Source organism: Podarcis vaucheri (assembly GCF_965113315.1).
Source record: "Podarcis vaucheri genome assembly, chromosome: 2".
Classification (NCBI taxonomy): domain Eukaryota; kingdom Metazoa; phylum Chordata; class Lepidosauria; order Squamata; family Lacertidae; genus Podarcis; species Podarcis vaucheri.
In genome coordinates, this window is record NC_138760.1 from 120,226,221 (window position 1) to 120,296,966 (window position 70,746).

The 70,746-nt window shown below is 45.0% G+C and overlaps 3 protein-coding genes across 3 annotated transcripts; all 3 read right to left on the minus strand.

The window, feature by feature from the left end:
* Nucleotides 1-2,620: 2,620 nt before the first annotated feature.
* Nucleotides 2,621-34,410, minus strand: LOC309526190 (E3 ubiquitin-protein ligase TRIM7-like). Its single transcript, XM_082212105.1, has 10 exons — nucleotides 34,246-34,410; nucleotides 21,026-21,475; nucleotides 19,167-19,315; nucleotides 11,106-11,532; nucleotides 9,361-9,456; nucleotides 8,427-8,657; nucleotides 6,907-6,929; nucleotides 4,955-5,073; nucleotides 4,636-4,671; nucleotides 2,621-3,602 (listed from the first exon to the last, which is right to left on the minus strand). The coding sequence occupies exons 2-10, from the start codon at nucleotides 21,440-21,442 to the stop codon at nucleotides 3,088-3,090; spliced, it is 2,013 nt and encodes a 670-aa protein (XP_082068231.1). The 5' UTR covers nucleotides 21,443-21,475; nucleotides 34,246-34,410; the 3' UTR covers nucleotides 2,621-3,087.
* LOC309525328 (uncharacterized protein) lies at nucleotides 15,863-19,566 on the minus strand. Its single transcript, XM_082210901.1, has 6 exons — nucleotides 19,190-19,566; nucleotides 18,745-18,879; nucleotides 18,244-18,266; nucleotides 17,526-17,644; nucleotides 16,494-16,526; nucleotides 15,863-16,141 (listed from the first exon to the last, which is right to left on the minus strand). Exons 2-6 carry the CDS (start codon nucleotides 18,868-18,870, stop codon nucleotides 16,122-16,124), a joined length of 321 nt encoding a protein of 106 aa, XP_082067027.1. The 5' UTR covers nucleotides 18,871-18,879; nucleotides 19,190-19,566; the 3' UTR covers nucleotides 15,863-16,121.
* Nucleotides 34,411-49,199: 14,789 nt separating the features above from the next.
* LOC309525128 (E3 ubiquitin-protein ligase TRIM7-like) lies at nucleotides 49,200-53,474 on the minus strand. The gene is made up of 6 exons (XM_082210543.1): nucleotides 53,400-53,474; nucleotides 52,861-53,091; nucleotides 52,196-52,218; nucleotides 51,607-51,725; nucleotides 50,615-50,647; nucleotides 49,200-49,789 (listed from the first exon to the last, which is right to left on the minus strand). Exons 1-6 carry the CDS (start codon nucleotides 53,457-53,459, stop codon nucleotides 49,305-49,307), a joined length of 951 nt encoding a protein of 316 aa, XP_082066669.1. The 5' UTR covers nucleotides 53,460-53,474; the 3' UTR covers nucleotides 49,200-49,304.
* Nucleotides 53,475-70,746: the final 17,272 nt, after the last annotated feature.

A 70,746-nucleotide genomic window follows, 5' to 3' on the forward strand; every position in this document is an offset into this window, starting at 1 on the left:
TTGTACGGGGCGCAAATCTGGACGGGGACCCATTGCTCCAGTCTTGAAACTGTCCAGTCCAAATTTCTAAGGCAAATACTCGGTGTCCCCCCCTGTGTTCCAAACGCAGCATTGCGACTCGAGGCCTGCCTTCCATCTGTGGAAACTCGGACCTGGCAGAGAACACTTAATTATTGGCTTCGTCTTAATCTGAATCCTCCTGGTCTACTGCCGTTAGTAATGCAAGATCCTTACGAAAGCAAGTGGTTTAAAACTGTGCATAAAAAACTCCTTACATGCGGTCTGCACTCACAGTCCCTACTATCAATGGGCCTCATCAAAGCAAAGAGTCTAATAGGCCAGCGCCTGAAAGACATCGAACGACAAAACAACCTGACTATCTTAAAGAAACTGTGCCCATGGTACACCTACTTTCCCCCTTCTCATTTTGACTCTCCAGCCTCATATTTGTCTAAACTAACCATCCCAAAATACAGACGTGCCTTTACATTGGCTAGATGGGATGTTCTTCCCTCTGCTGTACTCGAAGGTCGTTACCAAAAGACCCCATTTGAAAAACGACTCTGCCCATGTGGAGATGGTAACACGGAAACAGTGTCCCACGTCCTTTTTTCTTGCCCTCTTTACAAAGACCTAAGGAATGAGATTATTACTCCACTCATTCTCTCCAACCCCGGCCGTTCAACAGACATTACACTGCATTTTCTATTATCTGATACGAACAGTCAGATAACAGAGAAGGTCGCGAGGTACATCGAGAGAGCTGTGAAATTTAGGGCCACCATCTGAGTGACAGACCTGTTCACCCGACGGACCTCCTTTTGTCTGTTCTTTTCTTCCTTTTATCCCTATTCTCATTTTTAATTTTTGTACAGCTGTGGCCTGTTGGCTTTGCTAATAAAGTTTTGTTTTTATTTTTTTTTAATCAAAATTCCTGCCACGAGAAATGTAGCCAGTCAAGGACAGAAGCTCCAAGGACTCTGCTCCCCATGGCTTTGTTGATAAACTATAAGGATGCTGGACTAGCTAAGACTTTAACCCGATCAGGCCTCTCCGCACTAACAATTCCTTGTGAATTCCTTCTGCGTAAGACTTCAGTCACATGAAATCTACAAATGCACTGGAGCTGCTATAACTCCCAAGGGGAAAGTGGCAGGGACATCAATCAATCAATCAATCAATCATTAAGAGTATTTCTAGGCCACCCATCTATGTGTTACATGTCAGAAAAATCAGCCACACTGGTTCTGGTTCCAAGCAAGGCGGCTGTAATTTCAGAGATGCTGAGCTTATCTGTAACTACAAACCACAATGGCTACGTTCTCCATTCATTGTCCAGCACCATAATAGCAATTCCTGGGTATCACAAGGAGCAGGAAGAGCGCCTTGCACTCAATGCTAAGGTTTGTTACAAGTTCCCAAGTAAAGTTGGGATATCCTGGATCATATATCCCACCCATAGCTGTCGACTTACAGATTTGAAAATAAGGGACCAGCAGCCTCGAAAATAAGGGATCAACAGCCAAAATAAGGGATTTTAGTCAACCAGCAGTCAAACGAAGCCTCAAGCGGTGGTTCCCACAGCGCAGCAACCCAGCAAAGGGAATGCAGCAAGGGAAACCACCGTCACCTCTCCGCTGGGAAGCGCTGAGCAAAGGCGAGTCCCCAGGCAACGTGGCCGATTTGATCGGCACCAAGGCATGCAAGCTCCACCCCCCAGTCGTTCTTATTGGGTGAGCAACGCAGCCAAGCAACACAGTTGGAGCCTCCCTCCTCCCTGGCCGGCAGGGAGGGAGGGAGAGGAGCTGCTTCCTTTGAAACCCAGGAAATTTAAGGGACATCATCAATAAGGGACAGCAGCGGGACACAGTGCTGGGATAAGGGACTTTCCCGCCAAATAAGGGATGGTTGATAGCTATGATCCACACCCCCTCCTTCCTAACAGCAATGTCCTTAAATCACAAATTAACATGCTTGGGAAATGCTCATAATTGTATGGTGACCTTACAAGTTGCTATTGACCTGCTTGCTGATGCTCTCAAGGAACTCATAACAGGTTTGTGAGACTCAACCTGCCCTTGCAGAAGTCATGCTGGTTCCTGGTTTGGCGAGGCTTGTTCTTCTATATCAGGGTTTCCCAAACTTGGTTCTCTGTTTTGGACTACAATTCCCATCATCCCTGACCACTGGTCCTGCTAGCTTTGGATGATGGGAGTTGTGGTCCAAAAACAGCTGAAGACCCACGTTTGGAAAACACTGTTCTATAGACTTGGCTATTTTAATCTTTAACAATACTTTCCACCAGATTCCCTGGGACAGCTGTTAATCAAACCGGCCTGTAATTTCCAAGATTCCCCCAGATCTCTTGCTAAAAATTGGAGCTGCGTTAGCTGCTTTCCGGGCTGCAACCCTTATCACCCCAGATTTTCATTAACACTAATAAATTTTACTATATTACTCCACACCATTTTATTTTAGCATGGCTTGGCTGTATTTTGAAGCAAGACACTTTAAGTACATCTATTTCGGAAATAAGAATACTATTTTATTATAAAGAGCTAAATATACGTACAGTCTGCTTTTACAGTCTAAAGAAATCAAAAGAACCCATTAATACAAGTACACAAGATGGACACGTGTGCCAAAAACATGTCTTGATTGAATTCTATTATTATTATTTTTAGAATACAGTGATACTTTTGCTGAACAAACTGCCAATTTTCTTTAAGGGAAAAAGTGCTATAAAATGAAATATTGTCCACTTTCACAATGATCACAATAATTCAATCACAACCCCACCCCCAAATAAACTTACCCTGTAGGATGGCATTTATTAGCATATAGGTAGCACTGACATGTCTGAAGTGGTAAGTCAGTTTTGGGGGGCCATGGGGAGAAGGAATCCATATTAGGGAATAATATCATTTTGTACCTTCTAGGCATTCACTTGTCATTCAAATGCGCTGAGAGTGTTTTCCCCAGGTCTTTCCAAAACTCCCAGTTGCTGACCCCCCCCCAAAAAAATAACCACCCAGCAGGCAGAAGTGCAATATTTTTCTTCTGACCTCCTGCACTGTTTTGGCTGTTCTACGAAGAGAGCCTGAGATGGGCTCTTTCCTGCAGCCAGAAGAAGGGGAGAAGGTCTTCTCCGGAGAAGGAACCCCCTGCAAAGGCAAGAAGGGCGATTCCTCTGTCGACGTCAAAAAAGGCAACTCGCTGCCCAGTGTAGTTCAGAGTCACTCGGATCCTTTTGAGCTCGCCGCTGGGGTGCAGGTGATAAGGATTATCACTGAGGGCCCTGTACTGACCCCTCCACTTCCCCATAGCCCAGACCCCTTCCTGGGGAGTGAAGTTGAACATGCCCTTTCTCCTCACAGATTTCCGGGCCACCCCCAGAGCCCACTCTTCCTCATTCCCTACAGTAACCTCCCAACTATATCGGCCTTCTGTGAACGCCTCTCTTCCCAGCACCACGGTGAGCTGGCTGAATCTCTTTGGGTTGTCGGGCACCTCTTCACACATATCTCCGCACGTCACACTCAGGCGATCCGCAGACAGAATGAGCTGGGGGTGAGCTGTCTCTGGATCCAGAGTCACTTTTGCTATTGGAGTTGTTGTTTTTTTGTGGGGAGGGGGAACAAACAGAAGAGAACAGGGATCATAATCCAGTTGTTGCCATGTGATGCATTTTAATGTTTTCTATACAGTGGTACCTCGGGTTAAGAACTTAATTCGTTCTGGAGGTCTGTTCTTAACCTGGTTCCAGTAGTAGATAGGTAGCCGTGTTGGTCTGCCATAGTCAAAATAAAAAAATTCCTTCCAGTAGCACCTTAAAGACCAACTAAGTTAGTTCTTGGTATGAGCTTTCGTGTGCATGCACGTATCTGAAGAAGTGTGCATGCACACGAAAGCTCATACCAAGAACTAACTTAGTTGGTCTTTAAGGTGCTACTGGAAGGAATTTTTTTATGTTCTTAACCTGAAAGTGTTCTTAACCTGAAGCACCTCTTTAGCTAATGGGGCTTCCTGCCACTGCCACGTGATTTCTGTTGTCATCCTGAAGCAAAGTTCTTAACCTGAGGTACTATTTCTGGGTTAGTGGAGTCTGTAACCTGAAGCGTCTGTAACCCGAGGTACCACTGTACAGTCGTACCTTGGAAGTTGAACAGAATCCATTCTGGAAGTCCGTTCAACTTCTGAAAATGTTCAGAAACCAAGGCATGGCTTCCTGCGCTCAATCAGAAGCCATGTTGGACGTTCGGGTTCCAAAGAAAGTTCGCAAACCAAAACACTCACTTCCGGATTGGCAGCGTTGAGGAGCCAAAACATGCGAGTACCAAGGCATTTGACAACCAAGGTACAACTGTATTGTAAACCACACAATCCTCAGATGAAGGGCCGTACAGAAACTTAATAAAATATAAATATTTAAGAATCCGTTGGAAGAAGGATCAGTAAACATCCTGAGCTTCAAAACTGTCTTGGGAAACTGTCTTGTCACCCTAAAAATCAGACACCACGTTGAAGATAAGGATGCGCCTCTTTCTTCCAGACTTTGCCCACATTTGAACGAGAAGAGAATCAGAACCCTGAGAAGGCTTGATATCCAGATCTTTATCAGACCTCTCTGCTTACCTTTCTTCAGATATTTCAGATCAGATGTTAGGGCATCTGGGGAAGGAAAAGGAAGAGAGATTCAGCACACTGATATGGTTTCTACAGTGTCCGGAAAGATGAACTGAAGAGTAACTTCAAAACAATTCCGAAGAACAAAATGATGGGCTGAGGTTGCAGGAGGAATGTTGAGCAGAGCCCATTCCACTAATGAACAATAACAGCTTTCTCTATTGTCCTGTCCCCGGCAACATTACAAAGGACTTTGCTCCTCGCCACACACTCAGATCTGGACCAAAATCATAGCCAGCCCAAAATCCTTGCAACCATTCTTCCTTACCTTTGAATTCCTGTATGACACCTTCCAGAAATGGGTTCATATCACTGAATTCCCACACCCTCCAGTTTAATGCAGGAGAAAAAACCACCGGTGTCTTAATCACCTCTCTCTCCTCAAACCTTAAAACAAAACAAAACAAAAGAATCCTAACAGCTCTCCATCTGGTCCAAAGTCCTAGATTGCACTGAACAAAAATAAATGGAAGGAAGAGGTATGGCCACTATATTAAAGTTCTTGTTTTAATGGCTTAACTCTGTACAGTGGTACCTCAGGTTAAGTACTTAATTCGTTCCGGAGATCCATTCTTAACCTGAAACTGTTCTTAACCTGAAGCACCACTTTAGCTAATGGGGCCTCCTGCTGCCGCCGCGCTGCCGGAGCCCGATTTCTGTTCTCATCCTGAAGCAAAGTTCTTAACCTGAAGCACTATTTCTGGGTTAGCGGAGTCTGTAACCTGAAGTGTATGTAACCAGAGGTACCACAGTATAACAGACCTTCTGATGTTTGGTATCCCTAACTAATCCCTATTTTGATGACATTTTACTTAGCCAAGTGGAGGCCTCTCAGCTCCTTGTCAGAACTAGGGCTGGGTGATATTTGGTTTTCATCTTTGTGAAATATCACCAGCTAAACATCGTGATAAAGTGGTACCTCGGGTTACATACGCTTCAGGTTACAGACTCGGCTAACCCAGAAATAGTGCTTCAGGTTAAGTACTTTGCTTCAGGATAAGAACAGAAATCTTGTTCCGGAGGCGCGGCAGCAGCATGAGGCCCCATTAGCTAAAGTGGTCTTCAGGTTAAGAACGGACCTCCAGAACGAATTAAGTACTTAACCTGAGGTACCACTGTATACTGATATATCGCAATGTCTGAACAGTTTCCCCCACATTGTGATTTTTGCGTAGCACACACACACACAAAAGGGGAGAGAGAGGGGCGGAGATCATGATTTGCAATATATTGCCAGATCAAAAACTATGAAACTATGAAACTATGAAAACTATGAAAGAAGATTCCACCTAAACATTAGGAAGAACTTGCTGACAGTAAGAGCTGTTCGACAGTGGAATTTGCTGCCAAGGAGTGTGGTGGAGTCTCCTACTTTGGAGGTCTTTAAGCAGAGGCTTGACAACCATATGTCAGGAGTGCTCTGATGGTGTTTCCTGCTTGGCAGGGGGTTGGACTCGATGGCCCTTGTGGTCTCTTCCAACTCTATGATTCTATGATTCTATGATAGCATGATATGGACTTCAAATGGTTTGGGATGATATTTCGACATATTGCCCAGACCTAGTCAGAGCTTCGCCAGAGGTCAGTTTAAAACCACACAAAAATTACAGGCAGAGGAAAGAGTGACAACAGCCACATCAGAGAGAGTGACCAGAAATTCTCTGTTGGATATGGAAGGCCACTGAAATATACTCGGAGTCGAGAGTGGATTTCATGCTCTTTATTCAGCTCATAGTGGTGAGGAGGAATGAAAGTTCCCCCAAAGTATCTGCTTTATATACATTATTTACACAATGGGCTGCACGTGATTGGCTAATTCCGGAATTCTCCTGTAGGCCAATCAGGTTGTGGATTCACTTCCATCTGGAGCTGGATTGGGTGGCTCCTGCAGACCAGTCATACTGCTGCATTGTTCTAGGACCAATCAGACTGCTGCATTTTGGATCCTATTCAACTCAGTACATAACAGCCACCATGTGATAATGGAAGACATTAAAACTGCCATAGCAGCAAATGGATGTAACAGACAGTAAGAAGCACTGCTAAAACCAGTGATTTTTGGAATGAAAACAGGGCAGGTTTCAACTTCAAGACACCCATTTATGACCGTAAAAAGGCATTAGATGCTTAAGGGCAAACAAACCTCAACACCACCATGTTTTCGACCTGTAGGCATACCATTACCAATGAAACAAAGGGAAGTGAGTGAGATCCACTTACGTCTTCAAAAGGCTTCCAATATCCTGCAGCAAAAATGGGGAAAGAAAAGGGAGCTCAGTACCTGCCCCAGACCATACAATCCCCGCCCAACCCCATGCCCTGAAGGGTGAAGTATAAGCACCCGACTAAATAATAATCATAATTTATTATTTATACCCCGCCCATCTGGCTGGGTTTCCCCAGCCACTCTGGGCAGCTTCCAACAGAATATTAAAATACAATAACCTATTGAACATTAAAAGCTTCCCTGAACAGGGCTGCCTTCAAATGTCTTCTAAAAGTCTGGTAGTTGTACTTCTCTTTGACATCTGGTGGGAGGGCGTTCCACAGGGCGGGTGCCACTACCGAGAAGGCCCTCTGCCTGGTTCCCTGTAACTTGGCTTCTCACAGCGAGGGAACTGCCTAAACGCCCTCAGCGCTGGAAATTATGCAGCCCCAGAAGATAACACAACCTCTTAAAAGGAAGCAGGAGAGAAGCCCTGATGTATCAGACCAAGGCAAAGGGCAGCCTCCCTCTGGCAACATCAACCTCTGGGAAGCTCAGAAGTGGGGCAGGAATGAGCCATTGGAAGCCATTAGACAACCAACCATGAGCAAAGAGCAGAAAACGTCCGATCCCATTTGCTTTAAGCAGGTGTCTCTACTCTGCGTTAAGATGAATATTTTTTTTCCAAATACTTTTTATTGCTTTTTTGTAACAACAAATAAAATAAATACTCTTACATTCAAAATTTTGTATGTCTTCTTATTTTCAATGTGCCTTATTGCGCCCAGACTTCCTTCCATCCCTTCAACGGTTTTCATGTCTCAAATCTTTTCTTACAGTTTCTTATTTACACTCCATCCACATCACAAGATTTACATTAATCCTGATACAGTTTTTAAATCCTTACAATTACTCCGTATATATTCAACAAATTTACTCCAATCCTTCTCAAACTTTGCTTACTTTTGGTTCCAAATCTTTAAGTCAATTTCGCCAGTTCTATGTATTCAAACATTTTTGTCTGCCACTCCATTAAAGTTGGGATTTCTTGGGATTTCCATTTCTGAGCCACTAAGATTCTAGCGGCGGTCGTTGCATACATGAATAGTTTGTAATCTTCCTTTTTTAATTCATCCCCTGTTATCCCTAGCAAAAATGCTTCTGGTTTCTTAAGATGAATTCGTCTCATGTTTTTCCTGCTCCCGACTGCTACAGCCTTGGCTGCCACCCTACATAGCCAGAGGCGCACAATGATTTGGAGCCAGCCTTGTACCGCAAAGGGATCTGGCCTGCTTGTTTTTTAGAATGAATTGATTTTAGAATGTATTTCAATTAATTGGTTGTGATTTTGTGTAAATTGTGTTACTTTTACTGTTGTTAGCCGCTCTGAGCCCGGCTTCGGCTGGAGAGGGCGGGATATAAATAAATAAATTATTTATTATTATTATTTATTATTATTTATTATTATTTATTAATTATTATTATTATTATTATTATTATTATTATTATTATTATTATTATTTCACAGTCTCACCGGCAGGACTTCACTGGTTGGCCGCTGAAGCCTCTTCTCCATCTCCAGGATGAGAGTTTCAAGGGGTATGAGATCCCTGGAGAGCCTGTCCAGGTGCTCCTCCCTTTTCCTTGCAATCTCCTCCTCCAGCTCTTCCATTTTCTCCAGCAGAAGGTCCTCTTGTTCCACCAAGAACTGGTGCAGACGTCTGAACTCGGCCACCGTCTTTTCTCTCTCTTTCTCTATTTGCCTCTGCCACAGATAAGAGTTGGGTGGGTGAGGGTATTGGGTGGCGCTGTGGGTTAAACCACAGAGCCTAGGACTTGCCAATCAGAAAGTCGGCAGTTCGAATCCCTGCGAGGGGGTGAGCTCCTGTTGTTCGGTCCCTGCTCCTGCCAACCTAGCAGTTCGAAAGCACATCAAAGTGCAAGTAGATAAATAGGTACCGCTCCGGTGGGAAGGTAAAGGGCATTTCCGTGCGCTGCTCTGGTTCACCAGAAGCAGCTTAGTCATGCTGGCCACATGACCCAGAAGCTGTACGCAGGACCCCTCGGCCAATAAAGCGAGATGAGCGCCACAATCCCAGAGTCTGTCACGACTGGACCTAATGGTCAGGGGTCCCTTTACCTTTACCTTATAATGTGTTCCAGGAAAAATGGCTCCAGATCATTTGTATAATAATAATAATAATAATAATTATTATTATTATTACCCCGCCCATCTGGCTGGGCTTCCCCAGCCACTCTGGGTGGCTTCCAACAAAATATTAAAATACCGTAATACATCAAACATTAAAAGCTTCCCTAAACAGGGCTGCGTTCAGATGTCTTCTAAAAGTCTGGTGGTAGTTGTTCTCTTTGACATCTGGTGGGATGTATTTAATATTCAACTCCCCCCACCCCCAAAAAATATTGCTTCTAGAACTCATTCATTTCCCAGTCCTAGCGATACTGACGATCAGGTGCTGCCTTTCCGTTTCTGTTTCTGTTTTATAGACCACAAGTGTTTCTCTCTCTTCCTTCAAAGTCACCAAGCAGTTGCCTATCTGTCCCTGGAAGGAAAGGAAAAGGGCTTTCTTGAGTTTTCCATTGCACAAACCCATCAAAACAGTCACATAGAGCAGGTGTGGGGGGACCATTTGCTCTTAGCTTTCATTGTTATTATTATTATTTTATTATTTATTATCTCCTGTATCTAAATCTAATGAATTATTATTATTATTATTATTATTATTATTATTATTATTATTATTTATACCCCGCCCATCTGGCTGAGTTTCCCCAGCCACTCTGGGCAGCTCCCAATCAAGTATTCAAAACAATACAGCGTTAAATGTTAAAAACTTGCCTAAACAGGGCTGCCTTCAGATGCCTTTTAAAGATAGAATAGCTACTTATTTCCTTCACATCTGAAGGGAGGGTATTCCACAGGGCGGGCACCACTGCTGAGAAGGCCCTCTGTCTGGTTCCCTGTAACCTCACTTCTCGCAATGAGGGAACCGCCAGAAGGCCCTCAGCGCTGGACCTCAGTGTCCGGGCTGAACAATGGGGGTGGAGACGCTCCTTCAAGTATACAGGACCGAGGCCGTTTAGGGCTTTAAATGTCAGCACCAACACTTTGAATCGTGCTCGGAAACGTACTGGGAGCCAATGCAGATCTCTCAGGACCAGTGTTATGTGGTCCCGGTGACCACTCCCAGTCACCAGTCTAGCTGCCGCAAGATCTCAGGGCGATTCACAACCTTCAGGGGCCAGTGATCCAACCTCCCATTGTCCATGCTTGGTGGAGCTGATGGGAGTTGTAGTTTTATGTATCTGTTTATTCATTATCCCACCCTTTTCTCCAGGGTTTTCTCCTCCTCATGTAATCCTCCCAACAAGCCTGTGAAGTAGATTAGGCTGAGAGGCAGTGAGTGGCCCAAGGTCACCCAGTGAGCTTCAAGGCTCAGTGCGAATTTGAACCCGGGTCTCCTACTCCGATCCTCTAACCCAGGCATAGGCAAACTCCAGCCCTCCAGATGTTTAAGACTACAATTCCCATCATCCCTAGCTAACAGGACCAGTGGTCAGGGGTGATGGGAATTGTAGTCCCAAACATCTGGAGAGCCGGAGTTTGCCTATGCCTGCTCTAACCACTACACCACACTGGCTCTCAGCATCAGGAGGGCATAAGATGTTAAGGGTTTCAGAACTTACAGGGTTAAAGAGTTCTGAGTGACGTCTCACATCTTGAGGCGTGGTTACGTTACACATACGGGAGTGGTTTACTCTGAGTGTTTTTTTCTCATACACTATGCGAGAGGAAAGATGTGCGAGCTTTCGCCGGGTGTAATTTATGATGTTATGCTACACGATTAAAGGCTAAGAAGATAAGAGAACACCTTGTGTGTGTTCTGATTTATTGCCCACACACTGCAATCGCTTCTGTCCGCTGTGATCGCTTTGAAAATCAGCCAAAGAGGCAGGAGGACGTTTCCGTGATCGGCAAGGAGCTGCATGCGCAGCGAAAGCCTGCAGGGCTCCATTTTGGCCCTCTTGGCCGCCATATAAGATTCCCCATACCTGATCTAGAGAGAGAAAGAATTGGGTGCTGGCTCCCAAATTGGTATTTGCAATCTCCCAAGTCTTTATGCCACTGAACAGATTTATGAGCAGAATTTGAACCCTGAAGGGGCCACTCCCATCCACCGCTCATTATTACCTTGTATACTTGGACGGCTTCTTCCGCGGAGACCACTCTGTGGCCCCTGTGCTCTTGGGGTCCGGCACAATCTCCGCAGAAGGGGACGCGGTCGTCCTCGCAGAACAGATCCAAGGGCTGCCGATGCCTCTGGCATTCCGACCTCCTTTTTCGAGCCTCTCTCTCTGCGGAAGCGTCCCAGTCCCTGAGCATCTTAACAAAGTTGGAGATATTTCGGCTCACCTTCAAGTTCCTCGCAACGGTGCTTCTGCACTCGGGGCACCTGGAATCTCTGCCCGGCTCCTCCCAGCATCTCACAATGCACATACGGCAGAAGCAATGCCCACAGTCTAGCACCACCGGGCTGGTATAGTAGCAGAGGCAGATGGGGCAGGTGACCTCTTGCTGAAATGCCTTCCTGCGTTTCTCGTCAGCCATGGCTTCGTTCCTGTCAAGAGAGAGAGGTTTCCTCCTTCAGAAAGAGCCGCAGCTTGAAAAGAGGTGCAGGTTTATGGTCACCGCGAACTTTAATCTGAAACAGGGCACTGTAAAGGGAACATACCTCCTGGCCTAGGTAATAAATTAGGGAACATGTTACAATAAATGGCTTTAAGGCACTGTTGTTTTCTTTTGCCAAGCAAGCCGTATATAACTTCTGATAAAATCGTTCTGCCCGGACACTGAGGTCTAGCACTGAGGGCCTTCTGGCGGTTCCCTTGCTGCGAGAAGCCAGGTTACAGGCAGAGGGCCTTCTCGGTAGTGGCACCCGCCCTGTGGAATGCCCTCCCACCAGATGTCAAAGAGAACAACAACTACCAGACTTTTAGAAGACATCTGAAGGCAGCCCTCTTTAGGGAAGCTTTTAATGTTCAATAGGTTATTGTATTTTAGTGTTCTGTTGGAAGCCGCCCAGAGTGGCTGGGGAAACCCAGCCAGATGGGCGGGGTATAAATAATATATTATTATTAATTTATTATTATTATTATTATTATTATTATTATTATTATTATTATTATTATTATTATAAAATCTTTAGAAGCGGTATGAATATCCCATACAAGAGGTGCAATCACAGCCTCTAACATGAACAGCAGACCACTGAGATTCCCGCATTGCAGGGGGTTGGACTAGATGTCCCTTGTGGTCCCTTCCAACTCTACAGTTCTATGATCCTAAGTAAGAACTACCATAATGTCTGAAAATAATGTTCATTAAAAAAAAAACCAGAAGGTTTTCTCTTGGGAATTATAGGGACAGAAACTGTATAGAAACTTATTCAGCGGCAAGAATATTACTTGCCCCAAAATGGAAAGTCGTCGTCGTCCCAGCAAAGGAAGAATGGATACAAAAACTTATGGAAAACGCATAAATTGCAAAACTTACCAGATAAATAAGATAACAAACTTTTTATAAAAGAGTGGAAGTGGTTTATTGAATATTTACAGATAAATTGTGAACAGATAAGAAGGTTGGCAGGATCATTGTTAATAACCTGCAGTTTCATAAGATTATATATTTAAAGTAGATGAATAAATGAGCAAATTAAATGCATTTGGCTATGCAGAAGATATTATAAATAAATTTAAGGAACTGCCGAAAGAGCGAGAAGGAAGTCAGGTTTTGAAAGGTCAAAATGATTTTAAAATTATTGAAATGTATGAATCTGAAAAGTATAAATAATAGCAATAATAATAAAGAACTACCATAATATAATAACTACCATAATATAATAAAGAACTGCAACGTGCTGGCAAATAGGCCTATACAGTATTGGGCACACTTACAATGCAATCCAACATATGTCTACTCAGAAGCAAGCTTTACTCCGTTCAACGCAGAGTTTGCCAAAAGGATTGCAGCAGCCTTATTTGAATGAGTCTCTCTGTACCGAATGAGACGCTGAGAAGCTCTCTGCACCGAATGAGAAGCTGAGAAGCAAACCAGCTTAGCTCATTCCATCTGGAGCGCTTCAAATATTTGTAGGTTTGCTTATTCGATTTCTGACTCATCCTTTCCCCAAAAGGAGGGATCCCCCCCCCGAAGTCCACCCAAAGTAGCCAATTGCAAAGTCCCTCACCTGGCGGAGGTGAGCAAGGTGAGGCCGCCTGGATCTAAGCCACCGGAGACGCCACAGCAGTAAAAAAGAGGCGCTGAAAAACCCGAAATCAAAATCTGCGCCAAAAACTCGGGCAGCTTCGAAATTCACAGGCGGCCGCCCTGCTAACAAGCGGGACGTTTTATGAATGAATAAACTGCGGGGCGGGGCAACCGCGTTCCACGCCGTAGCCAATCAGCGGCTCTTGGAACGCTCTTATACGGGCACGCCCTCGCTTCTTGATCCTGCGGGAGGAGTTTCGCCGATTTCCGGCGTCATTGCAAAATCGTGGTCTGCAGTTTGCAGGCTGCAAGTTAATAAGCGTTCGGCCACAACTTGGTGGTTTGCTAGTTCTACAGCTGCACCATATCAACCCCTTTGACCTGCAGAACTGGTGCTCCGACAGGTGCCACACGCTTTTCTGTACTTGTAAGAAATTGATATTTTAGCGTGGATGCATCCACTCTTTGGAACTGCCTTCATATTAACATTGGACAGGCTCCTTCACTGTGCTATTTTTGCCGCCTGCTTAAAACATTTGTGTGTAGACAAGCCTATCCAGACACGCACAAGTTACATGCGTTCTATTTCCTTTTTAAATCATTTTTATTTGATTTTACAAATATAATTTTGTAACGGTCCAAATACATCTCCGTATATGGAGATTACTCTGAAACTCAGGACTCCCCCCCCCATCCCTTTCATGGGTCCTATCGTTAACATTTAAAACTGCATATTATTCCTTAATCTACATTTTATATCACTCCATATTATCCATACCATTTGTTACATTCCAAGTGAGATTAAAATCCTGCTAACGTTTTCTTTTTCTTTTAAGATTTTTATTGATACGGCAAGAAAAAAGAAAAAAACACAAATACCAAATAACACACAGGAATAACCATAGACACATAATTTTCTTAGCAAACAATAAAACATATATTGGTCTTAACACTAAAGACCCAATTTTCGATTTTCCATATTTCGATTTCATATTACTCATTGCCAAAACACAATTTTATCATAATTAAACTTTTTCTTAATATATCCAATTTCTTATATCTACCTTGCAACTATTACTGAAGTTCCTCGAATGCTGCAACAGAATTTAAACTACTATATTTTTCAGATATTCTTTGAAAACCTCCCATTTTGAAACAAATTCCTGTTTTGATTTATTCTTTATTCTTTCTGATAGACCCTTCTGTCACGGTGTCCCGTTGCACCAGAAGCAGTTTAGTCCTGCTGGCCCCATGACCCGGAAAGCTGTCTGTGGACAAACACTGGCTCCCTCGCCCTGAAAGAGAGATGAGGGCTGCAACCCCATAGTCGCCTTTGACTGGACTTAACCATCCAGGGGTCCTTTACCTTTACCTATGTTCCAAAAGGTTTACACAATTTTGGCCACTAGTGTACAGTATATGGATAAATGTCCAGAAATTTGCCATTCCATAATATAATGTGGGGTTGGGGGTGGGCCTTCCTGTATTTTGAGAAGGGGTTGCCAGGTATTGTCTTATTTTTATTTTTTGCCTCTGGCTGGGGGTTTGTGTGATCACCCAGTTTCCAGCGGTAAAAATCCCCCAGGTGCTTTTTGCAACTGGCACAGGTCCAATTGCGACCATGCTGAGATTTTTGGATACCGTGTTCGCGACTGACATCTCGACCTGGCTGGCCCCTCCAGCTTTCTTACTTAGATATTCAGGAGAACTTAATGCATTTATATACCACCCTTTTCTCCACTAAGTACATCCCCAATTAATTCCCACAACCACCCTGTGAGGTAAGTGAAGAAGCTGTGACTGACTCCAAGGTCATCTGGTGAGCTTCAAGACTGAGTGGGGATCTGAACCCTGACCTCCCAGGTCCTAGTCCCAACACTCTAACCACTATGCTACACTGGCTTCCTAGAGTCCTTCTACTATGGGGCAGCTTATAAAGTTTAGGTAAATAAATATGGGGAAGGATCGGAAATATTCTCCTTGAAGCCTGAATTTGTTTTATTCTGAATTGTTTACCTTTGATGTTTCAGTGTGTTGTAAACCGCTTTGAGTTTTTTTGTTTAAAATATAAAGCAGTATAGAAATGAAATTGTTAAGTTGTGGGTGAACATATCAGACGACACAGCAATTCTCCAAACAGCTCTTGTTTATTCACAGGTCAGAACAGAACTGAACTGAAGGGTTCAGCCAGCCTGCTTATATAGAGCTCCAGTACAACGTAACTGTAACAACTTTCTGTAACTATCCAATCACTGAACGTCACTTTCGATCCCTTATTTGCATATGTGGACCTGAACTATCTACAGTATCCCCCTGCTGGCCCAGGGTAAGAACTTCAGTACATAATAGAAATAATAAAAAATGGCATTGCCCTCCCCGCCCCCAAATGGTGCCCAGACATTCCATTGTGGCGACCGTAACACAGGTTTAAGGTGTCATTTGGCAATTAACTTACGTATCTAAACTTTCTAACACTGATTGCTTCCGTTTTGTGAAATTGACAATTTGTAGTCCCTGCAGTGGTATCCTAGATTGCCAAATGTACCCCTGCGCCCAGATGTGTAGGGGGATGCCTGATTTAGCCTCAGGCACCAGACCAAAGGAAAACACAACACATTCTAGAGTTTGTTGTCATCTATTTAATGGTGTCGATACATAGACACACACATGGATCCTTTGATTTTAAAAATTAAGAAATACACTGGAAGTTACTTTTCTACACATTCCTCCTCTTCTTTTTCCGAAGGGGTGCGTCCCCAGAGGCAGCTCAAAGCAGCTTTTTGGCCCCACGCGAAAGATGGGCAGGAAGGAAAGCAGCTTTTGTGCAGGAGAAGAGGTATTGGCGTCACGCAGAGAGGAATTAGCCAGGAGGATAGACATCGTGAGCTTAGGTCAGGCATGCCCAAAGACCGTTTTGGGGGCCTAATTGCCCCTGTGAGTTTATCTCCTGATGTAAAATCCTAAAACAACAACAACAACAACAACAACGTCAATCCTAAAAGCAGCTCAACAGCTCCAACCCTAAAAAACCTCAACATCTTTGGTTTGCCCTCTGGTTGGCCTCCACAGCTCTTCACTTCATCAAATCTGACCCTCTTTGAAAAAGCTTTGGACACCACTGGCTTAGATCCACTCCATGGATCATTGAGGAAGGGGGTTCCTTTCCTGACTGGACTGTGGGCCTCCCCTTGCCTTCGCTGCTAGGGTAGCCCAGTTTGTCCTATTTCAAAAGCTCTTTGAGGCCACCATTCTCTCTCCCAATAGCCAACTGGCCAGGGACTATGGTTGATTGATCGAGACTCCTCAGCTTACCTTTCCGCACAGAGAGTCCTGATCTTATAGCGCCTGTGAAAGGGAAAGCAAGAGAGATAAAGCATCACACCGTCGTGGTGTTAATGGATGTTATAGCATAGAAAAAGAGTCAGTTGATATCATTGTCTAGTCGGAATCCCCTTTCTTGTAAATTGAAGCCATTGGTTTGAGTCCTACCCTCCAGAGCAATCTTGCTCCATCTTACATGCCCTTTAGATATTTGAAGATGGCTATCATATCGTGCTCTCAGTCTGCTCTTTTCCTTCTCGGTAGTGGCGCCCTCCCACCAGATGTCAAAGAGAACAACAACTGCCAGACTTTTAGAAGACATCTGAAGGCAGCCCTATTTAGGGAAGCTTTTAATGTTTGATGTATTACGGTATTTTAATATTTTGTTGGAAGCCACCCAGAGTGGCGGAGGAGGCCCAATCAGATGGGTGGGGTATAAATAAATTATTTATTATTATTATTATTATTATTATTATTATTATTATTATTATTATTATTCCAGGCTAAACATACCCAACTCCCTCAACCATTCCTCGGTTTCCAGAACCTTGTTTGTCTTTTCACTTGTTTCCAAATAATCACATTTGACTTCTGCTTATGAGATCTTCTGTCTCTCTCAGCATACACAAGGATAACTACTATCTGCTTTTGAAAATCTGCCTCTTAAGGTTATTGCCTTAAAGTGTTGGAGCCTAAGGCCTGGCTAAACTTGAGTTGTGACAGAGTGTCATTGAAACTACCACACTGATTATTGAATTCACCACAATATTCTTGCAAAAAAACCACCTGATTTCAGTGGGCCTTAAGTCACACAAAGCTTTAGCCACAGAAGTGTGTGAGTTTTTTCTAGTGTCCTCCATGTGAGACACTGTGGCTGAAGGAATGAACATGTTTTCAGAGAAGGGAAAGTTGTGGCCTTCACAATGTTGTTGGTCTCCTAGCATTACAGAGCACACCATGAGTTTTTCCTCAACCCCATTTGCACGAGTTCAATATCTAGCATGAAATTCTTGTAGCTATTACCTTTGAACTGTCGAAAGGAACTTGCCAGAAATGTATTGATATGACCGAAGTTCCAGAATTTGCACATCAATCCATAAGGGATATTGTTGGTACCCCCAAATGTCGATCTCTCCTCGTGCCTGTAGAGAAATAAAAGGTTTAAAAATACCAACTTGCTCTCCAACCTAGAATTCCCAAAGGAAGCAAAAAGAGAGGATCATAAAAGTCTCAGAAACCAGTTGGACAGATTCAAGGTGAAAAATAAGAGGAAAGGAATATTGAAATAAGCAGTGCACGGAATAGAAGTGTGAACAATGGTTTGTTGGAAGAAAAACAAAACCTAAAATTAATACAAGCAGGGAACCCCACATTAAGATGAATACCAAAGAAGCCCAAGACTATGGACAGAGGATGGAGACGTAAAACATTACTCCAGTGGGGAATAAACTGTTTAGATTTTAGACAGCAACTTGAAATGCTGCTATAGATACATCCCTGTTTCGGAAAAGGAAAGAGAATCAGAATTACAGCAGGAGGAATCGAAAGATAGAAACTGAGGGGAGGGGAGTTTGGAAGTGAAAATGGGAACTTTAGAAAAAGTGGGCCCCTAATGATTTGTTAAATGTTGGAGGTCACAAAGACCCACACTGTCCCCTTGAGAACAACGGGTGTTTTTCCTGCAGTCCACATCCTTCACCAAACCGCAAAGCGCAAAGGATAAGAAGAGGGATCTGCTTACCTCTGCGAAGTGCTTCCGTGATCCTGCAGGGGAAAGAGAAAAATATGAGAACACTTAACATCCACGACTGGCCATACTTTGAAGCCCACGCCCCATGCCCCAGTCCAACCAGGGTAATGTCATAAAATCAGAACACAGCCTCTTAAATGAAGCCCTGAGCAGGTACAACAGAGGACCAGTAAGGGATCAGACCAAGGGATCCACCCAGCCCAGACCCCTCTTGGCAAGAGCAGCTTCTGGGAAGCTCACAAACAGGCCAGGAAGGCAACATCACTAATTTGGGAGCCAGCAGCAGACCCATCATCAGCCAAGAGCAGAAAACATCTGATTCCATCATCGTTAAGTAACAAATTCTCTCTTTGTCCTCTTAGATGCTCCCGCACCTAACATTAGAGAATCGGCTACCAGCTCCGCAAAACCAAGCAGCGTCACTTTTGGTACAAGGACAAAGGCAGAGACTGATCTGGAGAAAAGCTTGGACTCCTTATGCCACAGCCCTACCTGCAGGAGTTTCCTCGCAATCTCATCCTCCACCTCTTCCAGCTGCTTCAGCAGTTGGTATTCCTGTTCATCCAGAAACGAATGTAGCTGCCTAAACTCACCCTTCATCTTCTGCCTATCAGACATTAGTTGCTCCTGCAAGAAATAGATGGAAAGAAAAACAGGCTGTTAGCAACATTGCCACTCCTTCTGCAGAATGAAGAGGGCTTGAGGATTACTGCAGGGGAACAGGGCGGGTGCTTCTGAATTTCTGTATTTTCACAGATGATGCATCAGTTTTCAAGCAAATGAAAATTTTCCTTCCCATCAGAACAGGCATCCCCAAACAAATAGACATCTAAAAGAGTCGAGCTGCCTGATGGCTTCATTATGTAATTTTTTATCCACCCACCAAACATTAGTTCTTTTGATTATTTGCTTACTTCCCAGTAAGAGCGACACTTACAAGCAGGCGGTGACTGTTCTTTTCTGTTCTGTTATCCACCAGGTTTTCTGCCTCCTCCTCCTTCAGAGTCTCTAGGCCCCTGCAGGGCTGATCTTGAAAAGAAAAGCCAAAGTTCTTATTTGGGTCCTGGTGAGAGGTTTCTTGGAGATAACCATCATAATCGTCATCGAGACAGAGAGAGAAAGAGGAAAGCGAGAGGACAGTTGAATTATGTTATTGTTCCCCGGTTTTTGAGACTGCAGAGCCTGCTTCTGCCATCCAGAGTATTGAGCCTATGACAGATGCAACTGATGAGTGTTGTGGAGAAATGTTGAGAAAAGACCCAGAAAGCCCCTTCTCCAGAAAATGTCATTCTCTTTCTATCACAGGTTGGATTTCCTTCTTTTTAAATTATCATTCAAACAAATTGCCCATTAATGCAAATAAAAGCTACTATACTACAGTGTGGATATTGTGGCTGAGAAAGTGATTCTAACATGTGATATAATAACATGCAGAAAGCAGAATAGTTCATGTCAACTCTGCAGTCAAGGATTGCTCTGAAGTTTCTTAGTCCCTGAGGATTTTGTTTTTTATGCAGTTGTAGAGATTAGTTGATTGTAGCAGCAGCATAGCTTGGAGGGCTTGGTTAAAGCTGTTGGAATATATGGCTTGCTTCGTAAAAAAACTGACCATATATTTATCCAAGCACGTGGATCTGAACTTTGCTTGTAAATCTGAAATCTGCTTTCACCCTCCTCCTCATCTGAAACAGCTCACAACTGCACTAATAGCCTAAGATCAAGCACCAGTGATACTTATATTAATACAACTGGTTTAAAACTCATGAATCTTGAGTTCTTTGCATGGTTTAGGGCTGGCAACAGGAGAAAGCAGGGTTGTTGTATGTCTCTAATGTTTTTCTTGTTGTTGTTGAATGGCTGCACCTGTATATATAAATAGATTTGCTAACATGGAAATACAACCAAGGGGGGAAAACTTCACCTCTTGATCTGACCCATCACAATACTTTTTCCTACCCTCCTTTGACACCCATAATTAGTTCTCTGAAAACAGCTTTCATGGGATCGTCTTTGTGAGCCTAAAATGTTTATCTTCAACTTTACGCCAGTATGCCAACTCCTGAACAACTCCCACTTTATAACAGCAAGAAACTCTGAGATGCCCAAAATATCATCCTTCTAGGTTTTATTATTTGCTTGCCTTTCTAAAGCAATTGTACATTTCTTTCCATTCCAAATAAACTGATGTATTAGTTATTTCCAATCTTACAACGCTTGCTCTGCTCTTTGTATTATGAGATTCTGAAACAGGAAAGGCAATTTACAAAGTGCACTCATTTTGGCTGCATTTATTTTCCCTAGAAAGGCCAACTTAACATTGTTCAGTCTTATTTATTAATTAATTTATACATACTCATACCTAATATACACATCTATATATATATTATAAGGCATAGCAAGCCATAGTCCCCTAAAAGCCAGAATCTTTCCAAGGATGTGTAAAATATAATTAGATGAGAGGCCTCCTGAACATGTGCAGAGTCAGTTGACAGCAAACTGCATCTCACACACCTAGGATTAGAGGGATAAAGCCTTACTCAGGAAACAGTAGTTTGCGGACAGGCTTCAAACTTGATAGCTAACTGGCTCAGTTTGATAGAGCATGGTGCATATACTGTCAAGGTTGCAGGTTCGATCCGCTTATGGGACAACTGCATATTCCTGGATTGCAGGGGGTTGGACTAGATCGTCAGGATCTTTTCCAAGTTTACAATTCTATGATTTTAATTCCCATCATATATACTAGCCATTCCTATTAATGGTTCATTCTTACCTTGTAGTCTTGGGCGGCTTCTTCCACAGGAACCACCCTGTGGCCTCTGTGCCCTTGGGATGTGTCACACTCCCCACAGAAGGGGGCTTCGTCGTCCCGGCAAAAGAGGTCCAGGGTCTTCTGGTGCCTCTGACATTTTGAGCGCCTCCTTTGAGCATCTCTTTCTGCAACATAATCCCACTCACTGACGACTCCAACCAAATCTGCGAGAAGCCTGTTTTGCCTGAAGTCCTTTCCTACAACCGTTCTGCACTCGGGGCACCTGGTTCTCTCACCAGACTCCTCCCAGCACCTCAAGATACAGGTTTTGCAGAAGTTGTGCCCACAGCCCAGTTCTACTGGACGAGTAAAGTAACCGAGGCAGACACAACAGGTGACTTCACTCTGGAGCCTCTTCCTATACTTGTCCACATCCATGACTTCACTCCTGTTTTAACGGACCAGCCGCACCTGTTAGAGAGATGGAGCAGAGTTAGGATCCCTGTGAACTTTAATCTGAAATGGGAAATGTAAGCCCTGCCCCATCCACATGGACCTTCTCAGCAGTGGGACCAGCCCTGTGCAAGGCCCTCCCATCAGATGCCAAGGAGATGAAAGAAATACACAACTTTTAGAAGACATCAGAAGGCAGCCCTGTATTGGGAACTTTTTAATGTTTGACGTTTTATTATGTTTTATATGTGGGATCAAAGAAATCCCTCTCCTACACACCCTGGAAAGAAAGATGATCACCCTCGCTCAAGTATTTAGGAAAGGCAAATCTCATCACAAGAACTACAAAAGGGGGACAGATTCCTCCTTGCCAGAACAGCCATGGGCTCTGTGGCTCAATGGGTATCACGGCCCAGCCCCAGCGCGATTGGGGGGATTCCCAGCCGCGTCACCCCCTGGCCAGGGGCATGTCCTGGCTGGCTCTGGGGGCATGTCCTGCCCTATTTAAGGCGGGACACGGCTGGGGATCTCCCTCTTTGCCGCCTCCCCACTGTTCCTGTTTTTTCCACCCTCCAGCCCTATAAGGTTTTCGTTCTGCATCTGCTTTGTAGACAAAAGGTCCTAGCTCAATTCCTAAAATCTCCAGGAAGCAATGGGAGGGACCCATGTTTGCAACCTGAACTGCAATTGCCCAATGTTTCCCCCCATAGACGGCTAAAAAATTGCTGGTGGTCTTGGCAGACCACTTAATGATTTGCTTTGGTTTGATTCCTGCAATGTAGGGGGTTGGACTAGATGACCCTTGGGGTCCCTTCCAACGCTGCAATTCTACGATTCTATTATTTTCTTGCTTGTTTTAGCAATTGCAATGCACTGTGTTCAATGGTTTTGAATTGCATTCTGTTCCTTCATATATATATATATATATTTACGTGCTATTTTAATACGTTTGCCATTTGCATTCCAAATAATTCAACATTTAATGCAACAAAAATATAATAAATGCAGCAATAAAAAATACAATCGAAAATCAACATGGATGTTTAATGGAGGCCACCTCAGTTAAGCTTGCCATTGAAGTTTTTCGCCGTGTGGAAAAACCCTGATCCAAAACAGCTTCCTTTGTATTTTATTTTATTTAACACACACACACCACTTTTTATAATAAAATCTCTAGGCAGTTGACAATAAAGGTTTATGTTTAAAGGAGATGGGAGAGGAGGTAAACCGGGGGCTGGATGTGAGAGAGGCACTTTAAACTTCATTTAAACAGACCATCATGAGGATGGTTCCCATGATGTAGATGACAAAGAGGACGCCGTATTATTTGCCTCGTTTCTTAGCTGCTGTGTACAAAAACGTGGCTCCTATCGAATTAGCAAAGTAAAAGATTGAGAGGTTAAATCGGCTAAAATCCAGGTGTAAACACAAAGCAAAACCGCGTGCGATAGTAAAGTCCTAAAACGCTCATCCAGCAACACAAAGAAGAGCAGGTCGCGGCCAATCGTGGGAAGTGCTAAAAAGAGCGTGGATGGCGCTGGAATTTTTGGGAACGGACCCTGCAGCATTACGCGCAAACTTGTTGAGCCATAAATCACGCTCAACTCCTTGATCAGGGTCTGCAAATGGGGTCGGAGAATAAATTTACCTTTCTTTTTCCGAGTCCGGACAGAGCAGAGATAGGGAGCAAAGGAAAGAGAGGGGGGGTATCACAAAATAAAAGCCATTCACACGACCGTGTACACGTATCTTCCGCGCGCCATACTAGGGAAAAGAGACCTGCCGGGTGAGGCGCGCCTATTGAGCAATGAATCTCTCTCACCTTAGAGATCTTGGGGGACAAGATCGGTGAGCAAAGGGGATCCGAGCCGGAGAATCCTTCCGTCTCCACGTCCGTCCAAAGCAGCAACTTGTAGCGCTCCTAATCCGGCGGAGAGAGGAGCAAGGCGACCCCTTTTTGCCTGATCCGGAGCAGCTCTGGGGAGCAGCAAGAGGAGGAGCCGAAGCAGCAGGCAACGAAATCAAAATCGCCGCCGCGAGAAAAGGAGCCAGTCAGAGACTGCAACTCTGTGGATGAATGGATAATGGTTGTGAATGGAGAAGCGGGGGCGGACCAACGCCGCTTCACTTGGCAGCCAATCAGCTCTTGCGAGGCTCCAAATGCAGATCTGCAATTCTTATCCCTATACTGTATAGGGAGAATTGAGGCAACCGTAATCAGGGAGCCAATCCATTCAGACAAGGTCGCATCCCTGCTCTTATTCTGCATTCAGAGAGGAGGTGCGTGTCTGCATTTCAGAAAAGCATTTTATTACATGATGTTCACATATAATAGATATGATTTAAAATGCAATCAGCCTCTGGTTATCATTGCTTTGTGGGGAGCGGGAGCGGAACAGCAGCTTAAAGTTAGAACCGATAGTTCAGAGCATGTTTATGGGCTTTGGAGCCCAGAATTCCGTTGTCAGCAATTTGCTGATGACACTCAGCTCTGCGTCTCCTTTACAGCATCTGCCGGTGAGGCAGCGCGTGTCCTGGACTTAGAAATGGACTGGATTAGGTAAACCCCGACCCACATAATCGATCGCATGAAACAGCACACGCATACCATTTGAAGGGCACCGTCCACCAACTTTGGGGCTGGCCGCCTCAAATGCTTTATATTTTATAGGACTTGGCTCCTATGCCCGAGACAAACTTTGCAGATTTTGATCCTATCAGGCTGGGATTCCCTTAGGCATTGGGAGAGGATAAGCATCTGCAGCCCTGGAGGCATCCCCGCCCCCCTTTTTGCAAAAAAAGGTGCGAGAGGGACTATGATTGGATCTTCTACTCGTCAACAAAGCCACTTGCAATTGAATGAGATACGCTTATCTCTTGCATGAAGCGACTGCCTTTCTGTCTTGTCTTGCAAGAATAGCTGCCCTGCCCTGCTTCAAAGGGTGTGTCTAAATGAAGGGAAGGGAGGGCTAGGAATCATTGTTGTAATATAGACAATGGAAATATTTTTTTAAAAAATTGTCCAGTAGCACCTTAGAGACCAACTAAGTTTGTTCTTGGTAAAAGCTTTCGTGGGCATGCACACCTCTTTAGATACACTTAAACAGAAGTCACCAGACCCTTATATATAGTGGGAGAGTGGAGAGGGGTCTTACTCAGAAGGGTAGTAGGAAATGGGTTATTGACTCAATGGGTATGGTAAACCTGTTGACTACTGTTAACGACTGCAATTAATCCTACAGGAAAAAGCAAGGGATAGTATGCAGATGACCAAAAATAACTTTAGCATGTGTAATGAGACAAGAATCCAATATCTCTATTCAAACCAGGTCTCTCCATAGTTTTCAGTTTAGTAAAGGTAAAGGGACCCCTGACCATTAGGTCCAGTCGTGGCGGGGTTGCGGCGCTCATCTCGCTTTATTGGCCGAGGGAGCCGGCACACAGCTTCCGGGTCATGTGACCAGCATGACTAAACCACTTCTGGCGAACCAGAGCAGCGCATGGAAATGCCGTTTACCTTCCCGCCGGAGCGGTACCTGTTTATCTACTTGCACTTTGACATGCTTTCAAACTCCTAGGTTGGCAGGAGCAGGGACCCGTTGCAGGGTTCACCGCAGAGCTTCTGATCGGCAAGTCCTAGGCTCCCTGGTTTAACCCACAGCGCCACCTGCTACCCAAGTCCAGTAGCACCTTAGAGACCAACTAAGTTTCTTATTGGTATGATCTTTCGTGTGCATACACACTTCTTCAGATACACTGAAACGGAAGTCACCAGACCTTTATATATAGTGAGAGGGTGGGGAGGGGTATTACTCATAGGGTGGTGGGAATGGGTGATTAGCTGATAGGTGTGGTAAACCTGTTGACGACTGCAATTGGTCTTACAGAAAAAAGCAAGGGGTGAGATGGCTAAAAATAGCTTTATCATGTATAATGAGGTAAGAATCCAATGTCTCTATTCAGACCAGGTCTCTCCATGGTTTTAAGTTTGGTAATAAGTTGCAATTCAGCAACTTCTCTTTCCAGTCTATTTCTGAAATTCTTTTGTAATAAGACTTTGAGATAACTTTGAGATCTTATATAGAATGTCATGGAATAATTAAAGTGTTCTCCTACTGTTGGTCCAAATTTTCCGATGTGGGCAACCCTAGAATATATGCATACAGCACCCTTGGTTGGTTGGACAATACTAGGATCAAAATATTTGAAATCTCAGGTGACTCTGGAAACAACTAAACCAGCCTTGAGCTCAGTTCCATGTATGTCTATTTACAGCATGACCTACTTTTATAATGTTTCAATCCAAGCCCTGATGTTTCATCCACAAGGTCATTTAAAGTCACGCTGTGTTGTGCACTTTCAAACAGCATACTTAACACCTGCATGTTTCTCTGATTGGTCTTCTGCATTCTGACTGCAACTGCAAGAGATTTTTGTGGGCTCTAAACATTACACTACACTGGCTTAGAGTCTTGTCCTCTGGGCAGCCACAGCTGCTGCCCCTGGTCTCTGAGCTGCCCCCCTGCCCCATGGAGAGGTGCCTCCTCACAAGCACCCCCTTGGCCAGGACCTGAGGCACCATTCGCCTGGGGCGCTGCCTACAAAACAATCCCTTCTTTTAGACCAGGGGTAGGCAACCTAAGACCCGTGGGCCGGGTGCGGCCCAATTGCCTTCTCAATCCAGTCCTGGAATCAGCGTGTTTTCAAATGAGTAGAATGCGTCCTTTTATTTAAAATGCATCTCTGGTTTATTTGTGTGGGGAAAGGAATTCGTTCTTGCAAGGCATGCCAGAAGGCAGTTGCTTCATGCAAGAGATAAGCATATTTGATTCAATTGCAAATGGGTTGTTCAAGAGTAGAAAATCCAGTCAAAGTCCCACTCCTGCTGGTAATGCTTTTGCAAAAAAGGGGGAAATGAGTCAGCATGGGAACCAACTCCTATAAAATATAAAATATTTGAGGGGGCCAGCCCCCCACCCAAAGTTGGTGGACGTTGCCCTTCAAGCGGTGTACAGTGGAACCCCGGGTTGCGAAGGTGATCCGTGCGGGAGGCACGTTCACAACCTGCAGCGCCGTGTCTGTGTGGGTCGCGATTTGGTGTTTCTGCACATGCGCGAGTGCCGAAACCTGGAAGTAACACATTCTGGTACTTCTGGGTTCGGCGCAGTGCGCAACTCGAAAACACATAACCTGAAGCGTCTGTAACCCGAGGTACCACTGTACATGTGCTGTGTCATGTGATCAGTTATGTGGGTTGGGGTTTACCTAATCCAGTCCATTGCCAAGTCCATGACATTTGCTGCCTCACCTGCAAATGCTGTGTGTTATCTTCTTCTTTCTTCTTCTTTGGCGACCACCTGTAGCCGAGTAAGATTGTCTTCCATGAACACGGTCTTAACAGTGAGTCTGTAAGTGACTATGGAGGCCAATTCTGGATCCACACGTCCTTCCACAGTGGGGACATTGGTTTCCAGGTGGGAGCTGATAACGGTGAGGGTTTGCCAAGTGTGCCTTCCACTTAGCACGTTTCTCCCTTTTGTCCTGAGTTTGATCATCTTCAAATCCCATGACACCTTTGGTAAAGGCTGTTCTCCAACTGGAGTGCTCACAGGCCAGTGTTTCCCAGTTTTTGGTGTTTATACTAATTTTTTTAAGATTTGCCTTGAGAGAGTCTTTGAACCTCTTTTGTTGACCACCAGCATTATGCTTTCCATTTTTAAGTTTGGAATAGAGTAGTTGCTTTGGAAGAAGATAATCTGGCATCCACACAACAGGACCAGTCCAACGAAGTTGATGTTGAAGAATCAGTGCATATTGCTGTTGAATCAGCAAATTACTGTTGAATCAGCATATTGCTGACAACGCGCTCCAAAACTCTGGGCTCCAAACCCCATAAACATGCTCTTCATTCTAACTTTAAGCGGCTGTTCCGTACCCCGCTTCCCGCAAAGAAAGGACAGACTAGCGGCTATGGTTGTCATTGATTGCAAACTATGTTTTTCCCTGGGGGGACGGATACCCCTAAACATTTTGTGAATCTAAGTTTGGCCTCATTAAGGGGTAGTATTTCAATATGAGTAGGAAAGTGAGAGTACCCCGAAACATTATTTTTTTTTAGAAAAAAGCTCTGATTACAATATTTGTGAAAATGCAATAAAATGCTTTTCTGAAATGCAGACACGACTCCCCCCCCCCCCCGCAGAATAAGGGGGGGGGGATGAGACATGCGCTGCCTCACCGGCAGATGCTGTGAAGGAGCCGCAGTGCTGGGTGTTATCAGCATATTGCCGACAACGAAATTCTGAGCTGCAAAACCCATAAACATGCTCTGAACTTTCGGTTCTAACTTTAAGCGGCTGTTCCGCTCCCGCTCCCCACAAAGAAATGATAACCAGAAGCTATGATTGTTGCTGATTGCATTTTAAATTATATCTATTATATGTGAACATCATGCAATAAAATGGACAGTTTTTATTTTTCAAAATTTTTATTGATTTTCCAAAATTTTAAACAAACAAACAAACAAACAAACAAACAAACATAAATCATAACTGAACTTGATCCAATCTTAGTAACTTTGTTAAGTGACTTCCTCAAATCACCCTAGCTGAATTTCAGTGTATATCATTGTAACAGTTTTCCAAAACCAACTTTTCTCGTAATATTAACTTATTCACTTAACATCTTTATTTCTTTCCATTTTAACTTTAAACATATTATTCTCTAACATCACTGTCAGGGCTGCCTCAGGTCTCAGCTCACAAAAGACCGACGCCAGGCTCTTCTTATATACAAGGATGTTTATTGCAGTTCATTATCGGTTCCACAACCGGGGCGCGCAGCCCCGCGTCTCTTAGGCTAGACATTTGAAGTCCCCTCTGAATCGGTCCCGCCTCTACACCAGTGTAAGGGGCTTGTGCTGGACCACCTCTTCCTGTCCTTTCTTTTCCGCAGGGTCTTCCTGCCCCCCTGGGTTCCTTCCCTCCTGCTCTCTCCTGAAGCGGATCCCTCAGATGCCTGTCCCCCCCTCCTTCGTGCTTTGGGGCCAGGCTCCTCCTCCGGGCTCTCTCCATTTCCGCGCGCCTCCACATTTGAACTTGGCGCGCGTTCGCTACCCCTGACCTTCCTCTTGACACTTACACAACTCCCTGTACTACTCTCCTCCTTTTCCGGCAGGACGTCCTGCCCTGAACTCCTTCCCCCGTCTCCATCCTGCTCCGCTCCGTGTGTCACACTGGGAATTCCTCTCTCTCCACTTTGTTCATGCTGGGCAGCCGATCCCGATCTCCCACTCCCACTTTGGGTTTCCCCGCTGCTTCCCTGCTCTTGGCAGGTTCCCCCTGTGACCCCCCTTTGCCTGAGTAGTGGCGCCCCCTTTTGGGAATCCTCTGATTCACTTGACAGACTCATGGAAGCCCTCAAGTCATTGTCATTCTCTTCCTCACTGTCCTGTGATCCTTCCCCTTCGCTCTCCGTCTCCCCCCTCATCTCTGCCTCTGTCTCTGAACCCCTGACAATCACATATTTAAATCCTAAGCCTATCTGATATTTGCCAGTTTTTCCAATTAAGTTATCTTAACGTATTTAAGTGAATAGTCTTTAAATTTCATCCATTCTTCCAGGTACTCCTCCTCCTTCTGGTCTTAGACTCTTCCAGACAGGTCGGCTAGCTCTGAAAAGTCCATCATCTTCATCTGCCATTCCTCTAAAATGGACAATTTTTTAAATAAAATTTTAATTTATTTCCACTGTCTAAATTACAACAATAACCCCTAACCCTCCCTTCCCTTCATTTAGACACACCATTGGAGCAGGGGAGCCATTTTTGCAAGGCAAGGCAAGAAAGAAAGAAAGAAAGAAAGAAAGAAAGAAAGAAAGAAAGAAAGAAAGGCAGTCGCTTCATGCAAGAGATAAGTGTATCTTATTCAATTGCAAGTGGCTTTGTTGACGAGTAGAAGATCCAATCATAGTCCCTCTCGCACCTTTTTTTTTTTGCAAAAAAGGGGGGGGCGGGGATGCCTCCAGGGCTGCAGATGCTTAGGGAGTCCCAGCCTGATAGGATCAAAATCTGCAAATTTTGTCTCCGGCATAAGAGCCAAGTCCTTTAAAATATAAAGCATTTGAGGCGACAAGCCCCAAAGTTGGTGGACGGTGCCCTTCAAATGGTGTGCGCGTGCTGTTTCATGCGATCGATTATGTGGGTCGGGGTTTACCTAATCCAGTCCATTTCTAAGTCCAGGACACGCGCTGCCTCACAGGAAGAGCTGGGTGTCATCAGCATATTGCTGACAACGAAATTCTGGGCTCCAAAGCCCATAAACATGCTCTGAACTATCGGTTCTAACTTTAAGCTGCTGTTCCGCTCCCGCTCCCCACAAAGCAATGCTAACCAGAAGCTATGGTTATTGCTGATTGCATTTTAAATCATGCAATAAAACATCATGCAATAAAATGCTTTTCTAAATGCAGACACGCACCTCCTCTTTGAATGTAGAATAAGAGCAGGGATGCGACCTTGTCTGAATTGATTGGCTCCCTGATTACAGTTGCCTCAATTCTCCCTATATAGGGATAAGAATCGCAGATCTGCATTTGGAGCCTCTCAAGAGCTGATTGGCTGCCAAGTGAAGCGGCGTTGGTCCGCCCCCGCTTATGCATTCACAACTAATATCCATTCATCAACAGAGTTGCAGTCTCTGACTGGCTACTTTTCTCGTGGCGGCGATTTTGATTTCGTTGCCTGCTGCTTCGGCTCCTCCTCTTGCTGCTCACCAGAGCTGCCCCGGATCAGGCAAAAAGAGGTCGCTTTGCTAATCTCTCCACCGGATTAGGTGCGCTACGAATTCCTGCTTTGGCCGGACGTGGAGACGGAAGGATTCTCCGGCTCGGATCCGCTTTGCTCACCGATCTCGTCTCTCAAGATCTCTAAGGTGAGAGAGATTCATTGCTCAATAGGCGCGCCTCACCCGGCAGGACCCTTTCCTAGCATGTCGCGCGGGAGATACGTGTACACGGTCGTGTGAATGGCTTTTATTTTGTGATACCCCCCTCTCTTTCCTTTGCTCCCTATCTCTGCTATGTCCGGACTCGGAAAAATGAAGGTAAATTTATTCTCGGACCCCATTTGCAGACCCCGATCAAGGAACTGAGCGTGATTTTTTTTTAAAAAAAATTGTTATTTCCAAAGCAAAACAAAAAAAGAGAAATTACAACCATCAAATTCAGCTTCCATATTCGTTTCCTAACATAATGGAGTTAAGCGAGATTTATGCCTCAACAGGTTCGCGCGTAACGCTGCGGGCTCCTTTCCGTGCCCTTTGCGCGGGGATGTCGTCACGTGTACACGACACGTGTGGGTGCGTTTTTATTAACGATGGGAAGATGAATGACGGTGGTTCTCCCCCCCCCCCGGCCTCGGTTTTGTCCTTCCTGGACATCACTGGCGATTCTTTAAAAGAATCGGGATTGCAGGTGTCTTTCCGCGAGCTGAGTGAGCTATAGAAATGAAGATGAAATGAAGGGTTCAGATTTCTCAGAAATTGTTGTTAAATTAGGAAGAGAAACGAGGCGGGGTGGGGGGAAAGGCAGATGAATTTCTCATGATTCCGTAACTTCAATGTGCGTGTCCGTCTTCTCTCATCTGCTTTGCGTGCAGAAGGTCCCGGGTTCAAATCCTGCCATCTCCAGGTGCGGGTTTTTGGGGCGGGCGGGTGGGGGAGTTTAGCTCCCAAAAATTCCAGCGCCATCCACGCTCTTTTTAGCACTTCCCACGATTGGCAGCGACCTGCTCTTCTTTGTGTTGCTGGATGAACGTTTTAGGACTTTCCTATCGCTCGCGGTTTTGCTTTGTGTTTACACCTGGATTTTAGCCGATTTAACCTCTCCATCTTTTACTTTGCTAATTCGATAAGAGCCACGTTTTGGTACACAGTAGCTAAGAAACAAGGCAAATAACGCAGCGTCCACATGTGATCTACATCATGGGAACCATCCTCATGATTTTTAAAAATGAAGTTTAAAGTGCCTCTCTCACATCCAGCCCCCGGTTTACCTCCTCTCCTATGTCCTTTAAAGATAAATCTTTATTGTCAACTGCCTAGAGATTTTATTATAAAAAGTGGTGTGTGTGTGTGTGTGTTAAATAAAATAAGATACAAAGGAAGCTGTTTCTGGACCAGGGTTTTTCCACACAGCGAAAAACTTCAATGGTAACCTTAACTGATGTGGCCACCATTAAACATCCATGTTGATTTTCGATTGTATTTTTATTGCTGTATTTCTTACCTTTTTATTGCATTAAATTTTGAATTACTGGGAATGCAAATGGCAACCGTATTAAAATACCACGCAAATATATATATATATATGAAGGAACAGAATACAATTCAAAACCATTGAACACAGTCCATTGGAACTGCTAAAACAGTCAAGAAAATCATAGAATCGTAGAATTGCAGAGTTGGAAGGGACCCCAAGGGTCATCTAGTCTAACCCCCTACATTGCAGGAATCAAATCAAAGCAAATTTTTAAGGGGTCTGCTAAGACCACCAGCAATTTTATAGCCGTCTATGGGGGGAAACATTGGGCAATTGCAGTTCAGGTTGCAGACATGGGTCCCTCCCAATGCTTCCTGGAGATTTTAGGAATTGAGCTAGGACCTTTGGTCTACAAAGCAGATGCTCTACCCATTGAGCAACAGAGCCCATGGCTGTTCTGGCGAGGAGGAATCTGTCCCCATTTGTGGTTCTTGTGATGAGATTTGCCTTTGCCAAATACTTGAGGGAGGGTGGTCATCTTTCTTTCCAGGGTGTAGGAGAGGCATTTCTTTGATCCCACATATAAAACATAATAAAACAGCAAACATTAAAAAGTTCCCCATATAGAGCTGCCTTCTGATGTCTTCTAAACGTTGTGTATTTTATCTCCTTGACATCTGATGGGAGGGCCTTGCACAGGGCGGGTCCCACTGCTGAGAAGGCCCATGCGGATGGGGCAGGGCTTACATTTCCCATTTCAGATTAAAGTTCACAGGGATCCTAACTCTGCTCCATCTCTCTTCCAGGTGCGGCTGCTTCTGGAGAAGGAGAGTGGTCCCTCACAACAGGAGTGGAGCCATGACTGAGGAGAGGTACAGGAAGAGGATCCGGAGTGAAGTCACCTGCTCCATCTGCCTCAGTTACTTTACTCGTCCGGTGGAACTGAGCTGCAGGCACAACTTCTGCGAAAGCTGCATCTTGAGGTGCTGGGAGGAGTCTGGTAAGAAAACCAGGTGCCCCGAGTGCAGAAAGGCTGTCAAAACAGACTACAATCGAAACAGGCTTCTCACAAATATGGTCGGAATCATCAGTGAGTGGGATCATTCTGAGGAGAGAGAGGCTCAAAGGAGGCGCTCGGATTGTCAGAGGCACCAAAAGACCCTGGACCTCTTTTGCCGGGACGACGAAGCCCCCTTCTGTGGGGAGTGTGACACATCCCAAGGGCACAGCGGCCACAGGGTGGTTCCTGTGGAAGAAGCCGTCCAAGAGTACAAGGTAAGAATGAACCGTTCATAGGAACGGCTAGTATAAATGATGGGAATTAAAATCAAAGAATTGTAGATTTGGAAAAGATCCTGATGATCTAGTCTAACCCCCAGCAATGCAGGAATATGCAGTTGTCCCATAAGGGGATCGAACCTGCAACCTTGACAGTATATGCACCATGCTCTATCAAACTGAGCCATTCAGCAATCAAGGTTAAAGGCTGTCCATAAACCACTGTCTCCTCTGAGTGAGTGTTTATCCCTCTAATCCTAGGTGTGAGGGAGGCAGTCTGCTGTCAACTGACTCTGCACATGCTCAGGAGGCCTCTCATCTAATTATTTTACACATCCTAAGACAGATATTGGCTTTTATGGGACTGAGACTTGCTTTGCCTCATAAGACTTCACTAGATGTGTATATTAGGTATGATTAGGTAAAATAAAAATTAAGCTGATCTAGAAAGTTTGAACAATGTTAAGGTGGCTTTTCTAGGGAAAATAAATGCAGCCCAAATGAGTACAAACTGAATTTCCCCTTTCAGAATCTCATAATACTAATAGCAGAGCATGCATTGAAAAAATGGAAAGAATTAATACCAGTACAGTACATAAATTCTTTGGGACGGAAAGAAATGTACAATTGCTTTTAAAAAGGCAAGCAAATAATAAAACCTAGAAGGCTGATGTTTTGGGCTTCTCTGAGATGCTTGCTGTTATAAAGGGAAAAAATACTTTGATGGCTCAGATCAAGAGGTGAAGATTTTCCCCCTTGGTGGTATTTCAGTGTTAATCATTCTATCTACATATACACAAGTACTGCCCAACAACAACAAACATTAGAGGCATAAAACCACCCTCCTTTCTCCTGTTGCCAGCCCTAAACTATGCAAAGAACTCAAGAGTCATGAGTTGTGTTAATGTAGGTCTGCCACTGGTGTTTGGTCTTAGGCTTGTAGTGCAAGCAGTGTATTCCAACAGCTTTAACCAACCCCTACCGGCCCCAATGCTGCAACAATCAACTAACCCCCACAACTGCATCCCCTAAAAAAAATAACCCGCAGGGACTAAGACTTCGTAGAAATCCTAGACTGCAGGGTTGGCATAAACTCTTCCGCTCCCTGCCTGTTAGAATATCAACAATGCTTTCCAGGACAAACATGACTTAACACTTTCTCAGCCACAATACCCACCCTGCAGTACGGTAGCTTTTACTTGCATTAGTGGGCAATTTGTTTGAATGATAATTTAAAAAGAAGGAAATCCAACCTGTGATAGAAAGAGGATGACATTTTCTGCAGAAGGGGCTTTCTGGGTCTTTTCCCAACATTTCTCCATAACACTCATCAGTTGCATCTGTCGTAGGCTCAATACTCTGGATGGCAGAAGCAGGCTCTGCAATCTCAAAAACTGGGAAACGATAACATAATTCAACAGTCCTCTCGCTTGCCTCTTTCTCTCTCTGCCTCGATGACGATTATGATGGTTATCTCCAAGAAACCTCTCACCAGGACCCAAATGGGAACTTTGGTTTTTCTTTTCAGGATCAGCTCTGCGGGTTCCTGAAGACTCTGAAGGAGGAGGAGGAACAAATTCAGGCGAAAAAAACATCGACAGGAAAAAAAAGTTCATTCTTGGGTGTAAGTGTCACTCTTACTGGGAAGTAAGCAAATAAGAAAAATAATTAATGCTTGGGAGAGAATTAAAATAACATACTGAACCTGTCAGGCAGGTCTACTCTTTTAGATGCCTTTTTGTTTGGGGAAGCCTGTTCTGACTGGAAGGAAAATTTTCCTTTGCTTGAAAACTGATGCATCATCTGTGAAAATCTAAAAATTCGGAAGCACCCAGCCTGTTCCCCTGCAGTAATCCTCAAACCCTCTTCATCCTGCAGAAGGAGTGGCAATGTTCCTAACAGCCTGTTTTTCTTTCCACATGTTTCTTGCAGAGAAAAATAATATCAGGTAGGCAGAAGATGAAGGATGAATTTAAGCAACTACATTTGTTTCTGGAAAAATGGGAAAACCAGCTGCTGAAGGAGATGGAAGAGGTGGAGAATGAGATTGCGAGGAAATCGAATGAGCAGCTGGGCTGGCTCTCCAGAGAACTTGACTCTCTTCAAAATATCATCCAGGAGCTAGAGGAGAAGCTTCGGCAGCCCCCCAGTGAATTCCTGCAGGTAGGAGAGTGGCATAAGCAGCCCAAGCTTTTCTCCAGGTCAAGGCCATGACCAGACCAGTCTCTGCCTCTATCATTACAGTGGTGCCCCACAAGACGAACGCCTCGCAAGACGGAAAACTTGCTAGACGAAAGAGTTTTCCGTTTTGGAGGTGCTTCGCAAAACGAATCTCCTATGGGCTTGCTTCGCAAGACGAAAATGTATTGCGAGTTCCTTCTGGTTTTTTTCCCTTTCCCACCCTTTTTCTAAGCCGCTAAGCCGCTTATCAGCTGATCCGATCAGCAGATAAGCCGCTAATAGCGCTAATCCGCTAATCCTTCAATGGGCTTGCTTCGCAAGACGAAAAAAACACTAGACGAAGAGAATCACAGAACGGATTATTTTCGTCTTGCGAGGCACCACTGCATTGACAAATCACATTGCTTAGTTTTGTGGAGCTGGTAGCTGGTTCTCTAATGTTAGGTGCAGGAGCATTTAAGAGGACAAGCAGAGAATGTGCACCTTAATTTGTTACTTAACGATGATGGAATCAGATGTTTTCTGCTCTTGGCTGATGATGGGTCTGCTGCTGGCTCCCAAATTAGCGATGTTGCCTTACTGGCCTGCTTGTGGACTGGGTGGATCCCTTGGCCTGATCCCGGCAATGAACAGAGCCCTCCCTATTTTGTGCCTTTTAAGGTGTGGGACAGTTTGTCATTTCAGGGCTTCTTTTAAGAAGTTTTCCCTTCTGTGGTTATATTACCTGAGTTGGGCTGCAAATACCTAGGTGGACCCTTGGTCTGATACCTTACTGGTCCTCTTTGGTTCCTGCTCAGGGCTTCATTTAAGAGACTGTGCTCTGATTTTATGACATTACCCTGCTTGGACTGAGGCATGGGGCGTGGGCTTCGATGGATGGCCAGTCGTGGATGCAGAGTTCTCTTCTTTTTCTTTCCCCTGCAGGATATTAGAAGCACTTTGCAGAGGTAAGCAGATCCCTCTTCTTTTCCTTTGCGCTTTGCGGTTCTGTGAAGGATGTGGACTGCAGGAAAAACACCCGTTGTTCCCAAGGGGACAGTATGGGTCTTTGTGACCTCCAACTTTTAAAAAATCAATAGGGGCCCACTTTTTCTAAAGTTCCTATTTTCACTTCCAAACTTCCTTCTCTCAGTTTCTATCTCTTGTTTAATTCTGATTCTCTTTCCTTTCTTTCTGTTTCCACCTGGTAGTCTCAACCGTCTTCCAAAACAGGGAAGTATCTAAGAAAGCAACAAACCATTGTTCACACTTTTATTCCCTGCACTGCTTATTTCAATATACGTTTCAGCTGTCCTCTTATTTTTCACCTTGAATCTGACCAGCCAGTTTCTTGAGACCTTTGTGGTCCTCTCCCCTCTCCTCCTATTGGTTCCTTTGGGAATTTGAGGTTGGGTGGAGAGCCAGCTGGCATACTTAAACCTTTTATTTCTCCACAGGCATGAGGGGAGACAGGCATTTGAGCCTCCCAGAATTTTCCCTCCTGAATTGGTGTGGAAAGCTTGGAACTTCCATGATATAAATCCATTTCTGGAAGCTGTCGTAGAGCAGTTCAAAGGTAATGGTTGCAAGAATTTCAAGCTAGATATTGAATAGGAGAGCCAGAAAAATTGAACTTGAGGGTCAGTAGGGAAGGAATTTAAATTTCACTGAGGGGGAAAGGAGGTCCTGCAACCACAGCTCAAAATGTCATTCGCTAAGACTGCCTTTCTCAGCCTGGTGCCTTCTGTTTCCTTTGGTCTCCAACTCCCATCAGCCCAGCTGATAATCGAAGTCCAGCAACATTGTGAAGGCCACAACCTCCTCCTTTCTGGTCTACAACATCTAAGCATGAAGGCAACATGTTTATTTCGTTGATATCTAACCCTTGAGTGTAACATCACTGATACTTCGTTTGTTCAAACTTACCTTTGTTGATATCTACAGGAGCCTGGCTAAAGGAACTTTAAAGACTGAGTCTTCCTTTTGGACACAATTTGAATGAGTTTTCTGTTTGTGGCTTTTGTAGTAGATCTTGTACCTTGTTCTCTCAATTTTTGGATTATTAATATAAGATTTAGAATGTAGAATGCTTTGGTAGTGTTTTGTGTGCCGCTTATGTGCTGCTTACTTCATACTGGTCTACAGCGATAATCAGAGTCCAACAACATTGTGAAGACCACAACTTCCTCCTTTCTGGTCTACATCATCTAAGCACGAGGGCAACATGTTTATTTCTTCAGCAAGTGTCTCACCCACATGCAGATTTATGCAGGGAAACTTGGAAAAACTCACACACTTTTGTGGCTGAAGCTTTGTATGACTTAAGGCCCAATGGGGGGGGGAGTGCAAGAATATAGTGAGTAATATAATGATCAGTTTGGTGGTTTCTGTTTTTTGTAAATAATTTTTATTCATTTTCCAATAAAGAGGGGGGATCCATATTAATAACAAATCAAGCCACATCTTACCACGTTCAAAAACAAAAAAAGTACAGCCAATTATAGAGTCTGAATTACTTAATTTCAATTGTCCATGATCTAGATTTCAAGACCTAAATGATCAGTTTGCTGGTTTCAGTGACACTATGTCATAACACAAGTTTAGCCAGGCCTTCATCTCCAACGCTTTAAGGCAGTAACCTTAAGAGGCAGATTTTCAAAAGCAGATAGTAGTTATCTTCAATTTACTAGAAAGGGGATTATGACTATAATCAGCTGACTCTTTTTGTGTGCTATAACATTCATTAACAGCAGGGCGGTGTGATGCTTAATCTCTCTTGCTTTCCGTTTCACAGACACTCTAACATCCGGACTCTCTCTGAAGAAAGGTAAGCTGAGGAGTCTCAATCATAGTTATCCATCAGGGTGAGCTGTTGGGGCCCATGTGTCAATAGCTGGTGGGGCCACAGTGGACAGAACCAGTGTCCAAAGTCAATCCTTTTCTGAGATCCCAGCCTTTTTATTGCTCCCCTTCTTCGTCCTTGCTCAGTTGGCTATTGGGAGAGAGAATGGTGGCTTCAAAGAGCTTTTGAAATTGGACAGAGGGCCAAAGCTGGGCTACGCTAGCAGCAAAGCCACGGGGGGGGGGGCACAGTCCAGTCAGGAAAGGAACCCCCTTCCTCAGTGATCCCTGGAGTGGATCTAAGCTCACAATGTTTATGCTCCCAGCTGATTCCTCTTTTCTTTTCTCTTCCTTTGTCTCCTTGCGACGCCAATAGCAAGTGTAACTCTGGACCCAGACACCGCTCATCCCAACCTGATCCTGTCCGAGGATCGTCGAAGCGCGAGGTGGGGAGAGGCACATCAAGAGCTGCCAGACAATCCCGAGAGATTCAGCGGACGTCCCTTCGTGCTGGGGTGTGAGGAGTTTACAGCAGGGAGGCACTGCTGGGAAGTCACCATAGGCACTGACGACATCTGGGCTGTGGGGGTCGCCCGGAAGTCTGTGAGGAGAAAGGGCTTGGACAGCTTTTACCCTGGTGTAGGCATCTGGGGATTGGGGCAGACAGGTGGCAATGGCACGTCTACCCGCCGCTCTCTGCCGCCTACTGCGCCAAAGCTGAGGAGGTTCCGGGCAACTGTTAACTACGCAGGGCGCCAAATTCTCTTTTTTGATGCTGATACAGGAGAATTACTCAAGACCTTTGCAAACGCTGAATTCTCTGGGGAGCCCCTTCTGCCCATCTTTTGCATGGGGCCAGAAACTTGCTTTGAACTGCCTCCGGTGACACACTAGTCTGGCCACCCCTCCAGAAAAGGAAGATAAATGTGTGGAAAAGTAACTCGCAGATTGTTTCTTGATTTTTAAAAAAATCAAAGGATTGTGTGCGCTTCTGTGTGTAGATGGCATTAAAGAGATGACAAGTGCTAGAATGAGTCAGATTTTTTATTTTTCCATTGTATATCTGCTTGGCTTGGCTTGCCTCGCCTCATGATCTAGGTGCTTGAGGCTAAATCAGGCATCCTCCAAGACTTCTGGCCTGGGGCACCTTTGGCAATCCTGGAAACCGTGGCAGGGAGCACAAATTACCAATTTCACAAAACAGAAATATGCAGCTTAGATATATAAGCGAATCGCCAAATGTGACCTATGTTACAGTCTCCACAATGGAATGTATGGGCGCCATTTTGGGAGAGGCAATGACATTTATTATTATCGTTCCTATTCATTTTGTTTCTATACCGCTTTATATTTTAAAGAAAAAATCTCAAGGAGGTTTACAGCGCATTAAAACATTGATAAATAATCTCTTTTGCATATCTCCTTAAGAAAGCTAGATTGGCCAGAGAGGAATGGCAAATCAAGCTGTTATAATATGCCGAAATGGCAAAACTGACCGGAAAGCTCAGGAACCAAGAAGACAATAATTTCAAGAAAGAATGGGGGAAGTTTATAATTTATTTAGGGGGCCACTGTAAGCAGACGAAAACATTAGCAGGATTTTAATAACACCCGTAATGTAACTAATATGATGGATATTACGGACAGATAGAAAATATGGATTATGTAATTATATGTAGTTGAAAATGTAGACAATAGGGCCCATGGAGAGGAAGGTGGGAAGTCGAGGGATTCAGAGAAATCTCTCTATTTGGCAATGTGGTAATCTTTTCTCTTCCTTTCCTTAGTTTTTATTTGATTTTACAAGTTAAAAAAATAATTAAAAAGAAGAAAGCTAGCTAGAGAGGCCATCCAGAATTCACATAGTCACAATTGGACCTGCACCGGTTGCAAAACCTGCCTGGGGGATTTCTAACACTGCAAACGGCATGATCACACAAACACCCAGCAGGAGGGGAAATGCCTAGAACATTCTTATTTTTCAAGAGACAAAAAAGACCCTGGCCACCCCCTCTCAAAATACAGGAAGCCCCCCCCCCATCCCACTCATTAAAATAGAATAAAGTAGGGGTGGTTGTACCCAGGGGTGTGTCACTGGGGACTGCAGCACCAAACTGTTATGTACTGAAGTTCTCACCCTGAGCCAGCAGGGGGATACTGTAGATAGTTATGCAAATGAAGGATCGAAAGTGACGTTCAGTGATTGGATAGTTTTAGAAAGTTGCAACAGTTGCTTTGTTCTGGAGCTCTATATAAGCAGGCTGACTGAGCTCTTCAGTTCAGTTCTGTTCTGGCCTCAGAATAAACAAGAGCTGTTTGAAGAATCACTGTGTTGTTTGATATGTTCACCCACAACTTAACACAAACGACAACCCATAAATCTTGTCTTTTTAAAAAAGAGACAAATCTTGGCAACCCCCTCTTGTGGGTGCGTAGTATTGTGTATCCATTTATTTCTGCAACAATATGAGAGATTTTACTGGATCTTCAAACAGCGTATGGGGGTGTATAATCTGTTGTAGGAAAAGGTGCTTCAGACCCCAAACCCAGCCGGATGGGTCGTGTATGAATAAAATTATTATTATTGTTGTTACTATTATTAATTTAATATTTAACTGTACCCCCCAAAAAAATGTTTCTAGGCCTGAGCGTATTCAGGATTTTGTTAGGGTGGCAGGTCTTGGGGGGGGGGCAGAAGCTCCATTTGCTATGTATATTTACCCTGCCCCCCTTGGCTACCCCCAGGCTTCTAGGACTCATTCATTTCCAAGTCCTAGTGATACTGACAAACAGGTGCTTTCAATTTCTGTTTCTGCTTTATAGACCAGAAGTGCTTTCCTCTCCTTCATAATCTCCAAGCGGCTGCTGATCTGTCCATCAAAACAGTCATGTAGAGCAGGAGATCTGTGGAACCGTTGGCCCTTATTTATTGATTAGGTTTACATACCGCCCTTTAACAAAAGATCTCAAGGGACTCCCTTCAGGGGCCATTAAACCAAACTCCCATTGCCAATGCTTGCTGGGAATTATGGGAATTGTAGTTCTATTCATTCATTCATTCATTACCCCACCCTTTTCTCCAACAAAACCCCTGTGATGTAGATTAGGCTGAGAGGCAGTGAGTGGCCCAAGGTCACCCAGTGAGCTTGAAGGCTCAGTGCGAATTTGAACCCGGGTCTCCTACTCCAGTACAGTACCTCGGGTTACATACGCTTCAGGTTACAGACACTTCAGGTTACAAACTCCGCTAACCCAGAAATAGTACCTCAGGTTAAGAACTTTGCTTCAGGATGAGAACAGAAATCATGCTCTGGTGGCGCAGCAGCAGCAGGAGGCCCCATTAGCTAAAGTGGTGCTTCAGGTTAAGAACAGTTTCAGGTTAAGAACGGACCTCCAGAATGAATTAAGTACTTAACCCGAGGTACCACTGTACTCTAACCACGACACCACAATAGCTTTCAGCATCAGGAGGGTTAAAGATTCCTCTCACTTAGTCTAGAGCAGTGTTTTTCAACTGTGTCCACCCTATTTTCCATCCATCCTGGGTGGGGATCAGATCGGATGGGATCGGATGAGAGCGGACAGGTGGTCCACTCTCATCCGATTCCCCATAGAGAGCAGCGGGGCTCTGACATCTCCCTCCCTCTCCGCACACAGTGGTGGTGTGCCTCGTGATTTTTTTCATGAAACAAGTGTGCCTTTGCCCAAAAAAGGTTGAAAAACACTGGTCTAGAGAATGGGTAGGCAAGCTAAGGCCCGGGGAATAGGATTTCGTTCATTTCCCCCCATATAGTCTGGCCCCCCACAAGGTCTGAGGGACAGTGGGCCGGCCCCCTGCTGAAAAAGTTTGCCAACCCCTGATCTTGAGAGAGAAAAGCTGCAGTTGAACAGGTCCACCGAAGGAGGGGAAGCCAAAGGCTTCATTGCAAAGAAAAGAGTTCTGTGGAGATGTTGGAGGGACTTGGGGAAGATGGAGGAAGCGCATAAGCCTGGCCCTGAGCCCTGCAGAATTCTCATGCTCGCACTTCCCCGCCTCTGTCAGGGAAGGGAGAGCGCAGCCATGGTAGCTTGTGATCACATCCTCCGTGAAGAGAGCAGGGCCTGGGGCAGGGATAGGCAATCTAAGGCCCGGGGGCCGGATCCAGCCCAATCGCCTTCTCAATGTGGCCTGCAGACGGTCCGGGAATCAGCGTGTTTTTACATGAGCCGAATGTGTCCTTTTATTTAAAATGCATCTCTGGGTTATTTGTGGGGCATAGGAATTAAGAAGAAGAAGAAGAAGAAGAAGAAGAAGAAGAAGAAGAAGAAGAAGAAGAAGAAGAAGAAGAAGAAAAAGAAGAAAAAGAAGAAGAAAAGAAGAAGAAGAAGAAGAAGAAGAAGAAGAAGAAGAAGAAGAAGAAGAAGAAGAAGAAGAAGAGTTTGGATTTGATATCCCGCCTTTTACTCCCCTTCAGGAGTCTCAAAGCGGCTCACAATCTCCTTTCCCTTCTTCCTCCCCCACAACAAACACTCTGTGAGGTGAGTGGGGCTGAGAGACTTCAGAGAAGTGTGACTGGCCCAAGGTCACCCAGCAGCTGCATGTGGAGGAGCGGAGACACGAACCCGGTTCCCCAGATTACGAGTCTACTGCTCTTAACCACTACACCACACTGGCTTCAGTCATCCCCCCCCCAAAAAAAAATATAGTCCGGCCGCCCACAAGGTCTGACGGACAGGGGTTGAAAAGGCCCACTGCTGAAAAAGGTTGCTGACCCCTGGCCTGAGGCATACAAGGAGAGGCGGCAGAGATAATTTGTCCAGGGCTAGAGTTCAAATTCAAGGGGAAAGGCCCAGCCAACTGAAGCATGATGCCTGGGCAGGGTTTGCCTCTCAGTCTTGGAGTGGAGAGAGCCTTTGGATGTAATGCGGCTCCTGCGAAGCAAAGTGTGCCTTTCCACGCAAGATAGCAATAAGTAGTATTATGAGGATACCAGAGTTGCTCTGTATTTTCTGGGCAGCCTTGAGTGTGGACTACAAACTGAGGAGTGAAGGAAGCTCACCCCTCAGGCAGATGATGCCCAAAGGACTTTATATTTATGGGCTGCTGTTTGGTGGTGCTGGAGTCCCCAGGGACACACCCCGGGCACAACCACCCCTTCAGACACCTTGTTTCATGCTTTAATGAATGGGGTTTGGGGGGGAGCTTCTGTGACGGAAAAGTTTGTTTACTGAGCTGGTTGAAATAAAAAAAATTCCTTCCAGTAGCACCTTAAAGACAAACTAAGTTAGTTCTTGGTATGAGCTTTTGTGTGCATGCACACTTCTTCAGATACACGTGCATGCACACGAAAGCTCATACCAAGAACTAACTTAGTTGGTCTTTAAGGTGCTACTGGAAGGAATTTTTTTATTTTGACTATGGCAGACCAACACGGCTACCTATCTGTAACTGAGCTGGTTGAGTCTGCTAGTGGTTTTTTTTCCCCCTCCCTGCCTGCAAAGTTGCCTAGCAACAGCTCCTGATTGGCCAGAGTTCCAAAGGAGGCAGTTGGAGTGGAGTGAGAGAAGGTGTGAGGGATTCATGGGGTCTGAGAGAGGGATTCTTCTTCTGACGGGGTAGAGTTGAGGAGAGCCGAGAACTGACAGTATATATTCCCAAGTTCTGAATCGCAGAACACTGTTAAAATAGAAAAGACACCGTCCCACACGGTGTTTACAGGAAAACGGGTCCTCAGAGGGAATACTCTGACAGGAAAGGGCAGTCGTGATTCTGAGGCAAAGGAGGATTTGGGGGTCTGTAAGGAAACAGTCCAGTTAAAATCCTAAATTCCTGAAGTGTGTGGGGAGAAGTCTGATCTATGGAAGATGTGTAAAAGAAAGTAACCTTAAGCCTGAACAGCATACAGCCTACAACTTGAAACCGTACTCATTTTCATAAAAAGCAACAGCACTGGTTGTTACATTTCAGTGGAAGAAGAACCAAAACCCCTAGTTTACACCTATTATAATAAAGTTTGTTTGCAACCTGTTTTCCCAAAAGAAAAGCCCACTGTCGCTCGTGATTCGTTCTCTACTGGGGATTTCAACTGAGGGAAAAGGAAACAGAGGGCTGGTCTAGGGAGAGAAAGTGCTGTTACTCCATTGCAGCTTCCTATATTTTGAGAGGGGGTTGGCAGGTGTTTTTTCTGTCTCCCCCCCCCCTTAAAAAGAGAGAGAACGTTCTAGGCATTTTCCCTCTTGTTGGGGGTTTGTGCGATCATCCAGTTTGCAGCATTAGAAATCCCCCAGGCAGGTTTTGCGACTGGCACAGGTCCAACTGTGACCATGTGAATCTTGGGTGACCCTCTAGCTATAATAAATTATAATAATAATAATAATAATAATAATAATAATAATAATAATAATAAATTTTATTTATATCCCGCCCTCCCCAGCCAAAGCTGGGCTCAGGGCGGCTAACAACAATCAAATAATCAGTCAAATAATCACACAATCTAAAATATTTCATTATAAAATTAATTAAATCAAATTGATGGCAACCAATTATGCAGAATTATGTGCAGGTTGCCAGAGGAGGGAGTCAGGCTGCGCCCTGACCAAAGGCCTGGCGGAACAACTCTGTCTTGCAGGCCCTGCGGAAAGATGTCAGGTCCCGCAGGGCCCTAGTCTCTTTTGACAGAGCATTCCACCAGTTTGGAGCTGCAGCCGAGAAGGCCCTGGCTCTAGTTGAGGCCAGCCTAACCTCTCTGAGGCCTGGGACCTTGAGGATGTTATTATTTGCAGACCGTAGGTTTCTCTGTGGGGCATACCAGGAGAGGCAGTCCCGTAGGTACGAGGGTCCTAGGCCGTATAGGGCTTTAAAGGTTAAAACCAGCACCTTAAACCTGATCCTGTACTCCACCGGGAGCCAGTGCAGCTGGTATAATACCGGATGAATGTGCTCTCGCAGCGAAGACCCCATAAGGAGTCTCGCCGCGGCATTCTGCACCCGCTGGAGTTTCTGGGTCAGTCTCAAGGGCAGCCCCACGTAGAGCGAGTTACAATAATCCAGTCTGGAGGTGACCGTCGCATGGATCACAGTGGCTAGGTCAGGACGAGAGAGATAAGGGGCCAACTGCTTAGCTTGGCGGAGATGAAAAAATGCCGCCTTTGTTATAGCTGTAATCTGCGACTCCATAGAGAGGGAGGTATCGAAGATTACACCCAAACTCTTAACGGACGGTGCTGGCACTAATTGCACCCCCGCAAGAGATGGGAGTTGCCCCCCTGATCCCATATCTTCCCGCCCCAGCCAGAGGACCTCTGTCTTCGAAGGATTTAACTTCAACCGGCTCCCACGTAACCATCCAGCCACAGCTTCCAGACATCTGGTCAGTGTGTCTGGGGCCGAGTCAGGATGGCCATCCATCAACAGATAGAGTTGGGTGTCATTGGCATACTGATGGCAACCCAGCCCAAAACTCCGGACAAGCTGGGCGAGGGGGCGCATAAAGATGTTAAAAAGCATCGGGGAGAGAATTGCACCCTGAGGCACTCCACACACCAAGGAGTGGCGTGATGACAATTCCCCCCCAAGCGCCACCCTCTGTCCCCGACCAGAGAGAAACGAGCGCAGCCATTGAAGGACTGTGCCCTGGATCCCCACGTCGGCAAGGCGGTGGTCCAGGAGTTCGTGATCGACCATGTCAAAGGCTGCTGACAGATCTAGAAGAATCAGCAGCCCTGACCCGCCTCGATCCAGCTGCCTGCGGAGATCATCTGTTAGGGCGACCAGAGCCGTCTCGGTCCCATGACCAGCGCGGAAGCCGGACTGGAATGGGTCCAGAGCAGATGTTTCATCCAGAAACCTACCAAGCTGTTCAGCAACCGCTCTCTCAATCACCTTACCCAGGAATGGAAGATTCGAGACCGGGCGGTAATTGGATAGATCTGAGGGATCTAATGATGTTTTCTTTAAGAGCGGACGCACCACCGCCTCCTTCAGTTCCCCTGGGAATATCCCGGTGCCAAGGGACAAATTGATGATATCCCCCAGGGGGCCCCGCACCTCGTCTGGACACGCTCTAATCAGCCATGACGGGCACGGGTCAAGAGGACAGGTGGTGGGCTTTCCAGCTTGGAGGAATCTGTCCACATCAGCTGGAGATATCCGGTCAAAGTGGTCCAATACTGGACCCGAGGACAGTCGAGGGGCCTCCAGTTCCTTTATTGTATCCAAATTGGCAGAGAGGTCATGGCGGAGCAACAGGACCTTCTCCGCAAAAAAGCTCGCAAATGCCTCACAGCTGTGTGTCAGATTGTTATTTAAATTTGGCTGTCCTTCAAGGGACGTTAAAGACCGAATTATACTAAATAATTGCGCCGGGCGAGAGCTAGCGGATGCAATGGAGGCCGAGAAGTAAGACTTCTTAGCAGCCTTCACTGCCATCTCATAGGTTTTCATAAAAACCCTATAAGATGTTCTTGAGGCTCCGTCACGAGCACCCCGCCATACTCGCTCTAGCCGTCTGAGGTCCCGCTTCATTTTCCGAAGCTCCTCGGTAAACCAGGGAGCCCGGTTTCTGCGGGGTCGCAGAGGGCGCTTAGGTGCGATCTCATCGATGGCTGCCAGGAGCTGGGTATTCCAGCCCTCAACAAGCTCAGTCAATGAGTCGCCAGGGGGAGCAAGGTCCCGCAAGGCTTGACGGAATCTATCCAGGTCCATCAGCCTCCGCGGGCGAGCCCAAATCGGCTCGCCACCTAAGCAGGGTGGGGGTGGAAAGTCAATCCTGGCTTTCAGAGCGTAGTGATCAGACCATGGCACCTTCATCGAAGGAGACATGATCACATCTATACCGGCGCCAAAGATCAAATCCAGCGTGTGGCCTGCTTGATGTGTGGGGCCCGAAACAAACTGGGAGAGCCCTAGTATCGCCATGGAAGACACCAGGTCCAGAGCCTGTGAGGAGGGAGTGGCATCAGCGTGGAAGTTGAAGTCTCCCAATACCAATAGGTTAGGGAACTCCAAGGCCCAGCCGGCCACCGCCTCCAGCAGGCCTGACAGGGTGGCTGCTGGTGCGCTAGGTGGCCGGTACACCAGCCAGACAGCCAAGCTCTCCTCGGAGCCCCACACTAGGCCAACACATTCAATGCCGGGGATCGATGGCGATGGTAGAGCCCTGAAAGAACAATCTTCCCGGATTAATACTGCCACCCCTCCCCCCCGGCCCACAGTCCGTGACTGGTGGAGGACGGAGAAACCCGGGGGCGCCATCTCTCGTAAGGTAACAGTTACCCCTTCGCGCACCCAGGTCTCCGTCACACAAGCCAGGTCAACTCCCTGCGAGATAAAGAAATCTCGCAGGGTAGCAGTTTTGTTGCCTATAGACCTGGCATTGCACAACACCAGTGAAGGAGGTGAGTAATCCTTGCTCACCCTACCCTCGTCTCTCGGGATGGGGCGCAGATTGGAAGGGGTACGAGCATATCCATATCTCGATCCCCTTCGCCTATAACATCTGCCCCCACCGCCATACCTCCCTCGCCCCTCCACGGTCGCAATCCCAAGCCTCATACCAACCTCCATTTACAAATAGAAAACAAAACAACCAAAACAATTATGCCCAAACAAAACCAATCCCCGCCCCACTCAGTGTCCAACCCCAAAAACAAAACAAAATGGAACAACAAAAATACATAAATAAAAACCACCATTCACGGTGGTACAACAAAGTAAACAATAAAAGCACCTTTAAAACACCTTAAAATATATATAAACATCTTTAACATTTGCAGCAGATAATGAAATAATATAATATTATAAAAAACAACAACCCCCATTTAAGGTGCTGCAAATTAAAAGCAATTAAAACATTTAAAACTATTTTGTCCATTGCTGCCGGTAGCTGCTCTGTCCTCTAAACTGTGATGGTAGTGCAGGCCCCGCCCCCTAGGCCGGATGGAGTTGGCAGGAGAGGGAGCGGTCTTCCCAGCACTCACGAAGCAGCAACAGCAGTCGTGTCCCGGAGGCCTCTCCCAGACCTCTTATGCTGTGGCGATGAATGCAGGCCCCGCCCCCTAGGCCGGATGGAGTTGGCAGGAGAGGGAGCGGTCTTCCCAGCACTCACGAAGCAGCAACAGCAGTCGTGTCCCGGAGGCCTCTCCCAGGCCTCTTATGCTGTGGCGATGAATGCAGGCCCCGCCCCCTAGGCCGGATGGAGTTGGCAGGAGAGGGAGCGGTCCTCCCAGCACTCACGCAAGCAGCAGCACCAGCAGTCGTGTCCCGGAGGCCTCTCCCAGGCCTCTTATGCTGTGGCGATGAATGCAGGCCCCGCCCCCTAGGCCGGATGGAGTTGGCAGAAAGGGAGCGGTCCTCCCAGCACTCACGCAAGCAGCAGCACCAGCAGTCGTGTCCCGGAGGCCTCTCCCAGGCCTCTTATGCTGTGGCGATGAATGCAGGCCCCGCCCCCTAGACCAGATGGAGTTGGCAGAAAGGGAGCGGTCCTCCCAGCACTCACGCAAGCAGCAGCACCAGCAGTCGTGTCCCGGAGGCCTCTCCCAGGCCTCTTATGCTGTGGCGATGAATGCAGGCCCCGCCCCCTAGGCCGGACGGAGTTGGCAGAAAGGGAGCGGTCCTCCCAGCACTCACGCAAGCAGCAGCACCAGCAGTCGTGTCCCGGAGGCCTCTCCCAGGCCTCTTATGCTGTGGCGATGAATGCAGGCCCCGCCCCCTAGGCCGGACGGAGTTGGCAGAAAGGGAGCGGTCCTCCCAGCACTCACGCAAGCATATTAATTCTACCCCGCCCATTTGGCTGGGTTCCCCCAGCCACTCTGAGGTATGCAAAAGAGGTGATTTATCAATGTTTTAATGTGTTGTAAACCTCTTTGAGATTTTTTTCTTTAAAAAGCAGTATAGAAATGAAAAGGAATAATAATGATAATGAATGGCATTGCCTCTGCCAAAATGGCGCCCTCACATTCCACTGTGGCGACGGTAACATAGGTTTAAGGTGCCATTTGGAATTAGCTTATATATCTAAGCTTTCTAACACTGTGTGTTTCTGTTTTGTGAAATTGGTAATTTGTGCTCCCTGCCATGGTCTCCTGGATGGCAAAGGTGCCCCTAGGCCAGAAGTCTTGGGGGATGCCTGATTTATCCTCAGGCACCAAGACCATGAGGTGAGGCAAGCAGATATGCAATGGAAAAAATAATCTGACACATTCTTGTCGTCATCTCTTTAATGTCATCTACACACAGAAGCGCACACAATCCTTTGGTTTTAAAAAAATCAAGGAACAATCTGGAAGTTCCTTTTCCACACGTTTCTCTTTTTTTTCTGGAGGGCTGGCCAGGCTAGTGTGTCACCGGAGGCAGTTCAAGGCTGGTTTCTGGCCCCACCCAAAATATAGGCAGAAGGGGCTCTCCAGAGAATTCAGCCATTTTAACGTAGTGTGCCTTGCCTGTATCAGCATCAAAAAAGAGAATTTGGCGCCCTGCATAATTGACAGACACCCGGATCCTTCTCAGCTTCGCAGCAGGCAGGCTACGCAGCTGCCTCAGTCCCCAGATGCCTTCCTCAGGGGTAAAGCAGAGCATGCCCTTTCTCCTCACAGACTTCCGGGCGACCCCCACAGCCCATTCACCCGAAATGTCCATGGTGACTTCCCAGTAGTGCCTCCCTGCTGTAAACTCCTCACACCCCAGCACGAAGGGATGTCCGCTGAATCTCTCGGGATTGTCCGGCAGCTCTTGATGTGCCTCTCCCCACCTCGCACTTCGACGATCCTCAGACACGATCAGGTGGGGATTAGCGGTGTCCGGGTCCAGAGTTACACTTGCTATTGGCGTTGCGAGGAGAGAAAGGAGGAGAAAAGAAAAGAGGAATCAGCTGGGAGGATAGACATTGTGAGCTTAGATCCACTCCAGGGATCATTGAGGAAGGGGGTTCCTTTCCTGACTGGACTGGGGGCCTCCTTGCGGCTTCGCTGCTAGGCCCAGCTTTGGCCCTCTGTCCAAATTCAAAAACTCTTTGAAATTCTCTCTCCCAATAGCCAACTGACCAAGGACGAAGAAGGGGAGTAATAAAAAAGGTTGGGATCTTAGAAAAGGAGTGACTTTGGACACTGGTTCTGTCCACTGTGGCCCCACCAGCAATCGGCACATTGGCCGCAACAGCTCCCCCAATGGATAACTTTCCCCGCTATCCTTAGTTAATGCAGTGGTGGTTTCAGAGCCCGCTAGCAGGGATGATGGAAGCAGAAAGCTTCCTGATAGAGCACACATTCCCTCCTGGTTCTCTGTCAGACCATCTTGACCGCGAGCCCTTGAAGACCTGCTCCCTGCCTTGCAAGCCTATTCCCCCTAGCCAGGACTGACTCCAGCTACAAAAGCTGAGGCTGTGAAACAGACTCTTGGGTTTGGGCATTGGTTAGGGCTTTTGCTGCTATTATGTTACTTCTTTATTTTAGATCTTATGATTTAGGTGGAAGTTGTTCAATTTGTTTGTGTACTTTTTAATGTTTTATTCATTGCATATGACTATTTTGTGTTATTATGTAATTATTTATATGTCACCAGCCCCCATGAGCATGGGCTTAACTTTGGAAAGGGGAAGTGCAAATAAAATGATTGATTGATTGATTGATTGAGGCTCCTCAGCTTACCTTTCTTCAGAGAGAGTCCTGATGTTAGAGTGCCTGTGAAACGGAAAGCAAGAGAGATTAAGCATCACACACCGGCGTGGTGTTAATTAATGTTATAACACAGAAAAAGTTGATATCATTGTTTAGTCACAATCCCCTTTCTTGTAAATTGAAGCCATTGGTTTGAGTCCTACCCTCCAGAGCAGGAGAAGACAATCTTGCTCCATCTTACTTGCCCTTTAGATATTTGAAGATGGCTACAATATCGTCCTCTCAGTCTGCTTTTTTCCAGGCTAAACATGCCTAACTCCCTCAACCATTCCTCGGTTTCCAGAACCTTGTTTGTCTTTTCACTTGTTTCCAAATAATCACATTTGACTTCTGCTTATGAGATCTTCTGTCTCTCTCAGCATACACAAGGATAACTACTATCTGCTTTTGAAAATCTGCCTCTTAAGGTTATTGCCTTAAAGTGTTGGAGCCTAAGGCCTGGCTAAACACGAGTTGTGACAGAGTGTCATTGAAACTACCAAAATGATCATTAAATTCACCACAATATTCTTGCGCTCACACACCCCCTGGCCGATTTCAGTGGGCCTTAAGTCATACAAAGCTTCAGCCACAGAAGTGTGTGAGTTTTTTCAAGTGTCCCTGCATAAATCTGCATGTGGGTGAGGCATGGTTGCTGAAGAAATAAACATGTTGCCTTAATGCTAAGATGATGTAGACCACAGAGGAGGAAGTTGGACTTTAAGTATCAGCTGGGCTGATGGGAGTTGGAGTCCAAACAAACAGAAGGCACCAGGCTGAGAGAGGCAGTCTCAGCAAATGGCATTTTGAGCTGTGGTTGCAGGACCTCCTTTCCCCCTCAGTGAAATTTAAAGTTACCTTCCCTACTGACCCTCAAGTTCAATTTTTCCGGCTCTCCTAGCATTACAGAGGACACCTTGAGTTTTTCCTCAACCCCATATGGACCAATTCAATATCCAGCATGAAATTCTTGCTGCCAATACCTTTGAACTGCTCCACAACAACTTTCAGAAATGGATATATTTCAAAGATGCCGAAGATTTCCCACATAAATTCAGGAGGGAAAATCTTGGGAGCCTCAAATGCCTGTCTCCCCTCATGCCTGTGGAGAAATAAAAGGTTTAAGTATGCCAGCTGGCTTTCCATCCAACCTCAAATTCCCAAAGGAATCAATAGGAGGAGAGGGGAGAGGATCAAGAAACTGGCTGGTCAGATTCAAGGTGAATAATAAGAGGTCAGCTGAAACGTATATTGAAATAAGCAGTGCAGGGAATAAAAGTGTGAACAATGGTTTGATGCTTTCTTAGATACATCCCTGTTTTGGAAGATGGTTGAGACTACCAGGTGGAAACAGAAAGAAAGAGAATCAGAAACAAGAGATAGAAACTGAGAAAAGGAAGTTTGGAAGGGAAAATAGGAACTTTAGAAAAAAAGTTGGCCCCTATTGATTTGTTAAAAGTTGGAGGTCACAAAGACCCATACTGTTCCCTTGGGAACAACGGGTGTTTTCCTGCAGTCCACATCCTTCACAGAAACACAAAGCGCAAAGGAAAAGGAGAGGGATCTGCTTACCTCTGCACAGTGCTTCTAATATCCTGCAGGGGAAAGAAAAAGAAGAGAACTCAGCCTCCACGACTGGCCATCCATCAAAGCCCACACCCCAAGCCCCAGTCCAAGCAGGGTAATGTCATAAAATCAGAGCACAGCCTCTTAAATGAAGCCCTGAGCAGGAACCAAAGAGGACCAGTAAGGTATCAGACCAAGGGTCCACCTATTTTCAGCCCAACTCAGGTAATATAACCACAGAAGGGAAAACTTCTTAAAAGAAGCCCTGAAATGACAAACTGTCCCACACCTTAAAAGGCATAAAATAGGGCTCTGTTCATTGCAAGGATCTGGCCAAGGGATCCACCCAAGCCAGACTCCTCTTGGCAAGAGCAGATTCTGTGAAGCTCCCAAACAGGCCAGGAAGGCAACATCACTAATTTGGGAGCCAGCAGCAGACCCATCATCAGGCAAGAGCAGAAAACATCTGATTCCATCATCGTTAAGTAACAAATTAAGGTGAGCATTCACTCCTTGTCCTCTTAAATGCTCCTGCACCTAACGTAAGAGAACCAGCTAAAAGCTCCACAAAACTAAGCAACGTCATTTGTGAATAATGATAGAGGCAGAGACTGGTCTGGTCGTGGCCTTGACCTGGAGAAAAGCTTGGGCTGCTTATGCCACTCTCCTACCTGCAGGAATTCACTGGGGGGCTCCTGAAGCTTCTCCTCCAGCTCCCGGATGGTATTTTGAAGAGAGTCAACTTCTCTGGAGAGCCAGCCCAGCTGCTCATTCAATTTCCTTGTAATCTCTTTCTCCATCTCTTCCATCTCCTTCAGCAGCTGGTTTTCCCATTTTTCCAGAAACAAATGTAGTTGCTTAAATTCATCCTTCATCTTCTGCCTATCAGATGTTAGTTTCTCCTGCAAGAAAGATGGAAAGAAAAACAGGCTGTTAGCAACATTGCCACTCCTTCTGCAGCATAAAGAGGGTTTGAGGATTACTGCAGGGGAACAGGCTGGGTGCTTCTGAATTTTTAGATTTTCACAGATGATGCGTCAGTTTTCAAGCAAAGGAAAATTTTCCTTCCCATCAGAACAGGCGTCCCCAAATAAATAGACATCCAAAAGAGTGGAGCTGCTTGATGGCTTCAGGGTGTACTTTTTTATCCCCCCACCAAACACTAGTTCTTTTGATTATTTGCTTACTTCCCAGTAAGAGCGACACTTACAAGCAGGTTTTGAATGGTGTCTTCTGCTCTTCTATTATACCTCAGGTTTTCTGCCTTCATCCCCTTCAGAGTCTCCAGACCCCTGCAGACCTGATCCTGAAAAGAAAAGCCAAACTTCCCATTTGGGTCCTGGTGAGAGGTTTCTTGGAGATAACCATCATAATCATCCGTGAGACAGAGAGAAGAAAAGGAAAGTGAGAGGACAGTTGAATTATGTTATTGTTCCCCGGGTTCTGAGACTGCAGAGCCTGCTTCTGCCATCCAGAGTATTGAGCCTACAAGAGTTGCAACTGATGAGTGTTATGGAGAAATGTTGAGCTATCTCTAAATTTATTCTGGCAGGGGAAGAAAACCAAGAATAAAGTATAAATTGTTAACAAATACAGTCATACCCCGTTTTGCATCCACTTCATGTCGCGTCTTTTCAAGTTGCGTCCCACAGCAACCCGGAAGTACCAGAACAGGTTACTTCCAGGTTTTGCCGCTCACGCCTGTGCAGAAGAGCCAAATCACACTGCATGCCTGCACAGAAACGGCAGTCCAGTTGTGGTTCTTTAAGGATGCAGCCGGGCCTCCGTAATGGATCCCCTTCATAACTGGAGGTACTACTGTACTAAGGAAAGAGGTGGCTTCTCCCTGCCAGATTTGAGAATATACTATGAGGCATCCCGTCTATGCTGGCTGCAGAACTGGATTGATTTAAAGAATGTGGATATTTTGGATTTAGAAGGTCATAACAATAGATTTGGTTGGCATGCATATTTATGGTATGAGAAGACAAAAGTGCATAAAGGTTTCCTAAACCACATGGTAAGAACATAAATCTACCAACCGTGGGACAAATAAAAAAAATATTGGAACAGAAACATCCTGGTGGCTCTCACCACTGGAGGCATTATCTGTGAAAAAACTTAATGCAAAAAGTGTGTGGGTGACTTATAAAGAGTTGTTATTTGAAGTAGATGATCAATTGAAAATAAAAAATGGAGGACATTTGGTAACATACTGGCTGCAATGCCACCAACTAAATGATGTGTTTATGAAAGATAGAAGGAATGGTTTTAATACAGAAACTTCAAGCTTCAAAAAAGAATTATTGGAGAATAATTTAAAATTGGTTTCAAAAATGTATAAATTGTTGTTAGAATGGTATACTAAAGATGAAGTGAAATCAGTAATGATACAATGGGCAAGGGACATTGGATATAATATCCAATTGGCATCATGGGGGAAAATATGGAGGGAAGATCTAAAATTAACAGCATGTTATACGTTGAAAGAGAATTACATGTATAGGAAAATGATGTATCGTTGGTACCTAACTCCTACTAAATTGACCAAAATGTATAGAACTGCCACAGATGCATGTTGGAAGTGTAAACAGAAGGAAGGATGTGGACATGTGGGGGGGGGAAGCATATTGGGAAATGATTTATAATGAGCTGAAAAACATGTTTAAAATAACTTTTGTTAAAAAAACCTGAAGCTTTTTTATTAGGAATTTTAGGTCCAGAAATACCGAAGGATTTAAAGAGACTATTTATGTATGCCACAACAGCTGCTCGGAAGCTACTTGTCCAAAGATGGAAGGAGGACAACTTACCTACATAAGAAGAATGGCTGATAAAGATGATGGACTACACTGAATTGGCGAAAATGATTGGGAAGATCAGCGATCAAGAGGACAATACGTTTACTCAATAATGGAGAATATTTTTAAGTTACTTGAAAGAACATTGTAAACAATTGAAAACATTGGCAGGATTTTAAAAACACTTGCAATGAAGGGAGAACTATGATAAAAATTGAGATTTAGTTGATTGTAGCAGCAGCATGGTGAGGGGGGGTGTTGTTTGGTTAATGCTGTGGGAACAAATGCCTTGCATTTATCCAAGCACGTGGATCTCAACTTTGACTGTAAATCTGAAATCTGCTCCTCCTGTGAATTAGCACACCAGGCCCTGCAGTAATAGCCTAAGATCAAGCACCAGTGATAGACTTATATTAATACAACTGGTTTAAAACTCACGGATCTTGAGTTCTTTGCATAGTTTAGGGCTGGCAACAGGAGAAAGCAGCGTTGTTTTATGCCTCTAATGTTGTTGGGGGTTTTTTTGTGAAGGGCAGTATCTGTATATATAAATAGATTTGCTAACATGGAAATACAACCAAGGGGAGAAATCTCCACCTCTTGATCTGATCCATCACACTATCTTTCCCTATTCTCCTTTGACACTGTTGCAAACAAAATCTGCCCTTATAGAGTCCTTTGTAGATTCCCCATCGGTAGGAGAAAATAACAGAGGCCAACCAGAGAATATTAAGAAGCAAAGCAGCTAGTAAGCCTGATCTTTATTAAAGCTGTTGCAACAGGGTGCTCACCCCACAAGCAGGAGAGCGGAGGAGGACCCAGAACAAAGGTGTGCCCACCCATAGACATTTTGAAATTCCCTGCCCTGGAGCCCAAGACCACTCCCCACAATCATCATAGCTACATCACAGAAAAGGTGATCTACAACAGGAATTTGAATGTTGTTGTTTTTCCTGTCTGCCAGGTTATCTGATAATGCCTTATCTGATTGCCTTTCCTGGTAGTCTGACCATTTCTTTGAGATGGTGATTACCCAATTCCTGAGACAATGGGAAGGTTCCCTCACCCCCTCCCTCCTTTCAGGGAAAACATTTGGTCAGTTTGGGAGTCAAAATGGTTTCAGGACTGTCTTCCTGTGCTGCTTCAGCCTTGTGGTTTATATATTTATGTGAGTGTTTGCTTGGTACATTTATGAAGTATATATATGTGTGTGTGTGTGACCTTAAAATTTTTATTACAACTTTTCATTGCATTGTCTTTTGTGTGCCTAAAATATTTATCTTAAATTTACGCCAGTATGCCAACTACTGCACAACTCCCACTTTATAACAGCAAGCATCTCTGAGATGCCCAAACTGCCATCTTCCTAGATTTTATTATTTGATTGCCTTTTTAAAGCAATTGTACATTTCTTTCCATCCCAAATAAATCAATGTATTAGTTATTTCCTGACTTGCAATGCTTGCTCTGCTCTTTGAATTAGATTCTGAAACAGAAAGGCAGTTTGCAAAGTGCACTCATTTCAGCTGCACTTATTTTTCCTAGAAAGGTCACCTTAACATTGTTCAATCCTTCTAGATCAACTTAATTATCATTTTTTTTACACAATCATACCTAATATACAAATCTAGTGGAGTGTTATAAGGCAAAACAAGCCTCAGTCCCATAAAAATGTGTAAAATATAATTAGATGAGAGGCCTCCTGAGCATGAGCAGAGTCAGTTGACAGCAGACTGCATCCCTCACACCTAGGATTAGAGGGATAAACGCTCACTCAGATGAGACAGTGGTTTGCGGACAGCCTTTAACCTTGATTGCTGAATGGCTCAGTTTGATAAAGCATGGTGCTTATAACATGAAGGTTGCTGGTCCGATCCCCTTATGGGACAACTGCATCTTCCTGCATTGCTGGGGGTTGGACTAGATCGTCAGGATCTTTTCCAAGTCTACAATTCTATTATTTTAATTCCCATCATATATACTAGCCGTTCCTATGAATGGTTCATTCTTACCTTGTACTCTTGGACGGCTTCTTCCACAGGAACCACCCTGTGGCCGCTGTGCCCTTGGGATGTGTCACACTCCCCACAGAAGGGGGCTTCGTCGTCCCGGCAAAAGAGGTCCAGGGTCTTCTGGTGCCTCTGACAATCCGAGCGCCTCCTTTGAGCCTCTCTCTCCTCAGAATGATCCCACTCACTGATGATTCCAACCATATTTGTGAGAAGCATGTTTTGCTTGTAGTCTGTTTTGACAGCCTCTCTGCACTCGGGGCACCTGGTTTTCTTACCAGACTCCTCCCAGCATCTCAGGATGCAGGCTTCGCAGAAGTTGTGCCTGCAGCCCAGTTCCACCGGACGAGTAAAGTAACTGAGGCAGATGGAGCAGGTGACTTCACTCCGGATCCTCTTCCTGTACCTCTCCTCAGCCATGGCGTCACTCCTGTTGTGAGGGACCACTCTCCTTATCCAGAAGCAGCCCCACCTGGAAGAGAGATGGAGCAGAGTTAGGATCCCTGTGAACTTTAATCTGAAATGGGAAATGTAAGCCCTGCCCCATCCGCATGGGCCTTCTCAGCAGTGGGACCAGCCCTGTGCAACGCCCTTCCATCAGATGTCAAGGAGATAAAATACACAACGTTTAGACGACATTGTAAGGCAGCTCTAGTGGCAGGATTTAAATTAAACAAGCAGAAAACTAAGGTTTTGGGGAAAAACTTGACAACTTTGGAAAAAGAAAGGTTTCAGAAGGAGACAGAGTTAAATGTGGTTTAAAAAGTGAAATATTTAGGGGTTAACATGACGGCTAAAAATTTGAATTTATTTAAAGACAATTATGAAAAATGCTGGTCAGAAATCAAAAAGGATCTAGAAATTTGGTCAAAATTGAAGCTTGTTGGGTCGAATAGCTGTTATAAAGATGAATGTATTGTTTTTGTTTCAGACTTTGCAGATTGTGGACAAGATGGATTCCTTTAAGAGGTGGCAGAGAGATATTTCTAGGTTTGTCTGGCAGGGCAAAAAGCCCAGAATAAAATTTAAAATATTAACTGATGCTAAAGAAAGAGGGGGGTTTGCCCTGCCAGATATGAAACTGTATTATGAATCAGCAGCTTTCTGCTGGTTGAAAGATTGGTTACTTCTGGAAAACACTGACATCTTGGATTTGGAAGGGTTTAACAATGTGTTTGGGTGGCATGCATATCTGTGGTATGACAAGGTAAAAGCTCATAAAGCGTTTAAGAACCATATAGTCAGGAAGACACTGTTCAATGTCTGGACAAGATATAAAGATTTATTAGAAAGTAAGACCCCCAAGGTGGTTGTCACCAATGGAAGCCAAGGCTCAGAAAAGACTCAATATGGAGGCCAATTGGCCAAAATATTGGGAGATAGTAGAAAAAGATGGAGACACTTGGAGATTGCAGAGGTTTGAGAAACTAAGGGACAAAGTGCGAGATTGGTTACATTATGGTCAGATTAGGGAGGCCTATAAGGCGGACAAAAAAATAGGCTTCCAGGTGGAAAAATCGAAACTAGAAACAGAACTATTAGAACCAAAAACTAAGGTACTTTCAAGAATGCATAACTTGCTGTTAAAATGGAACACTCAGGATGAAACGGTTAAATCAGCAATGATAAAATGGGCGCAAGACATTGGCTATAATATTATGTTTGCTGACTGGGAACGGTTATGGACCACCGGTGTGAAATTTACGGCATGTAATGCCCTGAAAGAAAATATTATGAAAATGCTTGCAAAAATATACCATTTGCCAGACAATAAGTGTTGGAACTGAGGGAACATTCTTTCACCTTTGGTGCACGTGCCCAAAGATTAAGGCTTTCTGGGGAATGATCTATAATGAACTGAAAAAGGTATTTAAATATACCTTCCCTAAGAAACCAGAGGCCTTTCTTTTGGGCATTGTTGGCCAAATGGTGTTAAAGAAGGACAGAACTTTCTTTATGTATGCAGTAACAGCAGCAAGGATACTTATCGCAAAATATTGGAAGACACAAGATTTGCCCACCCTGGAAGAATGGCAGATGCAACTGATAGACTACATGGAACTGGCAGAAATGACTGGCAGAATCCGAGACCTGGGAGAAGAGATAGTGGAAGAGGACTGGAAGAAATTTAAGGATTATTTGCAAAAGTATTGTAAATTGTATGAATGTTAGAATGATGCAGGATATAAAGATAATATGGCATTAGTGACATAGCTGAAAAGAGTACGAAAATAATTGATTTATAAGAACAAAGGCAAAATTTGAATAATATTATGTCAAGCTTAAATATTTGATAACAAAGGGAAAAATTGGAGACATAATAGCTGAAACGTATAATCTAAAATAAGTTTTGAGAGAAGGTGAAGCGTTGCTGAATAAGATTTTGTAAATGGGAACACAGAAAAGGGAGATGTGAGGGAGTCAGAAAAGAGGGTTATGGAAATTTTACTCATGAAACTGAACCATTTTTGATGTCTTTTTCATGATTTTTTGTCCTTTGTCTTTTTTTGTATATCCTTTTTCGTTCTTTTTTTCTTTATTGATTGACGGTGATGGTGTTTTCTCTGTTTTGGGTTGTGTATGTCAATGGTGTTTTATTGTTTAAATTCTTAATAAATATTATATATATATATATATATATATATATATATATATATATATATATGGGGAACTTTTTAATGTTTGACATTTTATTACATTTTATATGTGGGATCAAAGGAATGCCTCTCCTACACCCTGGAAAGAAAGATGATCACCCTCCCTCAAGTATTTAGGAAAGGCAGATCTCATCACAAAGGGGGACAGATTCCTCCTGTGTTCAATGGTTTTCAATTGCATTTTGTTCCTTCATATATTTTTTTTCTTGAATGGTATTTTAATGTTTGCCATTTGCATTCCAAGTAATTCACAAAGTACAATCGAAAATCAACATGGATATTTTTAAGCTTGCCACTGAAGCTTGTTGGAAAATCCCTGGTCCAGAAACAGCTTCGTTTGTATTTTATTTTATTTAACACACACACCACTTTTTATAATAAAATCTCTAGGCAGTTGACAATAAAGATTTATGTTTAAAGGACATAGGAGAGGAGGTAAACCGGGGGCTGGATGTGAGAGAGGCACTTTTAACTTCATTTTTAAAAATCATGAGGATGGTTCCCATGATGTAGATCACAAAGAGGACGCCGTAGTATTTGCCGCGTTTCTTAGCTGCTGTGTACAAAAACTTGGCTCTTATCCAACTAGCAAGGTAAAAGATGGAGAGGTTAAATCGGTTAAAATCCAGGTGCAAACAGAGAGCAAAACCGCGTGCAATAGGAAAGTCCTATAACACTCATCCAGCAACACAAATAACACAAACATCCAGCAACACAAACACGTCGCTGCCAATCGTGGGAAGTGCTAAAAAGAGCTGGAATTTTTGGGAGCTAAACTCCCGCACCCGCGCGCCCCAAAAACCCACACCTGGAGGTGGCAGGATTTGAACCCGGGACCTTCTGCACGCAAAGCAGATGAGACAAGACGGACACGCACATTTAAGTTCCGGCTTCTTGAGAAATTCATCTGCCTCTCCCCCACCCCGCCCCGTTTTTCTTTCTAATTTAACAGCAATTTCTGAGAAATCTGAACCCTTCATTTCATCTTCATTTCTATAGCTCACTCAGCTCGCGGAAAGAGACCTGCGGTCCCGATTCTTTTAAAGAATCGCCAGTGATGTCCAGGAAGGACAAAACCGAGGCCAGGGGGGAAGAACCACCGTCATTCATCTTCCCATCGCTAAATAAAACGTACCCACAAGTATCGTGTACCCGTGAGGCCATCCCCACGCAAGGAGCCCGCAGCGTTACGCGCGAACTTGTTGAGCCATAAATCTCGCTCAACTCCTTGATCCGGATCTGCAAATGGGGTCGGAGAAAAAGATTACCTTTATTTTTCCGAGTCCGGGCAGAGCAGAGATAGGGAGCAAAGGAAAGAGAGGGGGGTATCACAAAATAAAAGCCATTCACACGACCGTGTACATGTATCTTCCGCGCGCCATACTAGGGAAAAGAGACCTGCCGGGTGAGGCGCGCCTATTGAGCAATGAATCTCTCTCACCTTAGAGATCTTGAGGGACGAGATCGGTGAGCAAAGCGGATCCGAGCCGGAGAATCCTTCCGTCTCCACGTCCGTCCAAAGCAGCAACTTGTAGCGCTCCTAATCCGGCGGAGAGAGGAGCAAGGCGACCCCCTTTTGCCCGATCCGGAGCAGCTCTGATGAGCAGCAAGAGGAGGAGCCGAAGCAGAAGGCAACGAAATCAAAATCGCCGCCGCGAGAAAAATAGCCAGTCAGAGACTGCAACTCTGTGGATGAATGGATAATGGTTGTGAATGGAGAAGCGGGGGCGGACCAACGCCGCTTCACTTGGCAGCCAATCAGCTCTTGCGAGGCTCCAAATGCAGATCTGCAATTCTTATCCCTACATAGGGAGAATTGAGGCAACCGTAATCAGGGAGCCAATCCATTCAGACAAGGTCGCATCCCTGCTCTTATTCTGCATTCAAAGAGGGGGTGCGTGTCTGCATTTCAGAAAAGCATTTTATTACATGATGTTCACATATAATAGATATGATTTAAAATGCAATCAGCCTCTGGTTATCATTGCTTTGTGGGGAGCGGGAGCGGAACAGCAGCTTAAAGTTAGAACCGATAGTTCAGAGCATGTTTATGGGCTTTGGAGCCCAGAATTTCGTTGTCAGCAATATGCTGATGACACCCAGCTCTTCCTGTGAGGCAGCGCGCGTCCTGGACTTAGAAATGGACTGGATTAGGTAAACCCCGACCCACATAATCGATCGCATGAAACAGCACGCGCACACCATTTGAAGGGCACCGTCCACCAACTTTGGGGCTGGCCGCCTCAAATGTTTTCTATTTTATAGGACTTGGCTCCTATGCCCGAGACAAAGTTTGCAGATTTTGATCCCATCAGGCTGGGATTCCCTTAGGCATTGGGAGAGGCTAAGCATCTGCAGCCCTGGACTCATCCCACCCCCCTTTTTGCAAAAGCATTACCAGCGCGAGAGGGACTATGATTGGATCTTCTACTCCTGAACAAAGCCACTTGCAATTGAATGAGATACGCTTATCTCTTGCATGAAGCGACTGCCTTTCTGTCTTGTCTTGCAAGAATAGCTGCCCTGCCCTGCTTCAAAGGGTGTGTCTAAATGAAGGGAAGGGAGGGCTAGGAATTATTGTTGTAATATAGACAATGGAAATAATTTTTTTTTAAATTGTCCAGTAGCACCTTAGAGACCAACTAAGTTTGTTCTGGGTAAAAGCTTTCGTGTGCATGCACACTTCTTCAGATACACTGAAACAGAAGTCACCAGACCCTTATATATAGTGGGAGAGTGGGGAGGGGTTTTACTCAGAAGGGTAGTAGGAAATGGGTTATTGACTCAATGGGTATGGTAAACCTGTTGACTACTGTTAACGACTGCAATTAATCCTACAGGAAAAAGCAAGGGATAGTATGCAGATGACCAAAAATAACTTTAGCATGTGTAATGAGACAAGAATCCAATATCTCTATTCAAACCAGGTCTCTCCATAGTTTTCAGTTTAGTAAAGGTAAAGGGACCCCTGACCATTAGGTCCAGTCGTGGCCGACTCTGGGGTTGCGGCGCTCATCTCGCTTTACTGGCCAAGGGAGCCGGCGTACAGCTTCTGGGTCATGTGGCCAGCGTGACTAAGCTGCTTCTGGCGAACCAGAGCAGCGCACAGAAACGCCGTTTACCTTCCCGCCGGAGCGGTACCTATTTATCTACTTGCACTTTGACATGCTTTCAAACTGCTAGGTTGGCAGGAGCAGGGACCGAGCTGCTAGATTGGCAGGAGCAGGGACCCGTTGCAGGGTTCACCGCAGAGCTTCTGATCGGCAAGTCCTAGGCTCCCTGGTTTAACCCACAGCGCCACCTGCTACCCAAGTCCAGTAGCACCTTAGAGACCAACTAGGTTTCTTATTGGTATGAGCTTTCGTGTGCATACACACTTCTTCAGATACACTGAAACAGAAGTCACCAGACCTTTATATATAGTGAGAGGGTGGGGAGGGGTATTACTCATAGGGTGGTGGGAATGGGTGATTAGCTGATAGGTGTGGTAAACCTGTTGACGACTGCAATTGGTCTTACAGGAAAAAGCAAGGGGTGAGATGGCTAAAAATAGCTTTATCATGTATAATGAGGTAAAAATCCAATGTCTCTGTTCAGACCAGGTCTCTCCATGGTTTTAAGTTTGGTAATAAGTTGCAATTCAGCAACTTCTCTTTCCAGTCTATTTCTGAAATTCTTTTGTAATAAGACTTTGAGATAACTTTGAGATCTTATATAGAATGTCATGGAAGATTAAAGTGTTCTCCTACTGTTGGTCCAAATTTTCCGATGTGGGCAACCCTAGAATATATGCATACAGCACCCTTGGTTGGTTGGACAATACTAGGATCAGAATATTTGAAATCTCAGGTGACTCTGGAAACAACTAAACCAGCCTTGAGCTCAGTTCCATGTATGTCTATTTACAGCACGACCTACTTTTATAATGTTTCAATCCAAGCCCTGATGTTTCATCCACAAGGTCATTTAAAGTCACACTGTGTTGTGCACTTTCAAACAGCATACTTAACACCTGCATGTTTCTCTGATTGGTTTTCTGCATTCTGACTGCAACTGCAAGAGATTTTTGTGGGCTCTAAACATTACACTACACTGGCTTAGAGTCTTGTCCTCTGGGCAGCCACAGCTGCTGCCTCTGGTCTCTGAGCTGCCCCCCTGCCCCATGGAGAGGTGCCTCCTCACAAGCACCCCCTTGGCCAGGACCTGAGGCACCATTCGCCTGGGGCGCTGCCTACAAAACAATCCCTTCTTTTAGACCAGGGGTAGGGAACCTAAGGCCCGTGGGCCGGATGCGGCCCAATTGCCTTCTCAATCCAGTCCTGGAATCAGCGTGTTTTCAAATGAGTAGAATGCGTCCTTTTATTTAAAATGCATCTCTGGTTTATTTGTGTGGGGAAAGGAATTCGTTCTTGCAAGGCATGCCAGAAGGCAGTTGCTTCATGCAAGAGATAAGCATATTTGATTCAATTGCAAATGGGTTGTTCAAGAGTAGAAAATCCAGTCAAAGTCCCACTCCCGCTGGTAATGCTTTTGCAAAAAAGGGGGAAATGAGTCAGCATGGGAACCAACTCCTATAAAATATAAAATATTTGAGGGGGCCAGCCCCCCACCCAAAGTTGGTGGACGTTGCCCTTCAAGCGGTGTACAGTGGAACCTCGGGTTGCGAAGGTGATCCGTGCGGGAGGCACGTTCGCAACCCGCAGCGCCGTTTCTGTGTGGGTCGCGATTTGGTGTTTCTGCGCATGCGCGAGCGCCGAAACCTGGAAGTAACACATTCTGGTACTTCTGGGTTCGGCGCAGTGCGCAACTCGAAAACACGTAACCTGAAGCGTCTGTAACCCGAGGTACCACTGTACATGTGCTGTGTCATGTGATCAGTTATGTGGGTTGGGGTTTACCTAATCCAGTCCATTGCCAAGTCCATGACATTTGCTGCCTCACCTGCAAATGCTGTGCGTTATCTTCTTCTTTCTTCTTCTTTGGCGACCACCTGTAGCCGAGTAAGATTGTCTTCCATGAACACGGTCTTAACAGTGAGTCTGTAAGTGACTCTGGAGGCCAATTCTGGATCCACACGTCCTTCCACAGTGGGGACATTGGTTTCCGGGTGGGAGCTGATAACGGTGAGGGTTTGCCAAGTGTGCCTTCCACTTAGCACGTTTCTCCCTTTTGTCCTGAGTTTGATCATCTTCAAATCCCATGACACCTTTGGTAAAGGCTGTTCTCCAACTGGAGTGCTCACAGGCCAGTGTTTCCCAGTTGTTGGTGTTTATACTAATTTTTTTAAGATTTGCCTTGAGAGAGTCTTTGAACCTCTTTTGTTGACCACCAGCATTACACTTTCCATTTTTAAGTTCGGAATAGAGTAGTTGCTTTGGAAGATGATAATCAGGTATCCACACAACAGGACCAGTCCAATGAAATTGATGTTGAAGAATCAGTGCTTCAACAGCATATTGCTGTTGAATCAGCAAATTACTGTTGAATCAGCATATTGCTGACAACGCGCTCCAAAACTCTGGGCTCCAAACCCCATAAACATGCTCTTCATTCTAACTTTAAGCTGCTGTTCCGTACCCCGCTTCCCCCAAAGAAAGGACAGACTAGCGGCTATGGTTGTCATTGATTGCAAACTATGTTTTTATAGGCAGTGCTTTTTCCCTGGGGGGACGGATACCCCTAAACATTTTGTGAATCTAAGTTTGGCCTCATTAAGGGGTAGTATTTCAATATGAGTAGGAAAGTGAGAGTACCCCTAAACATTTTTCTTTTTTAGAAAAAAGCTGATTACAATATTTGTGAAAATGCAATAAAATGCTATTACTGTATATGTGAACATCGTGCAATAAAATGGACAATTTTTATTTTTCAAATTTTTTATTGATTTTCCAAAATTTTAAACAAACAAACAAACAAACATAAATCATATCTGAACTTGATCCAATCTTAGTAACTTTGTTAAGTGACTTCCTCAAATCACCCTAGCTGAATTTCAGTTTATATCATTGTAACAGTTTTCCAAAACCAACTTTTCTCGTAATATTAACTTATTCACTTAACATCTTTATTTCTTTCCATTTTAACTTTAAACATATTATTCTCTAACATCACTTATTTAAATCCTAAGCCTATCTGATATTTGCCAGTTTTTCCAATTAAGTTATCTTAACGTATTTAAGTGAATAGTCTTTAAATTTCATCCATTCTTCCTGGTACTCCTCCTCCTTCTGGTCTTAGACTCTTCCAGACAGGTCGGCTAGCTCTGAAAAGTCCATCATCTTCATCTGCCATTCCTCTAAAATGGACAATTTTTAAAATAAAATTTTAATTTATTTCCACTGTCTACATTACAACAATAACCCCTAGTCCTCCCTTCCCTTCATTTAGACACACCATTGGAGCAGGGCAGCCATTTTTGCAAGGCAAGAAAGAATGGCAGTCGCTTCATGCAAGAGATAAGTGTACCTTATTCAATTGCAAGTGGCTTTGTTGACAAGTAAAGATCCAACCATAGTCCCTCTCGCACCTTTTTTTGCAAAAAGGGGGGCGGGGATGCCTCCAGGGCTGCAGATGCTTATCCTCTCTCAATGCCTAAGGGAATCCCAGCCTGATGGGATCAAAATCTGCAAAGTTTGTCTCGGGCATAGGAGCCAAGTCCTATAAAATATAAAGTATTTGAGGCGGCCAGCCCCAAAGTTGGTGGACGGTGCCCTTCAAATGGTGTGCGTGTGCTGTTTCATGCGATCGATTATGTGGGTCGGGGTTTACCTAATCCAGTCCATTTCTAAGTCCAGGACACGCGCTGCCTCACAGGAAGAGCTGGGTGTCATCAGCATATTGCTGACAACGAAATTCTGGGCTCCAAAGCCCATAAACATGCTCTGAACTATCGGTTCTAACTTTAAGCTGCTGTTCCGCTCCCGCTCCCCACAAAGCAGTGATAACCAGAAGCTATGGTTGTTGCTGATTGCATTTTAAATCATGCAATAAAACACCGTGCAATAAAATGCTTTTCTGAAATGCAGACACGCACCTCCTCTTTGAATGCAGAATAAGAGCAGGGATGCGACCTTGCCTGAATTGATTGGCTCCCTGATTACGGTTGCCTCAATTCTCCATATATAGGGATAAGAATTGCAGATCTGCATTTTAGAGCCCCTCAAGAGCTGATTGGCTGCCAAGTGAAGCGGCGTTGGCCCGCCCCCGCTTCTCCATTCACAACCATTATCCATTCATCCACAGAGTTGCAGTCTCTGACTGGCTCCTTTTCTCGCGGCGGCGATTTTGATTTCGTTGCCTGCTGCTTCGGCTCCTCCTCTTGCTGCTCCCCAAAGCTGCTCCGGATCAGGCAAAAAGGGGTCCCCTTGCTCCTCTCCTCCGGATTAGGAGCGCTACAAATTGCTGCTTTGGACGGACGTGGAGACGGAAGGATTCTCCGGCTCGGACCCGCTTTGCTCACCGATCTCGTCCCCCAAGATCTCTAAGGTGAGAGAGATTCATTGCTCAATAGGCGCGCCTCACCCGGCAGGACCCTTTCCTGGCATGTCGCGCGGAAGATACGTGTACACGGTCGTGTGAATGGCTTTTATTTTGTGATACCCCCCTCTCTTTCCTTTGCTCCCTATCTCTGCTCTGTCCGGACTCGGAAAAATAAAGGTAACTTTATTCTCGGACCCCATTTGCAGACCCCGATCAAGGAACTGAGCGTGATTTTTTTAAAAAAACAATTGTTATTTCCAAAGCAAAACAAAAAAGAAAAAGAAAAATTACAACCATCAAATTCAGCATCCATATTCGTTTCCTAGCATAATGGAGTTAAGCGAGATTTATGCCTCAACAAGTTCGCGCGTAACGCTGCGGGCTCCTTGCGTGGGGATGGCCTCACGTGTACACGACACGTGTGGGTGCGTTTTATTTAGCGATGGGAAGATGAATGACGGTGGTTCTTCCCCCCTGGCCTCGGTTTTGTCCTTCCTGGACATCACTGGCGATTCTTTAAAAGAATCGGGACTGCAGGTCTCTTTCCGCGAGCTGAGTGAGCTATAGAAAACCTGTATATGAAACGAAGGGTTCAGATTTCTCAGAAATTGTTGTTAAATCAGGAAGAAAAACGAGGCGGGGTGGGGGGAAAGGCAGATAAATTTCTCAAGATTCCGTAACTTCAATGTGCGTGTCCGTCTTCTCTCATCTGCTTTGCCTGCAGAAGGTCCCAGGTTCAAATCCTGCCATCTCCAGGTGCGGGTTTTTGGGGCGCGCGGGTGTGGGAGTTTAGCTCCCAAAAATTCCAGCGCCATCCACGCTCTTTTTAGCACTTCCCACGATTGCCCGCGACCTGCTCTTCTTTGTGTTGCTGGATGAACGTTTTAGGACTTTCCTATCGTTCGCGGTTTTGCTTTGTGTTTACACCTGGATTTTAGCCGATTTAACCTCTCCATCTTTTACTTTGCTAATTCGATAAGAGCCACGTTTTTGTACACAGCAACTAAGAAACGCGGCAAATAATACGGTGTCCTCTTTGTCATCTACATCATGGGAACCATCCTCATGATTTTTAAAAATGAAGTTAAAAGTGCCTCTCTCACATCCAGCCCCTGGTTTACCTCCTATGTCCTTTAAACATAAATCTTTATAGTCAACTGCTTAGAGATTTTATTATAAAAAGTGGTGTGTGTGTTAAATAAAATAAAATACAAACGAAGCTGTTTCTGGACCAGGGTTTTTCCACACGGCGAAAAATTTCAATGGCAAACTTAACTGATGTGGCCACCATTTAACATCCATGTTGATTTTCGATTGTATTTTTATTGCTGTATTTCTTACCTTTTTATTGCATTAAATTTTGAATTACTGGGAATGCAAATGGCAAACGTATTAAAATACCACACAAATATATATATAAGAAGGAACAGAATGCAATTCAAAACCATTGAACACAGTCCATTGGAACTGCTAAAAAAGGCAAGAAAATCATAGAATCGTAGAATTGCAGCGTTGGAAGGGACCCCAAGGGTCATCTAGTCCAACCCCCTACATTGCAGGAATCAAATGAAAGCAAATCATTAAGTGGTCTGCCAAGACCACCGGCAATTTTGCAGCTGTCCATGGGGGGAAACATTGGGCAATTGCAGTTCAGGTTGCAGACATGGGTCCCTCCCAATCCTTCCTGGAGATTTTAGGAATTGAGCTAGGACCTTTGGTCTACAAAGCAGATGCTCTACCCATTGAGCAACAGAGCCCATGGCTGTTCTGGCGAGGAGGAATCTGTCCCCATTTGTGGTTCTTGTGATGAGACTCGCCTTTCCCAAATACTTGAGGGAGGGTGATCATCTTTCTTCCCAGGGTGTAGGAGAGGCATTTCTTTGATCCCACATATAAAATGTAATAAAACATCAAACATTAAAAAGTTCCCCATATAGAGCTGCCTTCTGATGTCTTCTAAAAGTTATGTACCGGTATTTTTTTCATCTCCTTGGCATCTGATGGGAGGGCCTTGCACAGGGCAGGTGCCACTGCTGAGAAGATCCATGCGAATGGGACAGGGCTTACATTTCCCATTTCAGATTAAAGTTCACAGGGATCCTAATTCTGCTCCATCTCTCTTCCAGGTGTGGCTGCTTCTGGAGAAGGAGAGTGGTCCCTCACAACAGGAGTGGAGCCATGGCTGAGGAGAGGTACAGGAAGAGGATCCGGAGGGAAGTCACCTGTTCCATCTGCCTCAGTTACTTTACTCGTCCGGTGGAACTGGGCTGCAGGCACAACTTCTGCGAAACCTGCATCTTGAGGTGCTGGGAGGAGTCTGGTAAGAAAACCAGGTGCCCCGAGTGCAGAAAGGCTGTCAAAACAAACTACAATCGAAACAGGCTTCTCACAAATATGGTCGGAATCATCAGTGAGTGGGATCATTCTGAGGAGAGAGAGGCTCAAAGGAGGCGCTCGGATTGTCAGAGGCACCAGAAAACCCTGGACCTCTTTTGCCGGGACGACGAAGCCCCCTTCTGTGGGGAGTGTGACACATCCCAAGGGCACAGCGGCCACAGGGTGGTTCCTGTGGAAGAAGCCGTCCAAGAGTACAAGGTAAGAATGAACCATTCATAGGAACAGCTAGTATATATGATGGGAATTAAAATCATAGAATTGTAGACTTGGAAAAGATCCTGACAATCTAGTCCAACCCACTGGAATCCAGGAAGATGCAGTTGTCCCATAAGGGGATCGGACCTGCAACCTTCATGTTATAAGCACCATGCTCTAACCAAACTGAGCCATTCAGCAATCAAGGTTAAAGGCTGTCCGCAAACCACTGTCTCCTCTGAGTGAGTGTTTATCCCTCTAATCCTAGGTGTGTGCGAGGCAGTCTGCTGTCAACTGACTCTGCACATGCTCAGGAGGCCTCTCATCTAATTATATTTTACACATCCTAAGACAGATATTGGCTTTTATGGGACTGAGACTTGCTTTGCCTCATAAGACTCCACTAGATGTGTATATAGGTATGATTAGGTAAAATAAAAATTAAGCTGATCTAGAAAGATTGAGCGATGTTAAGTTGGCTTTTCTAGGGAAAATAAATGCAGCCAAAATGAGTGCAAACTGAATTTCCCCTTTCAAAATCTGATAATACTAATAGCAGAGCAAGCATTGAAAAAATGGAAAGAATTAATACCAGTACAGTACATAATTTTTTTGGGATGGAAAGAAATGTACAATTGCTTTTAAAAAGGCAAGCAAATAATAAACCCTATTTGGCTGATGTTTTGGGCTTCTCTGAGATGCTTGCTGTTATAAAGGGAAAAAATACTTTGATGGCTCAGATCAAGAGGTGAAGATTTTCCCCCTTGGTGGTATTTCAGTGTTAATCGTTCTATTTACATATACACAAGTACTGCCCAACAACAACAAACATTAGAGGCATAAAACCACCTTCCTTTCTCCTGTTGCCAGCCCTAAACTATGCAAAGAACTCAAGAGTCATGAGTTTAAACCAATTGTGTTAATGTAGGTCTGCCACTGGTGTTTGGTCTTAGGCTTGTAGTGCAAGCAGTGTATTCCAACAGCTTTAACCAACCCCTGCCGGCCCCAATGCTGCAACA

Bases quoted from the DNA above. Each gene is read 5' to 3' on its own strand.
- LOC309525328 (XM_082210901.1), bottom strand. From the start codon at position 18,870: ATGTCTGATAGGCAGAAGATGAAGGGTGAGTTTAGGCAGCTACATTCG. The intron at 17,645-18,243 runs GTAAGCAGATCC...ATTTCTCTACAG, and splicing joins CACGGAAGCACTTCGCAGAG to GCACGAGGAGAGATCGACAT. The intron at 16,142-16,493 runs GTAAGCTGAGGA...TTGTTGTTTTAG, and splicing joins AGGACTCTCTGTGCGGAAAG to GATTTTACATCAGGAGATAA.
- LOC309526190 (XM_082212105.1), bottom strand. From the start codon at position 21,442: ATGGATGTGGACAAGTATAGGAAGAGGCTCCAGAGTGAAGTCACCTGT. The intron at 19,316-21,025 runs GTAAGAATGAAC...ACCTCTCACCAG, and splicing joins AAGCCGCCCAAGACTACAAG to GACCCAAATAAGAACTTTGG. The intron at 5,074-6,906 runs GTAAGTGGATCT...TTTTGTTTTAAG, and splicing joins ATTGGAAGCCTTTTGAAGAC to GTTTGAGGAGAGAGAGGTGA.
- LOC309525128 (XM_082210543.1), bottom strand. From the start codon at position 53,459: ATGAAGGCAGAAAACCTGAGGTATAATAGAAGAGCAGAAGACACCATT. The intron at 53,092-53,399 runs GTAAGTGTCGCT...TCTTTCTTGCAG, and splicing joins ACACCATTCAAAACCTGCTT to GAGAAACTAACATCTGATAG. The intron at 52,219-52,860 runs GTAGGAGAGTGG...TTTCCCCTGCAG, and splicing joins CCCCCAGTGAATTCCTGCAG to GATATTAGAAGCACTGTGCA.